The following is a 67,268-nucleotide window of genomic DNA, read 5'->3' as shown; positions in this document are numbered from 1 at the left end:
ATAGAGTCCTTCTTACCCTTCTCATTTTCAACCCCTTCTCAATGGATCTCTCTCCTATATATATATATATATATATATATATATATATATATATATATATATATATATATATATATATATATATATATATATATATATATATATATATATAGAGAGAGAGAGAGAGAGAGAAAGAGATCTTCAATGAGAAGGAGGTTGAAAATGAGAAGGATAAGAAACATTTTACACCCTTGATTTTCAATAAGATAAAAATATCTAAGGTCATAATTGAGCCAAAAACAATTAATTGTAAAAATCACCATGTTAAACAGAAAAGTAACTATAACATAAGTTTGAAGAATATTCTTAATTTATAACATAATAAATCCTTTTTTGTATATATAATAACTAAATAAAAATCTTTCTTATCATTCTTATTTTAAAATCAATATATATATATATATATATATATATATATATATATATATATATATATATATATATATATATATATATATATATATATATATATATATATATATATATATATATATATATATATAACATGGCATAGTAAGTATTTATCATGGTTGGGAAGAGTGGTTGGCAAATGCCAACCATACCAACAGCAGACAGCAGTTCAACCATAATACATACATATAGTATTTTTTTTTCGTAGAATTAACAAATACATTTCACACAAATATTGGTTTTATCTTTAACTGTCCGTTTGGTAGGTAATAATAAACGGTGGTAATGAATGTCTCATTGTGAGATCGTTTCATACAAGAATTTGTAAATAATAATAATAATTATAAAATTCATCGTCTATAATTTTGTTATCACAAATTTTAGTGTGATATGATCTCACTGTGAGACGTTCTTCATATATAAGTTAAATAGCTCAACTAATACAAAGTAGATAAGCAGGAAGAGTTGTTTCATAAAGCACCAACTTGCAAATCATAATTTTGTAGTACACTTTTGTAGCTTCCTAAATTTGCTTTATTATTGTTTAATTGTACTACCCAAAATCACTAAACATCTCAATTATCACACTAATATTAATTTCACATTACATTAATCCCCCCACTTTACAAAGATTGCAGTACCATTCCAAATAATCTCTCCTCTCTCATACTTTGTCCTATCTTTGTATTTGTAGTACAAAATCCAAAACTCATGTGAACTTATAAAAGTCTTTAACACAAATTAAATCATTCCAATCTCTCTCTAACTCTCCACCAATGGCTTCCAAAAACCTCATCTTTCTCTCCCTACTTCTTACCTTCCTTTTTATAATCCTCTGTGTCTCAGCACACGGTGGACATGAAGATCCTGATGCATCAACACCATCTGATCAAGATCAAGATCATGATCATCCTAAACTAAGATCAAAACCATTGATTTTAGTGAAAGTATGGTGTTTGATCATCATATTCTTGGGGACTTTTATAGGGGGTATTTCCCCATGTATTTTTACATGGAACGATGCGTTTTTGGTGCTAGGAACACAGTTTGCTGGTGGGGTATTTTTGGGTACTGCAATGATGCATTTTCTGAGTGATGCAAATGAAAAATTTGGAGAATTGAGTAGTAAAGAATACCCTTTTGCTTTTATGCTTGCTTGTTTTGGGTATTTGCTTACTATGTTTGCTGATTGTGTTATTATGTATGTCTTTACAAAGACTGAATCTCATGCTTCCCTTTCTAATAATGGACTTGAAGGTTTGTCTATTTACTTTTCTCTATTTTGTTAAATATTTTATTTGATTATTTTAATAATTCCATCTCAACTCATAATTATACCATAATGTTATTTTTTAATTATTTTATCGACTAAAGTAAAATTTATAGTCGGAATATTATGTTTAGTATATTAGTTTTAACGTACGGCCGATTAAAATATAAAAGTAATTTTTTATCAATGATTTTTATATTGATTGATTTGGTATATGTTGGGATTAAGGTTGTAATATAATGATATTAAATAACGAATTAGTATTGTTGGAATTATTATGATTGCTAAAATTGTAAATAAAAATTTCAGTCTACAACTATTCCATTGGTTATAATTTAATTGTTAAATAATACTCCCTCCGAACCAATTTAGTTGTTCCATTTTCTTATTTGGCAAATTCTTGTCCCATTTCTATTTTTGTCAATTTTTTTATCTAAATATCCTTAGTTCACACAAGTAATTACGAATATACCCCCAATATACCTTACTTACCCAATTACTCTTCACTATTTACCTTCACTACTTACCCTTTACTACTTACCCTTTTTAATGAACCCCACACCATCCTTAATAATCATGCCCAAACAATTGAAGCATTTAAATTGATTCGAATGAAGTATAACATTCTATCTAATATATTTCGCTCATAAAAACTATGATAGAGCCGTTAATAACATAACATTGGTATGTCAATAACATGACATCATATAGTTTAATGCAAAAGTTTAAGCTTTTTGTTATTTTTTTTTTTTGATTTTAAAAGTTCAAGCTTTAATCTAAAAGTGATTTATTGTTTACTGAATGCAGAGGGTGTTCCTGGTCAGAAAACCAACAATCACCACTCAAATTCAGCCATTCATTCTCTGGTAATTAATTAGATGAACTCTAAATTTTTTTTTGTTTGTAAATTTAATAGAAATTTCTTTCTCATTTAAGTTTGAATACAGTTGACTAAAGTTGACCAAATCATATTTGACATCTTTGGTAAAGTTTGACTTATAATAATTAAAAAACACTTCTCAAAACGAATAGTTAGGTGAACTTAAGTCGGATAATTTTCAATTCCTTTATTTTTGGATTGGTTATTTCCAATTTAATCCGATTTGCAATTTACTCTAACGGATCAAGGGTTAATTTTTTTTATTTCAAGGTTATATATATATATATATATATTGTTTTTCATAGTAAAATGAACCAGTATATTGCTTTTAAAGTTTCAGCCAAAATATATTGATTCAAAATATAAAAACTGATTAGTTTCCGCTCAAAAGGGATGGCAAACTAATAAGATGTGCTTTATACTTAGGTTAAACAATTCATCTAATATATATTATAAGAATATGAATTTTTTGTTTAAAGTCTCTCGCCTCGACAAAATTAGAAAAAGGACGTAAGAGTTGAGTCTGATTATATTGGATTTGGCCAAATTTTCAAGTTGCGACCTAGGATTGATTTTCAGTTTAATTTCGAATTTGATCAAATATTAACAGGTTTGGTTAAAGCTTTAATCTTTTGCTCTAACAAGTAACATTATAAGAGCAGATTTAAAATAAAATCAAATAATGTCAATATATTAATTGGTATGTTTTTAAAAAATGTTGATAATAAGGTTTGAACTTGGGAAAATATATGTTGTCACATGCAAACCAATATTTTAACAAACTTAATCAGTAAACTTATTAGCATATTAAGACATATAACTTTTTAAATACTGTCAGTTGATGTTATTGAACAAGGCTACATCCCCTGAGTAGATGTGTTCAAAATAGATCCGATGATTTGAAATTTACCCGACCTTATAATCGAATCTGATTTAACCGACTTCAAAAATGATTTACAATTATGTAGAAAATAATATAGACTCAAAACCCAATTTCATATTGACTCGAAACACCTAACCGAAATCAATCCGATGACTCAAATGAACAGGTCTACGCCTGAGTAACAATATCTTTGATGCTGAACAGGCTAATGATACAACACACCACTTTGCCAATGCAAGTCTAGCAACAGCAAGTTCATTAGGTGACACAATCCTTCTAATAACAGCCTTATGCTTCCACTCAGTCTTTGAAGGCATAGCAATTGGAGTATCTGAAACCAAAGCAGATGCTTGGAAAGCCCTTTGGACTATCTCACTACACAAAATCTTTGCAGCCATAGCCATGGCAATCGCCCTCCTTCGAATGATCCCCGACAGGCCAATCCTTTCTTGTGCATCGTACGCATTTGCTTTCGCCATCTCCAGCCCTATCGGAGTTGCGATTGGGATCATTATTGATCAGACGGCTCAGGGGAAAGTGGCAGATTGGATCTTCGCTATATCGATGGGGATTGCGTGTGGGGTGTTCGTGTATGTTTCGATCAACCATTTGTTAGCGAAAGGGTACTCTCCTACGGCTAAAGTTGGGGTTAATACGCCTTTCTATAGGTTTTTGGCTGTGCTTTTGGGAGTTGGGGTAATTGCAGTGGTGATGATTTGGGACACTTGATACGGATACTTAATTAAGAATGAAAATTTTGTTGTTTTAAGAACATATGTAGTTATTTTTTTAGTGTGTAAACATGTAATATGAAAGTTACAATTGCATATATTAGAGATTATAACTATTATTTTCCGTCTTGAGTTAAAATCGAGTTTTGAGTTCATAAAGATTGTTATATTAATAAATATTCAAAATTAAACGTAGAATACAAACTTTATGATTCAAATCTTCATTTTAAAGACGGACAAATGGATGATTAATTCTACGATGAGTCTGTTTGATAAATAGTTGTTAGGTGAAATTGGTGGCTAGTTTAATCAACTGTATGTATGGAGTAATAAGATAGCCATTCAAAATATTTGTTTAGACAGTTGTTATGAAGATATTTAGTAAAAATTATTCAATGAATGTTGTCTTTGTTAAAAAGTAGGCCAAAGCCAATGATAAAAGATATATGAGTAGCTTTTCAACTTTAGGTTAATCACTAGCTTTTCAATATAAAAGTCATTTACAAAAGATAAAAATAACCGTGAATAATACAATCTTTTATTAATTTTCTTATAATAATACCAATTTTAGATTAACCATAAATAATACCAACTTAGGGGGTTTTCCCTAGAATAATACCAACTTTAGTTTATTAACTAAGTTACAATTTTATTTATTTTTTTTTGTCATATAACTTTCTATAGTTTGATTTTTAACATAATACGGATATACTAGGAAAACACTCCAAAGTTGGTATTATATAATTTAATCAAAAATTCGTATTATTGTAGGGAAATAAGCAAAAAGATTTTATTATTCATAGTAATTTTTCCTTTACAAACACTTTCATTTAAATTATTTTAACCAATCAAAAATCTAAAAGTAAACCAATTGGCAAACACCCTTGAAGCATCATAGATTCATAGTGATTATAATAAAGTACTCAGTTTGTCCTAAAAAGTTAGTTTTATTTTCCCTTTTACTTTATCCTATTGAATTTGTCTATACATATTCTAAAAAGTTCTTACGTAAGAAACATTAATGTTGCAAATTTTATGGAATAGAGAAAATACATTTTAACTACTTTTATTCATTTTTCTTGATATTCATAGTATTTGATATTCTTTGGGATAGAAGAGAGCATTAGAAAATGAGTACCTTATCAATGGATAATTTCCTTCAAGTATTATTATACAACCTAACACTAAATTGTAGTTCTACAAAATAGGTCTACCATTTTGTTCTCTTGCTATAACAATCAAACAAATCACATCAGAAGTAGGATAAAGTAGTAGCTTGCGAGTTACGAATTGATGCATTACAAGTATGGTGACAACATTACACATTCATTAAGCTAACATACTAACGCCAATTGATGGGTATATTAAGAAAAGCTATAAAATGGTATTAATTTTGCACCAACGCCAATTGATGGGTATATTAAGAAAAGCTATAAAATGGTATTCTTTCCGTTCTCTAATGAAGGTCCCATAAAGAATAGAATCTTTTAAATAATAGAAATATTATTTTAATAAATAATAAATTTAATGAAGGAAAAATAAGAACCATAAACATTAAAAAAAATATTAAAAAGAAGTTAGTAGAAAAAATATAGAGACCACAACTAATAAAAAATTATTTTTATAAAGTTATGGAAAACATGTGAGGACCATAAGAAATATAAAAATATTAAAATAAAATTAGTGAAAGATATGTGAAAATCATAGACATTAAAATATTAAAATGTAGATGAATAATATTATTTTTTGTCTAAAATTTGTAATATAAATAAGTTTGTGAGAACAATAATTAAAACATTCCAAAATGACAAATAAGAACTTTTTAAGGAAGGAAATGACTAATTTATAGCAATTGATGAGACGTAACGAGTAACATTCTAATTTTAAACTATTTGTTGTCAGTTTTACCAATTTGGTATCCTTTCAAATCTAACTTCCTAATCATTCTTTACAACAATAATTTACATTTTATAACTCACTTAAGCAACAACGCAATTAGTGCTATAATATTCAAATTAAATAACTTTTTTTTGGGTTTTTCCTGAACAATCGAGGCACGGGCACTCAATTCACGCGCACATACGTTCAAGTGATTCTCGAGTCTAGCCTAAGTGACATTAAGAGATCAGATATACGCAATCTTACCCTAATAATAACCTAAAATTGAGCACCCAACGTTCAGTTGCAATTAAGGGACTTATTCTTATACTCTGATCAATTTCAACACTCTAACTGCAGGGAATGAGTTGATAAATCTTCGGGTCAACCTGGGACTTTCCGTGCTAAATCAAGGTTATATCCCAGAAAATCGAATCAATTTGCCCGTTTGTGGAGTTAGTCACAGCTCAGAACAAAGTATGAATCGAAAGGGGACTATCGTCAGTCCTTTTTGTTACCGGTTTGGCAATATGTTTGTTTATGTGCACACATATTTCAAAACAATAAATCGGAAAAATAATCACATTCTTATGCATTTCAAATTCGATACAGTTAGATCACTTAGATGGTATACCGAAAGAATAACAATTATATCATTCAGTGGTGATCTTCTTTAAAGGGTATTTGAACAGGAATACATTCAGCCTAAAGGAAAGTTTCGCAGCTGAGGTCGTTCAAATACAAATACGAAGTGGAGGAATAGGATTAAAACAACCATAAACGGTCAGCAGCTGTTAGAATCTAAATAAAAGATGTCTTCTTTCTTCAAGACAACTCCAAAAATCGAAGCTGAAAACTTACAGTCTAAACTCGATAAGAAAATTTTCAATAGGCCTCGTTTTAACTAACCTTGAGGGTGAAGAAGACTCGGTGGTTTAGCCCACCTTACAAGGTGTGTAAAAAACATAGCTAGTATACAACTGAGTCTGGTAATGATGCATCTCAAGTGTTAAGGAGCAAAACCGGGAGAGTTAAAATCCCCTAGAAGAAACTTGTCGAAACAGAGAGCTACGACCACTGGACCTGCCAAATCTCCAGCAGCACAGCCTGAAAAAATCAATAATTCAAAATAAATTTCAAACAAGCATTTTTGTATAAACTCAAAACTAAAGGTGTTCATTCGGGTCATCGGGTTGATTTCGAGTCACATGTTCCGAGGCGGTTCAAAATCGGGTCTTTTGTTCATATTGATTTTTACATAATTTTAAATTCATTTTGATGTCGGGTCAAGTCGGGTTCAATTACAAGATTGGATGAATATCGGATCTGTTTTGAACATCTTTGCTCAAAACCTTATATACAGACTTATTTTCACTTGATAAAGGTGGTTCTAAACATGTGTTCGACTTGACATACCCCTAAATTTAGGGGCCTCCAAAATTAGTTAACATTAGTTTTCATTGTTTTTGCTTTAGTTTAATTATTACCCTTTTCGGCCAAAGAGTATTGAAAATATAAATTGGACCTTGAAATTCTTAGTGTACTTTTGCTCCGCCCCTGCACTCCTTGTTTCCATATTTCACAAGAACAAACATTTACATTCAACACTTTCCCTCACTTCCCTCCTTAACCCAAAATGGAATAGATTTGATGACAAAAATACTTACACGTAAGTGTGGTTCTAGAAAAGGGGAAGGAGCATTTGCATCATTTGAATTGTTACTCCCTCATACAATGATGTCTAGAAAAATTGCAAGTTTTCTTGAAATGGACTAGTATACAATGTTTATGGCAAAATTCATAACCCCGACATAAGGGTTTGATGGAAACATTTTCCTAGATAATAGTTTTTCATGAAAACATTTTTCAAAATAGTTGTCGATTGTTTGTTTTGAAGGGAAAGTTTTAAACCACATGAAGGAAAATGTGATGTTATGGATGGGAGAGTAGAGGAAAAGTGGTTCCTTAAAAAATATGGATGAAAATGTCTACATAGGGATTGGACAACTCTTTTCCACCTAAGTTTTCTTTTATGAATCCTTTATCCAACCAATTATAAAATCAAAAAATTGAGAAGATTGATTTTCTTGAATAACATTTATCCCAAACCAAACACCCCATCAGGGGTGGTACCGGCTACCGCCGTAGAGAGGGAAGGCGAGAACATTGTGCCTAGGACTATTAAAGATATGGACAAATAAAGTATAATCTTAGTTAGCAATGATCTCTCACATTGACTAATTTTGGTTTATGATCAATCCTTAGTTATATTATTCAGAAAAAAGGAGTATTAAAGATAAGACTAATAAAACATAACATTGTTGGCGATGATCTCTCACGTTTATGTATTTTAGTTCATGTAGTTGACCTAATATTATTGGGATTAATGTTTTGGCATCGTCATTGATTAAAATGATCTATTTCATGGAAGTGTAAGACTTAGAGCACATTTTTAATAGCATATAACAATTGCAGTAAAAAATGGAACACGCAAAAAAGAGGGGTAATTGACTTAAAAAAAAAAAGGTGCAAATAAAAGAAAAGAAATGAGTAAAAACCCTTACCCATCCATTGACCAATTGAAGGATGTACCAAGGTGGCACCAAGCCCTGCCCCAATGGCTGCAAAGACAAGTGATGCAGTGCACTTGATTGACGCGGTATATATTTTCTTACAAAGAAGCTTGAACTCCTCTGTTGTATTCACTTCTTCTATATCTTCTTTAGAGTTCAACAGATGGAGGAGGGTTTTATATGTATCGATTCCAACTTGAACAACCCAAGATGCCGTCACTCCTAGACAGTGAGCTGCTCCAATGGATAAGAAATCCAACCCAAGCAAGAGAAAAAGAAGAGGTGAATTTAGAAACCCAATCGATTAAGCACAATTCGCCCAAAAAACATAACATCGCAAAATAAGGTTTTGATGATATTTTGAGCAGAAATTTCACCTCTGAATGTTGTTTTTGTAACAGCAGTGAAGTAGACGGTAAATGGCAAACCTCGCTCTGCCTTACGTCTTGCAGATTTAGGAGCATCTACAGATAGATGACAACAAGTTTTCTTATTTTCGGGGATTAGCGAATAGCAAAGATTAAACAGAAAAATGCTATTCGTGATTTGGTTTACCATTATTTAGTCAAGTATATAGCATACCTTTGAGAAGCTTCCATGCCATTCGCTGGGAGCAATAAGAGACAGCTAGACTTTCCAACATTCTTCTAGTAGTAATGACAGTACACTGTAAAATAGTAAAAAAAAAAACTCAGTGCTAATGGAACTAACAAAAGAAAATATCGAACCACCAACAGTTTCAAAAAAGAAAAAAGAAAATCCAGCTTTTCAAGTATATATGCATACACGAACACCAAAAAAAAAACCAACTGGTTGGAAGGATGAAGAAGCGTGTACACACGCACAAACACACACAAATGCAGAGAGACACTTGGGAGTCAAATTGTAACCGCACAACAGCACAAGGAAAAGGATTAAAAAGACTCATTTCATATCTTTGCATAAATAGACTATTTGTGAGCGTGATTTTGTTATGCACGGAAAATTACACAAGGGGCACAAAAAAAAACTTTTGAAAAAGAACTCACAAAAACATAGTATATTTTCTGTAATTTGCTTAGTAGTTTCTTATATGAGTTGTTAGTTTGTTATTTCTGGCAAAGGAAGGCTTCCTCTTATTCTTGTACATATAGGTGCAAAAAGCTAATTGAAGAATAATGGCAATTACAAATGGCCCGTTTGTTAATGGTACTAAATGGTGGTAATGGGAATGATTTATAACGTAAAATTTTACCAAAAGTTCCATGTCATTCCCATGGTGATGAATCTTTGATTACAAAAAAGTTTTTTGTTTACGAATTTCAATTACCACCTACTATCACCTCTCCCAAAGGTAATACATTGGAATGTAATTTATGAAGAAAATGAGATGATTGTAGTTGGACAAGCATGACCATCAAAGTAGAAAGAGATTTTTCAACCAAAATCACACTAGTTTTCATTCCCATTACCACCGTTTAATACCACCTACCAACGGGCTGTAAGGGTAAATAGCGTATACTACATACCTCACGCATAATTTGCTTTAAGGAGTTGTAGAAGGGAGCAACCAAATCTACTGGTTTTCCTTCAGGTTTATCAGCCAGGAAGTCTTCATCATCTTCCTCTGATAGCTGGCGAGGCTCCAAAAGCGGTAAATAATTTATCAAAAAAGATCTCAAGGTTGTGAGTGCAAACGACCTAATGTGAAAGGCCGAGAAAAGTGGTTTTAGCTCAACATCATATACTTTCTCAGTGTGAATAAGGGACTCAGACTCAAAATGATGTTTATGAATTTCATGATCCTTGGAAATATGATCCTCACTCCATGTCGTAATAGCATCGCAGTAAGCAATTCTATCATTACTGCAAAAATCATCACCATATATATATAAGTATTCATTAGGCAAACATAGAGCTTATAAGTGGTACATCTAATCACAGTCCTTCAACTTCAAAAAAATACAGCTAAACATAGAGCATAATTCCCGCACTCAGCATTCATCTTAAACTTAGAAGGATTTACTTGGACCAGCAAGAATCAAAACCATTCTAACATGAAATATAATAAATAAAACAAGAGCATAAATAATAAACAAACTCATAACTTGTGAGAAAGCTCACAAGGATGTGCCATTCACCACTATGGAACACACTACTTTGAAAAGAACGGAAACTATCAGGACTATCGCTTAATAGTCCCTAATATTTCCTAAAAAGAAGCATTAAAATCACTAAGCCGTTTCAATTTGTTCTTTTTATACATTTTTCCTTTTGTATCTAAAAATTGCCACAATTTTTTCCTTCGACATCTATTTTATGCAAACTATTCAGCTACAAAAAAGAATCATGTAGATGCAAACATGAGGTATTAACTAGGCAACAAGCAGTGGCCTATTGAGCTATCCACCAGAAAATAGAGCCTTTCTTACATGCTATGCTAAACGACACAGGCACACAATCACAAGTGAATCCAAAAAGCAGCTTGAAGCTCACAGCCCAATCATGTGGGTGATGGGTTGATGGCCATAGTACAACGTAGTAACAGCTTCTCCAGTACTCTTAATACAATTACAAGTAATTGTCCATGAACTCAACCTCACCAAACACGAAAAATTTTGCGCTTTTTTAACTCATAAGAGCTTAACAGAGTGACATAACCCACCAACTCAAACGCAATCGAAACTAACACATTAAATAATTTAGAGGGCTTAAACTTGGTTATGAATATACTCTTTTAATAGTTCTAGAGTTCTAGTGTGATAATATCAATCATACCAATCAAAAAGGTCTCGACTTTTTTAGCTCATATAAGAAAAAACGAGCGATATAACCTTCTACAACTCCATAAACATAGAAATAAATTAACCAATAAAGTTCTCCAAGACCGAAGAGCTACAATTTCCTTATACAAGAAACAACATCAATCAATGGAAGTATAAAATCTACAATAAGCTTCCAATAAGCATCAAAATGGGCTAAACACACATCTATGCATGTGTGTTGAGTGATCCTAGCATAGCCTAGACAGACTCGAGCCTAGATTGCCATAAGCATGGCACTAACAAAAAAACACCTCTAATCACTACAACCAACAAAAAATATACTTCTCAAATTGAATACATAACACTAAAGCATGAATTAAAAGATGAAAAAAGCATAACAAAGGATATTAAACTACAATCAACAAAACCCCATATGATCAAAAGTATTAATTTATATGTTAAGCAACAAAAACCATGAAAAGGATAAAGAAATCACCTTCCAAGGAAAGCCCTATACCCAAAAGGGTAAGCAGCAAGAACAGAAGCCGCAACCCCAGAAACAGCAGCACTGGCTGAGAAAGAATGGAAAGAATGCAAAGTTTTTGTTGAAGAAAAGTTGGGATTTTTCCTCAACAGATCCAATAATACAGCAATTCCTGACATTATTTATTTGATCCAAAAAAAACCCAATAAACAAACCCAATTCAATCAAGTTTCTTTACTTCTATATCTTGAGTTTTCTTGATAAATCCCACAAAAAATTACAATAAAACACAAAAATTTGGGCTTTCTAAAAGAAAATTTCCTGGTTTTGAGAAAAGATTATTAAGATTGAAGAAGATAAAAGGGGAATGAGACAGTGTCAAAGAATAGTGAGAGTCATGGATTTTGATTCAAGTTTTAGCTTAATAAATTTTGTGAGCTTAAGGGTTTGAGAAAAGATTAGTTGGAGTAGCTTGGATTTATTTAAGCTCTAATCTTAAATCATTGAATAATCTATCAATTTAAAACAGCTTTTAAAAGGTTTTTGTCGATTGCTTTTCCGACTTTATCTTTACCTTAATGTGATTGTGAACCATAAAAAGTGAATAATGACATTTTTTATTTAATAATTTTAATCCCGAAATATTGAGGTCGGCTATATAAAGCATTATATCATATTATCAATTGCAATAGTTGTCCAATTGATTTTTCATTTTCATTTCTTTTCGATTTCAAACATCTCAATTTGTTAGTCTAGATCATTCATATTAAAATTCTCCATCTTTTTATCATTTTTTTCTGCAACTTCTCGTTATTAAACTTAAAAGGAAAAAGAAAGAAATTTTAATTACAATATTGGAAATGTCCGAATAAACTAACATATTTTCTATATGCTGTGAATAATCCTTATTATTAATTATTTCTAAATAATTCAACATTTTGTATATTTTTTGTTGATAGTGCCCCTTGCTATATTTTAACAGGCTATCATAAGTACTTACTAGTCGTTAAATCTATTTTTTCTTCCTTTTTATGCTTTTTGTTAGCCTGCCCCTACTTCTCTTTTGGTGGTAGCTAGTTACCTATGGTAGCCTAATAATATGTGGCAAGGAGTACAATCAGGGAAAAAAATACAAATGTTAAATCATTTGAAATTAATTAATAATAGAAATTATTCATAACAGATAAAAAATAGATAAGATTATTGAAGAACATTTCCCCACAATATTTATATAAGCATTAGAAGAAAAATCTACTTTATTATTTAGACGATTAGCTTCTTCGTTTCTCATGTCACGTCTTTCTTGTTATGCTTGGAAGAACATAATCGTACATTTTCATACCTTCATCAAATTCAAGGATATCAAAGAAGATATTCTCATACTCGTAGGCTTGCATTATGATAGGTTTTTCATCATTCATCTTCAACTTCATCCACTTACTCACAATGTATTTCTTCTTTTTTCGCATCACTTGCTTCATATTTTCTTCTCAACTCTCAATTAATTCCCAAATTTCATGGCTCAATTTTGAAGTTACAATCAAATCAAATATGTTATTTGTCATGTGATTCAAAAGACGTTTTCAAACAAGATGATTATCCTTTCAAATTTTCTACTTCACTTCAAGTTGCTCAAAGAAGATAAATGTTGTATATTATTCTCTATATATATATGTGTGTTTAGGATGATATTTGAATACACATGTAATAAAGTCAAAATCCCTAGTTTTATTTTTGAAAGGGACTCTCTCTCTCTGAAGCTTCTCCTTTCCCTTTTCTCTTCTTCTTTTTCCTCTGCCATTTTTCCTTTGCTCTCACTTCTGCATCGGTTCTTTGAGATCTTCTCTTTGCATGTTTTCATGGTATCAGAGCCATCTTCCTCACAAGATCCATAACTGATTTTTTTTTTCTCTCACGCATCATCATGGAATCACGAGTTATAACTGATTTTGTTCCAGATTATAATCACGAGTTATTTCTTGGTCATGGCGATAATACTAATCATTCCCTTTCAACCAAACCTTTGAATGGTTTAAACTTCGAACAATGGGAACGCTCTGTCCAGATCTCCTTAGTAGCAAAGAACAAAATGGGTTTTGTTGATGGTTCTTGCAGAAAACCGACAGATCCTACAATGGCAAAGCAATGGGAAAGATGCGATAAAATGGTAATTTCTTGGCTTCTGCATTCTTGTGAAGAAAACATTAGTTCAAGTGTTCTCTATTGCAATTCTGCTTCTGATATATGGAACGAATTAAAGAATCGCTTCTCTCAATCCAATGGACCTAAAATTTTACAAATTGAAAAAGAATTAAGTTCCTTTGAACAAGGAAATTTGTCCATTGCTGAATATTTTACCAAATTGAAGAGTCTATGGGATGCATATGATAGTCTTGTGAAAATCCCTAAATGTTCTTGTGGTCTTTGTTCTTGTGACGTTAATGGTTCAATTGTTGAGTTGATTAAAAATCAAAGACTTTACAAGTTCTTAATGGGTTTGAATGGAGCATATAAAAACGTCAGAGGCAATATTCTAATGATCAAACCTTTACCAGATGTGAACACTGCTTACAGCATATTGATTCAAGATGAAACCCAGAGAGAGTTTTCTGATACTTTGTCTTCTGGAAATGAAAATTCCGCATTTGCTGTAAATAGATATCAGTTCAACTCCAATGGCAACAGGAATTCTTTTAATTCTTTGAATAATCATCCAAATAAAGGGAGATCTGGGTCTGTTCCATATCACTTTTCATCCACTTACAATTCTGCATCTCAAAAGATACACCGCAGCTCTTATTTTTGTGACCATTGTAAAATGCAAGGCCATAGTGTTGATAGATGTTTCAAACTTCACCCTGAACTCAGAAACAAGCCAAGAAGAGTTGCTGCGCTCTCTGAAAGCCAACTTCCATCCCCAGCTCTTGATAACAATTCCTCTACCAAGCCAGAAAATTCTATATCTCCAGAAGTATATCAACAATTTGTTAACATGCTGGCTCAACAATTTGCTCCAAATAATGCACCTCCTACTTCTTCTCCATCTAAAGCCACCCTTCTCGCAGGTAACCAATTTTGTTTTTTATCATCTGGTAAGAATACTTCTTGGATTCTTGATAGTGGTGCTACTGACCACATCTCTTCTTCCTTGGATGTCTTTCTTCAATATAAACCTCTTCCAAAGCCATACTTCATCACCCAACCAAATGGTCAACAAGCCAAAGTTATGCACATAGGATCTGTCCAAATATCAGATGACCTAATTCTTGATAATGTGCTTCATGTTCCTGTTTTTCAGTTTAATCTCATTTCAATCTATAAATTGATCACTCAGCTTCATAAATTCGTTTTATTCACACCCACAAATTGCTTACTCATTCCCTTTACCTCTATTTCTCAGGACCATTTGATGAAGCATGCTCAGGTCCTTGGTAATATTCACACCAGTCTGTACCATGTTCACACTTCTACTTCCATTCCTTCATCTTCTGCTTTATCAAAAGAATGCTTGAGATCTACAAGTTTGCTTTCAAGAAACAATCTTCAACAATTATGGCATTGTAGACTAGGACATTTTCCTTTTATGCAAATGAAACATCTTAAACTTTCATCTTGTAACTCTTTTCATGTAGTTGATTGCATTTGTCATATATGTCCTCAAGCTAGACAACACTATAATTCTTTTCCTCTTAGCAATAACAGAGCACATAAACTTTTTGAGTTACTCCATGTAGATTTATGGGGACCATATGCTACTCCCACATACAATGGGCACAAATATTTTCTCACCATTGTTGATGATTTTTCAAGAGCTACTTGGACTTATCTTTTGAGCACTAAATCTAATGCTTTTCCTGCTTTAGTTAACCTCATAAAATTACTCCAGAACCAATTCCACACCTCCATTAAAATTATTAGATCTGACAATGGCATGGAGTTCTGTGATGAAAATGCCATCAAATTTTACAATGACATGGGCATTCTTCATCAAACCAGTCTTGTTGCAACTCCCCAACAAAATGGGAGAGTTGAACGCAAACACAGACATTTATTGGAAATAGCAAGGTCTCTGTTTTTCCAATCCAAAATTCCCCTCAAATACTGGGGTGAATGCCTTTTACATGCCACCTTTCTCATTAACAGACTTCCCTTATCAGTCTTACAATATAAAACACCCTATGAATTACTCCACAACAAATTACCTAATTATGATGCTTTGAAGTGTTTTGGAAGTCTATGTTTTGTAGCCACCAGCAAAAGAAACAGAGATAAGTTTGCCTCTAGATCACATCCATCCATCTTTTTGGGTTTTTCTCCAACACAGAAAGGATACAAAATTCTTGATCTTCACACTAACAAGATCCACATTTCAAGAAACGTTCACTTTCATGAGCATGTTTTCCCTTTTCATCATATTTCTTCTTCAACTTCCCCATCTGTTCTTCCTTCTTCCATCTCTGATTTCCATACTTTCTTTTCTTACCCAACTTCTTCCATCCCAAACTCTTCCATAACCACTGCCTCTAACACTCAATCTCAGAATACTCCTCAAGACCAAGATTTGCTCTCTAATACTTCTAATCCTTCTCCCTTATCTTCCCCTAATATCAGAAGATCCACAAGACAAACTAAACTTCCTACACATCTTCAGGATTATGTTTTAAACACCACTTCTGATTTTTCTCTATCTCAACAATCCCATTCCTGCAATCTTATCACTTTTTCTTCCTTACCTCCTTCTCAACAACAAATTCTTGCTCTACATGCTGCCTATCCTGAACCACAAACATATCATGAAGCTATTCTTGACCCTGGCTGGAAAGAGGCCATGAACAAAGAACTTTTAGCCCTGCAGCAAAATAACACATGGGACTTCACTGATCTTCCACCAGGTAAAAAGGCTATTGGTTCAAAATGGGTTTTCAAAACAAAATTCAATAAAGATGGCTCTTTGGAACGCCTTAAAGCTAGACTTGTCATTCAAGGTAATCACCAAAAATATGGGATAGATTACTTAGAAACTTTTAGTCCTGTAGTCAAAATGACTACTATAAGAACTGTAATGGCCTTGGCAGCAGCCAAAACATGGCCTATTTACCAACTTGATGTTAACAATGCCTTTTTACATGGCAATTTAACTGAAGATGTTTACATGAAAGTTCCTTTGGGTATACCAAATCCCAACAATAAAGTTTGCAAACTCAACAAATCTCTCTATGGTTTAAAACAAGCTTCTAGACAATGGTTTCAAAAGCTTGCTAGTTTTTTGCATTCCATGAATTATCAGCAATCAAAACATGATCCATCCTTATTTTTAAAGAAGTATGATTCTGATATATCTATTCTTGCTATATATGTTGATGATATTTTGCTTACTGGTTCCAATTTCAATGAGATACATAGCATTAAAAAGCATCTTGATAATGAATTCACCATTAAGGATCTTGGTTTGCTTCATTTTTTCCTTGGCATGGAGGTTTCTTATATAAATGCAGGGATTGTTCTCACTCAACATAAGTTCACCAAGGATTTATTGCAAATTCAACATTTCCCTAAGAAAGAAGTTCACACTCCTTTGCCTCTACAATGCAAGCTAAGTACTGATGATCCTAATGCTTTTTCTGATCCCACTTTATACAGAACTTTAGTAGGAAAGTTGAATTTCTTATCTCATACCAGACCTGATTTAGCATTTGCTACTCAAGTTCTCAGTCAATTTATGCAAAACCCAAAACAATCTCACTTTGATGCTCTCATTCATGTTCTTCAGTATATTGATACTACTGCAGGTCAAGGAATTCTTTTAAAAGGTGAAGCTAATCTCACTCTTCAAGCCTTCTCAGACTCAGATTGGGCTTCTTGCCCTTTCTCCCGCAGATCCATTACTGGTTATCTTATATTGTTGGGCAATTCTCCAATTAGCTGGAAAAGCAAGAAGCAATCAACCATTTCAAAATCCTCTTCTGAAGCTGAATACAGAGCAATGCAGCAAGCCACTTCAGAGGTCACTTGGTTGGTCAACTTGCTTGAAGAACTCAATGTCTCATCCTTAAAACCAGTCACACTTCACTGTGACAATCAATCAGCTATACAAATAGCCAAAAATCCTGTCTACCATGAAAGAACAAAGCACATTGAGATCGATTGCCATTTTACACGAGAAAAGTTAATGGAAGGGCTCATTCAATTGACTTACTTACCTACCCAAAATCAACTGGCTGATGTGTTCACTAAGATCCTGCCTCCAACACACTTCAAGTCTCTACTATTCAAGCTGGGCATGCTTCAACCTCCAGCTTGAGGGGGGGTGTTGTATATTATTCTCTATATATATATATGTGTTTAGGATGATATTTGAATACACATGTAATAAAGTCAAAATCCCTAGTTTTATTTTTGAAAGGGACTCTCTCTCTCTGAAGCTTCTCCTTTCCCTTTTCTCTTCTTCTTTTTCCTCTGCCATTTTTCCTTTGCTCTCACTTCTGCATCGGTTCTTTGAGATCTTCTCTTTGCATGTTTTCAATAAACAATTTTTATGACTATCCTTTCTTTCGTAGTTAGAATCTTCAAAATGTTGAGTTTGAAAAGGTTGAGCAATGTTTTGGACAAAGTTATTATAGCCATAACAAACATACTATCTCTTTCTTATATTGTTGGACGATTGGGTGAGAGGTTAATGACAAAGTTATATCGGTAAAAAATCAGGTTGGTTGACAAATGACTATTTGTTTTTTCGCTGATTTGTTTAACTAGTTTAAAGTGTTGATTACTTTTGTTGGCTTATAAGCTAGTTGGATAAACAAATAATCAGATTCTGACTATTAAATGTTTATTAGAGAAAATATAGATTAACAAAACAAAAGCCATTGAAAAAAAAGCTAACAACGCTAACTTTTTATTTTAGCTTAAAAGTCTCTTTTCCTAAAAAAAACTAATTACTTAACTTTTTTTTTTCTTTTTAACCAACTAACAAATTTTAAAAATCAAAATCAAAATCAAAATCAAAATCAAAATCAAAAATCAAACCAAAAACAATTACATAACAATCCAAATATCACTTTGAATTTGTTGTACATGATGCTCTTCAAATTTTCAAGGTGTATAAAGGATGGAGTATGCTTTTGGATGGTTCCAATTTCCAATCTACTAGTATAGCATGTTTAAATCATTGCCGCCCACATCCGTATTCCCCAAGTCCCGAACAAGTTCTCTCCCCTTTCCTATAATCAAATTAAATTACTTCCATTAATCAAAATTAACCCCCATTGCAACAAACCCAAATCAATGTATTGATCATAGAAACCAACACCCAAATATTGTTCAAGAGAAAAGGGAAGAACCCATCAAAATTAGGGTTTCACTTTTGCACTCAAATTCAGAAAATGCAAAGCGGGGATCTCAACAAAGTGTGGGAAATCAAAGTTCTAAAAAGAAAAGCTAAACAAGATCAAGCAAAACAAATTCTTGAACGCATTGCTAAACAAGTTCAACCCATTATGCGCAAACATGATTGGCGTGTTAAAGTTCTGTCTGAAATGTAGTATGTTTCCCGCCACTTTTCTTAAGTTTTCTTCTATTATTCAATTTTTATTGTTTGGTAAAAATATCAATTTTACGGAAAATTAAGTATTGGGTTGAAGAAAGTTTTGTCTTTTTTTGTTGATTCATCTGCTACAGGCTTAATGAGAATGTTTGTTCATTTTTTGTTCTTCTTAGTGTAGTTTGAAAGTTTGGTTTTTTAACATTTTCCTTATTGGTTGATTATTGAAACATTAATCATTTTTTGTTCTTTTTAGTGTAGTTACAAAATTGGGATTGTTTTGATTGTTCTCCTTTCTACATTTTTGAACTTTTTAGTTTGTTAATGCACTATTAGAAATGTGGTTGTGTAAAGTGAGGGCAAGGAAGACCAAAGATGACATGGAGGGCAAAGTTGGAAGACATATGCATTATTTAGATTTAGAGTTTGAGATGTTAGAAAATCAAATGAATGGAGAAGAAGAATTCATGTGGATGATCACTGGACTTGTCTATTGGTTCATGTGGCCGATTCTAATCTTTGTGGATTAAAGGTTTGACAATTAGTGCTGATTTATTTGTTGATTGATGAAATGGGAATGATTTTGGGTTGCTGTTAAGCTCATATCTTCATATTTCGTAGGTTTTTATTCAGCCATTGAGTCATAATAGGAAATGTCCCACTAATTTGTAGGAAAGAATAGATGCAAGGAAGCTGAAATTTTTCTAGAAGCATTGAGCTCCTTTCGTTATTTTGATTTCTTTGTGATCCATTAAATCACAGTGAGTTCACCAAAGGCTTATATAATGAATTGCAGTTGTTGGAAATAGTTTTGTGAGATACTCTTAAGTGATGTGTCTTCTCGATTTTATTCTATAATTCGAAGTTTTAGTTCAGACTAGGGTTTGTTGGGTGAGTCTAAGGGTCTTAGGAATTGGATGTTTTCACTGAATTCATAGTGTAAAAATGTGGCGACGGTCGCGATCACGATAACGAAACGATAATGCGGTAACAGAAGTGATATGATTATCATAATGCCTAAATATAAGTCGAAACCATAAGATATCCCTTGATACTGCCTTAACATGGTTTTACACCTTTACAACGTGGGGAATATCGGTTCATTTATTTTGAAAAGCTGTACAACGCGGTTGATGCGATGCGATGTGGCCTTATTTTTACACCATGACTGAAATAAATTGGATAAATGAAAAATCAGATAATAAATAGGAGAAAAAGAGAGTGGAGAAAGGAGAAAAATACCTTGCCCTTGAAAACACAAGGTGTTTTTCAAATCGTTCAAATATATTATTAAAATATTGAAAACACTAAAACTCTTGGGCATTGTTGACAACCTTCTTCGTAGCTCATATACATTGCTTAGTTTTCTGTGAGACTGGATTCATATTTGTTGTGAGTTTTAATGGTGTGATTTTGCATGAACAGTTTCTAACTTCTTTGAATTGTATCATATGAACTTAATGGAAATACACTTATTGGCATGCAGTCCCAAGAGAAAGGAACTTCTTGGATTGAACGTTGGACGTGGGATAGAGGTGAAATTGAGGCTTCGGAGGCCTAGTAATGAATTGGAGTTCTACTCATATCATGAAGTTTTAGACACAATGCTTCATGAGCTTTGCCATAATGCGCATGGTCCTCATAATGCCAGTTTCTATCAGCTATGGGATCAACTAAGAAAGGTCAGCGACAATTCAACAGTTTAGTGATTAGTTCTAGACTTTCAGTCGCGTGATGGTCTGTACAGAAACCATTATCGAGCTTTTAAAATGATAATGCCTGATATTAAATGAAACCTTCATTAAAAATCTAGGTCCTTTGAGCATCAAAATCCCTTTAGTAAAGGGATTTTTGATCCTCTTAGGGTGGAAAAAATATCACTTTTTATGAGCAATGATAAAACACTATTTAGGATTGGTTCTATAGGGGATACTTTTTAATACTTTAGTTATATATGAGGGTCGTTTGGGAATTTTCATATAGGGGTTTAGTTTTGAATTTGAAACATATAATTGGACAATTTTCCGAAACCGGATCATCTTGGATTTTCTCACTTACTACTTTTAGTCTCTTAACGTGTGCCATGTTATGTATGGAATTGAGCTGTTTTTTTTATATATGTGGTCATGTAGTTACCGGTTGCTGCCTCATACTTTATTTCTTCTATAAAATGCAGGAATGTGAGGAATTGATGTCCAAGGGAATAACTGGCACAGGGGAGGGTTTTGATCTTTCTGGGAAACGTTTGGGTGGTTCCACTCGCCAGCCACCTCTTTTTTCCCTCCGCAAAACTGCCCTTACTGCTGCAGAAAACAGGAAGAAGCTTAACTCTCTTCTACCATCTGGACCTTTACGGCTTGGTGGTGATAAAAACATAATGTCAGCATTAAGTCCTGTCCAAGCTGCTGCCATGGCTGCTGAAAGGAGATTACAAGATGAAATATGGTGTGCATCTGCTTCTGGTGGCCTAAATCCCGAAGAAGAGGGAGATTGTGATCTCTTAGAAACAGTGGTACGCTCTGATAAGAATGTTGCTAGCTCTAGTTCAAATGCTTCTAGCGGTAACGACGGAGATGCAAAATCCCGGAAAAGGTCTCAGAGGGGCGATACTATCAATGTCATTGATTTAAGCCACAATGTAGATACTACTTCACTTGACGTTCGTGGTGCAAAATCTAGTAAAAGATCCGATGGCTCCTCGAGAACCAGTCCCTCTGCTTTATCCATCACGGGGGCCTCAACAAGTAATCATGCTACAGAAAGCACCTATGTTGAGTCTGTCATGTGGACTTGTGAAGCATGCACTCTTTTGAATCCTGTAAGTAATTAGTGACTTTTTGCTCTTAAGTCTAAAAAATACATGCTTGTGAAACCTTACTTTTATTTAGTCCACTCAAACCACTAAACTTACTTTTCCATTATCGTTTTTGGTTAATTTCTTAATGTTTTAATGCGTATCAATGGATAAACAACACTTGAAAAAATGGAATTTAATGACAGTATTTATCAACTCTGGGAATGAGCCATGTGGGTGCTACTTGTGTTCGAGTCGAAAAAGGTATATTTACCTGACTATTAAGGAAACTAGCCAGGGGATAAATGCCCTAAATACCTGAATGAATTTGGAACTGCAGACATCTCTCCCCCAGAAGCTAACTTATTCAATCATCTTGACTCGTTAAAAAATGTTAATTGTGCAAATTTGCAGGCACTGGCTCTTGTATGTGAGGCTTGTGAAACCCTGAAGCCCAAAGATATATCTGTGAAGTATAAATTCTGGTCTTGTACATTCTGCACCTTGGAGAATAGTGTTAATCTCGAAAGATGTTCAGCTTGTGATGAATGGAGATATTCACGTGGTCCTCCATTGTCAACTTTGCCTCCCAATCTCGGTACATGAAAGGTACGTTTTGATTTAAGTAATTTGGAATGTCATTCTTCAGTGGCGGATCTTATCATCATTTTGACTTAGGTCTGGTACAGTTAATTTTTGTTCATTGTATGGCGTAACGTACATGTATGATTGGAAAAATAACAAAAAGATTCAATGTAGAATATCATTTCTAGTGCTACAAGACATGATAGACTACAACATTTTATTATCTCAACTCCATTAAGTGGTTCCATTACCTCAATGGCATAACGTGGTGTCCATGTAGGCTTTCACTTGGGCGGGGTTTAGAGGTCTTGGATGTAAGCAACTTTATACCCATAAAAACATTGAGGCTTGTGATTGACCCCTAATAGCAAACATAATGTGCAGTTGTGCATATTCACCCGAATAAGAAGTTTACATGATTTAATGAATCATTCTACTCTCTCCGATTCCCTTTAAATGTCTCATTTCTTTATTTGGTAAATTCACCTTATTTGTCCCATTTTTATTTAAAGTTTTTTTTTTATTTTTTTTACCAATTTGTCCTTATGAGTTCTATTTTATTACAAAAAAAATCTATTAACTTTACAATTGTTGTGGCCCCTTCCCTTATAAGTTCTATGTTATTACAAAAAATACCCCTATTAACTTTACAATTAACACTTCAACTACCATTGGGTATCTAGTATCTACAATTGTTGTGATCCCCTCCCTTTCTTAATATACGTGCCCAACTCAAATGGACATTTAAAGGGAATAGAAGGGAGTATTATACTATAATAACCCGAAAAATAATTTTTTTGACATACTTTTGCTGTATTTGTGACTAGCAATGTGATGCAAATTTACTTTCTTTACCTTTCGCTGTAAGAACCCCCCTGTGCTCTTCATAGAGTTATATTTGTTCTCTGCATGAATTCAACATATTTTTAGATTGTTGATACTTGAAATTGAATGTCTGAATGCTATTTAGTTTTACTTACATTTTTTTTAATACAGTTTTCTGGATGGATATATGCATTCGAATCACTGATCATTCAGTTCTGGTTTCTGAGAAAGAATCGTTTTGCCATATTCTTTCTGATTTAGGAGAGACTGTATGTAAAGATTGAAGAAGAACGAGGATGATGTCAGTTGAGGAATTTTCAGGTGGAGAACGGTAGAGTGGTACTGATCAGAAACAGAATATCATAAGTCGCAAAGCCTCTAAGGGGTGAGCACTTAAACTATAAGCAACCTTTTGTCACTTTGTCGATCTTCTCTCTACCTATGGCGTATGGCAAGTTTTGTTGTCTTCGATTCAAAGTTACTCCTCACCATCTCGGGGTGTGTTTATGAGTTGGATATTCTATTGCTCGTATCAAGGGCCAAATTCAGCTAATTTATGAAGAGTAACTCATTTATTTTGTTTCTTTCATCTGAAATATGGTTCATACCAGAAAATTTGCTGAAAATATATGTAAATGGTTAACATTTTTAATACTGTATAGTTTATCCAATTTGCCCGTCTAGTACTTGCTCCAATTAAAACAATACTCAATTTTTCGGCCTCCTATTTTGAAATAATTTGAACAAATTCATTGTATTTGCAAATGAAAAAGATTTGCCCAGCAAAAGGATGGAAATTCCGGAAGCACTAGCACTTTTTACAGAATATATGCTTGCAAAACTCTTCCATTTTGATACAAAAAACAACTTGAACAAAACTAGCTCAAAATATGCAACTTATTAACGCAAAAAGTCAAGCCTTCGAGACAAGCATTTGGATCGGCATCTGCAGCCATTGACATCTGAGGATTCTTACTGGTCCTAGTTGGAGGCGAGGTCAGTCTGGTACATAAAGAAAACAGAGTAAATCGTAATCAGTAAGATAAACACATTCGAATCACTAATCATCTTGAATCGGGTTTTAGCCAAATTATGGGCTGAGCATGACAAAACATGCAAAACATTATGAAGTGAAATTGTGAAGAATGAGGGTAGTTCTTACCCTTAATCTTCAGAGCTTAACTTCTACATCGACACCCGCAGGGAGATCAAGCTGCATTAATGAGTCGATTGTCTGGGCCGTCGGGTACAATATGTCAATCAGGCGTTGATGAGTTCGGATCTCAAAATGAAACCTGGCATCCTTGTGCACATGAGGTGACTTGAGTACACAGTATATCCTCTTCTTTGTCGGCAATGGCACTGGTCCCATGGTTTTCGCATTTGTCGTCCTTGCAGCGTCCATGATCTGTTTGCAGGAGTCCTCTATCAAGGGAACCCAGTAGGACCTCAACTTGATTCGTATCTTCTGCTTTGGAGCTATCTGAAGCGCAAATAGAGCTTATCATAAGATAAAGTGCAGTAACCTTACAAGCAGAAAACATACTGTGCAACAGATAACCTTATCAAGGGAGATAGATACCCTCATGTCGATTTGAATAGGGTTAAATTCTTTTACTATAGATATGGCCCCGGAGAGCTACTTTTGCAAAACTAGATCAGAATTTTACAAACTTGATATGGGTATAAACTTTTGAGTACAAGGAAATGCTTTATCCACCACTTACTATTGATAGCTTCTTCTCTGTTCAATGATGATATATTGAATAACATCAAAAGTATTCTTGACATGAGATGCTAACAATGGAACATGACTAATGTTGCTTAAAACAAATCAATATGTATTTCATGATATTATTCTTCATTGCCCAACAACAAATTGCAAGAGGGTTCAACAGGTAAAGACACATTAAAGGCGTCTAGCTCAGTGGAAGGTCGTAGGTTCGACCCCTAACTGACGCGCAAGTTTATCCATGTGGAAGACCATTGAAATTGATATATTGATTTATGTAGCCAGCCCAAATCTTTTGCTTTTAAGGCGCTAACACTGTTGTTGTGTCTAAAAGATATGAACAATACTTTTACGTCCAGAATGCTTAGAAACACAACAGTCTCAAGTTTGTACCCTCATGGCCCGTTAGATGTTGGTTATTAACGGTAATGAACTTTTACATAATTTTGTCAAGAATTTATCCATGGAAATTCTTGTCATATCCAAATACCATTTTTTCGTCATATGTGATAGAGCAGTCAAAATTGATGAAGCAAAACTCATGTTTACGAAGGCATCGACTCAGAAACCTTGGTCTTTTCTTGCAAATACATTAATACAAAACTTATAATACCCACTAAATAGACCATCAAGGTACTTGCAGAACATGAAGTATGATCAAATCTAGCATAGAAAAGGAATTTGAGTAAAAAGGACAACATGATTTATGACTTTTGGTGGTTCAATCCATCTAACATAGATTAGATACTTTTGGTGGTTCAGTCCATCTTCTTTTCTTTGTACTAAACTTACCATTCAGCCAGCATTCTCTAAAGCCAATCAACTCTAAAGAATCAAGAATACAAATCAATGGAAGAAAGCTCAATACCTGGTCGGCATCAGCAGCAATGCTGAGTGTGGAAGTCTCAGAACCATCCTACATAACACCACAGACCAACCATCAAAAAAGAAGCAACTACATTCACAACCTATGAAACTAAGGTATAACACTAATTCTTAAATGAAACAATCTCACGGTGAGACCAACTCTATTTGGCTAACTCATGTATATTAGACAAATAAACTAATTATATGGGCTTGTCTCATGGTGAAGGCATAAACATCTTAGAATACCATCTATGTTAATCTTTGAAATGAAGGTTTAGATAACACCAATCACATTTTACAAGCACATTGGTACTCATATTCCCGTTCTGATAATTTCCTACTCAAACCATAGTGTAAAAACAAGGTCCCATCACCGTATCGCAACCATATCAATATGTAAAGGTATTTGATTTTTCCGCGACCGAATCATAGGCCGTATTGACCATGAAACTATCCGATTGGTCGCCATATCCTTAAACAATTCACAAAATAAATATTTTACTCTTTATCCATCATTTATCCCATACTAGCACAAATCATAAAACCACTTTCAACCCATCAAGAATTCAAGAATAATCACTCAAAACAAGCTCACAAATAATTATTGAATAAAAAGGGATCCAAGCTGCACATGTAAACCAAAAACACCAAGTTCGTAACTTTTCACAAAACAAAAACCAAATATTCAGCAACCCATTTCACCAAAAAGAGCAAAGAACAAAATCAAGAATTGCCCATCAAAATTTAGCTTGAATATCTCAATTACAAGTATACAATCAAGAAATGAACAAAACCCAAAAACAGAAATGCAAATTTTTCACAGAATAAATAAAAAGCCCAATAATTAAAGCAGAAAATGACCTGAAATGATTCAGGAACAGTCTCCAAAGCTTGAGGAGCAGCAAAAGTTGTGAAATTCGAAGAGTTTGCCAAGGTTTGGGAGACAGTTAGGGTTCTTCTGAAATTCAAAAGAGAGGTAGTGGAGAAATCATGTTTGGTAGAGGTAGAAGATGTATTGCGAAGAGTGAGAGGAGATAATGTAGCAGAAATTGAAGAAGTAGCCATTGTTTTTTATACAAATGCACCACAGTCCATACTCCACGGAGTTTGATTTGCAGGGTTATATTATCCAAATGCAACCTTTTCTTTTTTTAGGAGTAATATATTTTTCTGTTTTACAAGAATGAGGAGTAAAGTGAACGACTATAGAAGGATGTTTGCTGGATTATGCTAAGAGAATGGGTTACAAAAGTTTGATGTCCAATTATGAATCACTAATTGTTATATGGAGCGGTTTTACTACGAAAGCTTCAGACTAAATAGCTTAACTTACACAAATTAAAAAGAAATTCAAATAAAAACTCATTGTTTTGAGATAGTTTCATTGCGATAGAATCTCTTGTAAGAGTAGTTAGGTACAAAATTCATTATAAATGAGACAACCCATCAAACTCAATGTATAAAACTGAAAGGGCTAAACATGGGTTGGGGTCTATTGGGGCTTAGATCCAGACTTTAAATATACGGATTTTTTAAGGATTAGTGACCCATAGGCTAGAATAACACAAAACGCTTACTCCCTATGTTCTAGTATTAAGTTGAAAATTTGAACAAAATAAGCAAAATAGCATAAAAAAAATTCTCAAAATAGGTATGGGGGAAACTTAATTTCCAAAATAAGAACGTAAATCTCCAAACTTAGGTAAGGAAGATGTTCGCTGTTAGTAACAACAAATAAAGAACAAAGTCAATAAAAGTCAAAGACTTTGTTCACTGTTAGTAACAGCGAACAAAGATTCTGGTCAATAAAAGTCAAAATCTTTGTTCGATGTTACTAACAACGAACAAAGACTTTGACTTTTATTGACCATATCTTTGTTCGCTGTTACTAACAGCGAACAGATGCGTGTCTAAATTTAGCAGAATCTTTCTTCTTCCTCATTTCCCCCAATTTCAAACCCTAAGCCTAAAACCTTCGAACTCTCCTTCCTCATTCCTCCATTAAAAAAGCTTCAAGTCTTCAATTCATCTCTCACTCTTCCAATTCAACAATACTAATAGCGAACAGAATCAAACCACAGCTTTGAAAAGCCACGTGCTTATTTGGGAAATAAGTTTCCCCATACCTATTTTGAGAATTTTAAATGCAATTTCGCTTATTTAGTTCAAATTTTCTATATATAAAATAAACTTGGTAAAAATAGTTATTTAAAACATGTATCTATTATTTATATGAAATTGCAAATGAAATATTTCTAAGTTTTAAGAGACATAGATTATTACAATCGAGTTCAATGGACCTATATAAAGATTACATATAATTATACTTTGTTGGATTGTTCTAACTAGAGGTGTATAATGGGGCGGGTTGACCCAACAGGTTAAGGGTCCACTCACATTTTAACAGGCCATAGCGGGTCAAGTCAATAACGGGTCGAGATATTAACAGGCCATGGTGTAAAGGGTCGGGCCGGGTCGGATAATTATAAGAACTGGTTGCGAAAAAAATTTAACCACTTTTTTTATATATTTTTCCATGATATTATTATATACATAGGTAAGTCGACTCAAGGGGCCATAAAGCAGAATAAAAAACTATTATATGAACTTTTTAAAAAATACGTCAAAGTGGGTTGGGTTTAAACGAGCTTTGACCCACCCTGCCCCGTTTAAAGTTTGACATGACCCACTCCGACCCGACCCATTTAAATTTTGACTTTTTCCACCCTGACCCGTTGAACACCTCTAGTTTTAACTTTTAATTGGTTGAAATTGCAATCAAGGTAACTCGGTAACTATTATTTAAAGCAAAAAGAGAGTAATCACAAATTCACAATTTTCACACTTTTCCTTTTGTGATCATAAATGCAATTCCGTATCCCCATTCAAAAATTAGAAAAAAAAATAAATAAAAAAAGTACTATGTTTTGATATGTCCAATTGAAGAAGGCCCATTAATTTTGAACCAAAGCCCACTACCAAAAACAAAAATTTGAAACAAATAAGCAAAAAATTATAAAAAATTCAAATTATAGTAAAGATTTAAAACTATTTATCTAGATAAGAAGTTTTTTCCTAGACCTGATTTGAAATGTTCGCACTAAATAACAGTGAACAAAGGCAGAGGGTTTCACAAAAACCAAAGAGTATGTTCGCTGTTACTAACTGCGAACAAAAAAAGCTATTGTTTTTAGAACACATCTATTCGCTATTAGTAACAGCGAACAAAGATTGAAGGTCAAAAATAGTGCAAGTCTTTGTTCGCTGTTAGTAACAGCTAACAGACTCTGACTTTTTTTGACCTCTAGCCTTTGTTCGCTGTTAGTAATAGCGAACAGCTTCAAACCACAGCTTTGGGAAAAAATTGCTTATCTTGAAAAATAGTTTCAAAACTTTACCATTATTCGAATTTTTTATAATTTTTTTGCTTATTTGTGTCAAATTTTCAAAAAAGCATACCCAACAGCATGTCCAACAATGGTTGCTATGAAAATGCCAGCATTGTAAGACATGACAGCCAGAATAGCCATAGAAGCTATCCCAGCTCGAACAGCCCGCATTCCGGCTGTGAACAAACATCCCGCTACTCGATTCGAGCTTGATTTAACGAGGTTGACATGAGCGAGGCACTCCGCCAAAATCGCAAGGAAGAAAACTAACAACACAGCCACCACATACACAGCGGTGCTTGAACCTGGCCAACCTTGGAGCAACATTTGGTGTGCTTTGCCCCAGTAGGATGCTGTGTGGAACGGCATCGTATGGACCCTATTAGCCGGTGATTGTGATGGTGATATTTTTCTGATGAAGAATAAAGAAATCAAGAAGCAAAGTACAAAACTTATATTGAAAGACAGAATAAAAAATGTAACAGACATGAGTAGCTTTTTTGAGAGGGAAGAACAATATCCTAATTCCTATGCTTGGCAGTTGGCACAAAGATGCAGAAAATGAGGTGCCAAATTAATCAAGAAATTAGACTAATGTCAGGAAATAGAAAATGTGGTCTCTCTAGACTGCAAGCAACCTATCTCAATTGTACTCAAATAGTTGGTCTATAATTCTATATCCTAATACTCCATTCACATTGTGATTATTAATATTAATACTCCACAATTTACCAAATATACATCAGATTATGACAATTAAAAAGGTCTTCCTGCTTCTTCCATCATCTTCTTTAGTCTCGTAAGCTTTTCTATCTGCTTCAAAACCTGTAATATATTACATCAACAATCAACATAGATTAGGGTAACATGTTACTTCTCCATCCATTTGAATTTGCTAAAAGCGAAGTGAGAACTTTTTGGGTGAATGTAGAAAAATCAAAACAAGCCCTCGTTCTTTTGATTTATCTCGAGAAATCTCGAAAAGCAACCACACCCAAAAGGCCAAACATTGAGGGAGCAAAAGCAGAATGAGCATAGCAACGGGGTTCTCTGTTCATGGTGAGTCCGAGAACTAAGACAAACATCGCAGGACCATATATTTATTTCCTTTTTTATGCAATTTTCTAACCAGTGTAACATAATTCTCTATTTAATTCGCTTCTTGAATTCGCGATTCACTCAAATTTGCCCAATAATAGCCCAAAACCGACCAAAATTCGCTTTTTTCGATTCGCGATTCACGAGGAGATTAGCGAATCATGTAACATTGTTTCTTTTAGTATATGTAAGGTGTTCTAGGATGCAAAACCCAATAGAGAGGGCTAATATTTCGAATAAAAGCGAAAAATAAACTGCTAAAATGATTAACAAGAAAATATAGTGTGGAAAAAGGGGCAAGGACGAGAGAAATTTTGTACCTCAAGGGCCATGTCTTGAGGAGTCACTTGTTCAAACTCATCATAGGCAAGCTTGGTAGCCACCGCTGAAACGCGTAAACATGAAAATAAGTACGAGTACATTGGAATATACAACATATTGTGCAATACAAGAATTGAGCATACTCTGAAGTGAGATAGTTGCATCAGCTGTTGCATATCCTTCTCTGTTTTCCTCGTACAGCACAACTAACTTGTCCAATTCCTAACAGAAATGTAAAATCATAAGTCTATTTGTTTTAACATAATCTGATGTATAACTGAAGGCCAAAACAACAGGTGCTTATAAGAATTAAATGATCGAATCAGACCTCAGAGGAGGAATCTGGAGTAAAATCTTGATCGTCTTGTATGAAATCTTTAGCTATCATGTCTAAAGGAACATCTATCCATACTGAAATTCCGTGTCGTAGCAGTGCTCTACAATTATTCAGAAGAAACGTGCACAAGATGCAATGTATATTTAATGATAGAAAACGACAGAAAAAAGCAATATATATTTTTGGGTGTAAAATTGACCGCATTCCTCTAGTCCTCTCTTTGAAGGGGGAACGGGTATGAAGTGTCTGTCATCAACCCTCACCCAGACCCTGTTTACAGATGGGATATTGGGTTGATGATGATGATGATGATAGAAAATGACAGAAAAAAGCTTAACAAAGGCAACTGCAACACAGCCTTACAAATTAGTTCTACTCTGAACTGCACCATTTCCAGCATTTACTACCAGTCGGCCCAATGATGATAATTGCTTCAACACTTCAGTCTGAGAAATACTTGTTAAAAACTTGAAACACAAGATTTTTACTGAATAAGGTTGAAAACGAGATGGAAAGCTACCTCCGATTCATGAAAACCATCTTCATCCCTGTCTTTAAAAGATCTACCAGAAGAATCCTCACCAGCAGCCTCTTCAACCAAACTATCACTGAAATATACCACAAAAGTGAATACTTGTAATTTCTCTTAGCAAATCACATACATTAACAAGTGAAGAAATTGAACCTATCAAAGTAGTAATATCGTAACACATCTGCTATAAGCTTGCCTACACTTGTTTTCATCGAACTGTTCATACCTGAGGATTTTACAGCATAAGACATGAAGATTGCATATCAGAATTCTGGGTGAGTATACGGCATCCAAGTGCATCAATTCAGGTGCAAAAGAAGATTACCTATGAGAAATATTGACGTTCCTTTCAGGTTTGCAGATATATCTGTTGCCTTCTTCTAAATTAAAACTGAAAAAAGTTAACAAGAAGCACCAGAAATCACAAGCTAAATTATCCAACGAGAAGTTCAGTTCAATCATCCCAAATCCTAATCGCAGATGATCAAAAGACACATAGGGAGGAAATTGATAGGCTTTGCACATAATCAATTGGAATTTTTTTTCACCCCAATAGAAGAATCTACATCAAGAATATTTTCATGCAACCACAAAGGTCAAGTGGAAGATTGTAGTTAGCCAACTGTCTCTCCTCCAACCTGTACATAACTCTGCTAACAATCTGCCACCATTAAGAATGCACAAAGTGTTTACAAATCTTGCTAATGGAGGAATGGTAGGTTAACGACTAAGGCTTCGTTCTTTACAGCTTATTTCCAATTGAGTTTAGTTGAGATAAACTATATTAGTTCACTTGAACTCTATTGAGTTCAGTTTAGTTCTACTCTAATGCGCATTACATTTGATCTCATACATATACTATCCATTGAACTCTTCATTCAATTAACTTGAGTTTAATTCAGTTAGTTAAGTCTAATTCCATTGAATTTAATTCAATTCAATTAAACTCAAGAGTAGTGATAAGTGTAGTATTTTATACTTATTGCTTCTCCTATGGGGTTTATCGAGCATTGTTTAGCATTTTGAGGTTGAAAGTGATCGAGATTCGCTAGATTGAGTGCATATGCCGTTGTACGCTTATTCATGCCTTAATGATTGATTTTCGAGTTGAATCAAGCAAGCTTCTAGCCATTCCGGTCCTCAACCATGTCCACCGAGCTTCATTAATGCATCATCACATGACATCTTATTGTAACTCATGGAGACATTCCATGAAGATGAGAAAAGTTCGAGAGTCGTTTGACGAGATTTCAAGCCTTTGTAGAGCTACTGAGCTTAAGTTCCGCTGAGATTCCCATAGCCACGGGCGAGATTAATCAAAGAAAAGCCATTTGATGTCACTATACATGATCTCGGGCGAGATTATACTGAGTTCGGTCGAAGTCATAAAGCACAAAAGTCATTGGACTGTTCTGGAACTGCCTTCGGGCAAAATTGCACTAACTTCGACCCAAGCTAGCTGAGTTCGGCCGACATTATCCCTAGCTTCGGCCGAGATTGGCTGCAAAGCCACTTCCTCGCTTCTGTTTCGCTCAACATTGAGGCTATGATATAAATACTTCTTCTTCCTGATTTTTGAGGGGGAGATAGATTAGAAACCCTTAGTAACTTTATGCTCTTGTTGATCACCAATAATCCTTTCCTTAATCTCCCTTTAATCTTTACTTAGTAGTCAATCTTATTGTTAATTTCAATTTTTCCCTTTGTTAAACCCTAGAATTTTCAATAAGTTTTCCTCCATTGCTTTCTTATTGTCATTGATTTCACCATTATCAATTGAACTCCATTGTTTAAGGTATTATTACTTTCTAATCTGTGATGAGATGGGTCAACGGGTCCAAGGGCATTATCGACATTTCACTATTAATAAGTCTTTGTGTTTTGTTAGTTAGAATAGTTGTTATTTTTGTAGTTGTTTGTTGGGCTTAGGCTATATATAGAGCCAGCCTTGTAATGTTTAGATGGCTATTGAATATTGAATAATAAGGAATAATCCTTTTGGGGTTATGGGGCAGACTCGAATTGTCCATTAGTGTGTGTTTACTATCCAGTCTTGGTTCGGGTCTAGGCCGTTATGTTACAAATGGTATACAGCGGTACGATAACGTTGACCGGAGACTTGACGGAGACGATGTAAAATGGGAGTCAGACTATTTGAAGTTGCTGAAGTAGAAAAACAAGTGATTATAGCATTGCACAAACAAATAAGGGAAGACATTGAAGAGTATAGGATTAGGAAAGAAAATGTCAAAGTAAATATTTCAAGAATGCAAAGAACAGGTTCCCTGTTTCATAGAAAATGTCATTGATGAAGATTTAGGGTTTAAAAGAGAGATTAAGGATCAAAGTGTGCAAATAAAGTGGAAAAAATTAGGATTTCAACAGGAAGAAACAAGAGAAAATCAAAAAAGAAAGAAAAACAAAAGGAAGTGGGGAACAAAGAAAATAAAGAAGGGGAAGCTGGAAAAGAGAAATAAAAAAAAATGGGAGGCAAAATGAAGGTATTAAAAAAAAGAGAATGGTAGAAAAAAACAGAGAAATAATAAGGGAAAAGAGAAAAAGAGTACAAGACAAAAACGGTTCAAGGTGACGTGTTGCTAAACGGTTTCAACAACTTCATAGTCATAGTTACATGGAACGTGGAACGTAGCCACGTTCTGCGATCCTGAAACGTTTGTCCTTGATCACCACGAAACGCGACCAAAATCGCTCAAGGTGATGTCTCGGTGTAGAAGACCTGTTTTGAAAGGTATTTTGGCCTTCATTTACTAATTAAAGAAAAAAAGGGAGGAAAACGAGATGAAACCTGGAAAATTAAATAATTTACACTTAAAAAAATTTCTTAAAGTAAAAAAATCATTTTTATTTAAACTTTTTCCAAATATATATTCTCTGCTTAATGTATCTCGTACCCAATAGTTCTCGAGTCAATATAGTTCGCGTACTTGCGTTCCTTGTTCCCAATCCCGTTCTATGTTCCAAATAGGACGCTCCTGCTAACAATGGTCTTAAGTCTTGACTATACCTAAACTTTTAGCCCTATCATCAAACCATCAACAAGTTTGTCTTATTCTCTCTATTGTTAACTCTAGTTGGCCTTTTAGGCAACTAGATATCAATGATACGTTTTTGCAAGTTAACCTCATTGATGATGTTTGTATGGTACAACCCCTGGCTTCATTGATCCTCAATGTCCTCACCATGTATGACGTCTACAAAAAGCTCTTTATGGTCTTAAACAAGCCGCACGCGCTTGGCACAATAAGCTTCAAGACTTCCTTATTTCTGTTGGCTTCAAAGACTAGGTGATCTCTTTTACCACAACGATAAACTGTTTTTTTTTTTTTACTTGTTTATGTTGATGATATCATAAACACTTGTTCATCTACATCTCGTGCTTGTTCATTTATCTCACAGTTGTCTACTAGGTTTGCTCTCAAGGATCTGGGTGATCTCAACTATATTCTTGGTGTTGAGGTAGTTTGCTACAAAAATATTCCTCGATCAACGCAAATACATATGATCTCATTGCCAAATCTACTATGGTTGATGCATCGCTCGTTAGCTCTTCCATGGACTTCAATATTAACTTAACTCTTGAAATGGGAACTCCTATGAATTATCCCACTGAATATTAGGCAATAGTTGGAAGCCTTCAACACCTGTCTTTCACTCGTCTTGACATTGGGTTTTTTGTCAACAAATTATCTCAATTCAAACCCACTAATATTTACTGTCAAGCTCTAAAAAGGCTCTTATGCTATCTCAAAGGCACTATAGATCTCGGTCTTCAAATTCACAACGCCTCCCCCTTTCATTTCCATGCCTTTTACTTGGTGATACCTATTTTCAACTAGTACATATATTTTATATATTGGCAAAAAACCTATTTCAAGGCAATCTCACAAACAATCAACGGTCGCTCACTCTTCACCGAAGTTGAATACAGCTTCGTTGCCCAAACAACTGTTGAACTAGATTGGCTAATGCACCTCCTTACTGAAACCACAACTAGTCCTACTATTTATTGCAACAATGTAGGCACCAATCCATCAACCTAAGTGTTAATCCAATATTCCAATCCAGCATGAAACATATGGGTGTTAATTATCACTTCATTCGCCAAAGAGTACAACGTAGTAAAACTCCGCGTTACTATTGTTCATCAGAATAATCAACTTGCAAATATACTCACCAAACCATTACCTCGCCCACGCATGACAATGCTATTGACCAAGATTGGATTTTCCTATCGGTCATCCAACTTGAAGGGGCATGTTAAGGAATCAATCACACGTGATCCTCCTTGATTTGCATATCAATCACTAACCGCTACTTGCCTCCTTTAGAATATCATTATCCTATATTGTGTTTCTTCTTGTTTCCATATTCTCTCATAATATATTCCTTGTAATCCAACCTTGTAATTATAACCTTCAATAATATTACATTCATTACTCTTATCGAAAATTGAAATTCTTGATTAATGGAGGAACAATATCACCATATTTTCTCAATAACATACCAAAGTGGATGATTGACTATTTGACTCATTAGTTGAGTACCAGGTTCCCCAATAGATTGACTTACCCAAAGCTTCTCCCAATTCAACCTAGTCACCATGAGTAGGACTTTGGCCATAGCATAATCGACTCCTTCCTCCGACGCCTCCCGTTCATTTACATACATATTTCTTCATAATGATAAATCCAGAGACCACAGTAGTTGATGATAATGCATGATGTTACTCTTCATTTTCCTTTTTTTTAATGATTTTGAACAACTAAGACACACATAATCTATTAGGTTATAAGGAGAGAAAAGTCACCTTTACTGCAAGGGATGCGTCAGCATCATTAACAGGTTCAATAGCCCAATTTGCTGTCAAATAATTTAAAATAGCATGTTAATAGCTGAGATATGTCTGGAAACTATAACTCCATTAATATCTTTAACAGATGCTTATAACACAATTTTACTCAAAGATCCTCTAAAATTACTATACTTTACCCACAATTAGTTAGGAAAATCTGATTACTTCTTACTTCAAATGTGATCATCAAGTATTATTTCAAAATTCTTACTTCTCATAAAATAATATTAAAAAGAAGCTTGCACAAGTGATCAAAAGAAATAGAAAAAGTAGGTAAGAGATTGTAGTAACTTACCAGCAGAAGTAGCTTCGTCGGCATGTGAATGCGTTATAGTGAGCCGTTTCCACCATTTTCGTAAACTTTTTGGACTTTTTGGATTTGAGAAAGAAAAAAATATTGAAGTGGGAATCTGGGAATCGGAAGATAAGGGAATTAGGGTTTGAATGCATTACTTCTGCATATAGTTCTACACTGTTGGGTGAATGCTTATCTCCATTAGAGTTCTATGCCCTTAAACAATTCACACAATAAATATTTTACTCTTTATCCATCATTTATCCCATACTAGCACAAATCATAAAACCACTTTCAACCCATCAAGAATTCAAGAATAAATCACTCAAAACCAAAATGAGCAAAGAACAAAATCAAGAATTACCCATCAAAATTTAGCTTGAATATCTCAATTACAAGTATACAATCAAGAAATGAACACAACCCAAAAAACAAAAATGCAAGTTTTTCACAGAATAAATAAAAAGCCCAATAATTAAAGCAGAAAATGACCTGAAATGATTCAGGAACAGTCTCCAAAGCTTGAGGAGCAGCAAAAGTTGTGAAATTCGAAGAGTTTGCCAAGGTTTGGGAGACAGTTAGGGTTCTTCTGAAATTCAAAAGAGAGGGAGTGGAGAAATCATGTTTGGTAGAGGTAGAAGATGTACTGCGAAGAGTGAGAGGAGATAATGTAGCAGAAATTGAAGAAGTAGCCATTGTTTTTGGTACAAATGCACCACAGCCCACAGGGTTTTATTATCCAAATGCTACCTTTTCTTTTTTTAGGAGTAATTTATTTTTACGTGGTAACCTTGAGGTATTAGGTTTTCAACGTGGTAATCAAAGCTTGTTAAAAATTCACGTGGTAACTCTGAGGTTTACCAAATTCTTTTTCCGTGACCTTTTTACCCAGAATAAGTTTGAAAATGTTAATTGCAAAGCTTAAACCTTGTTGTACGCCTATTTATTCGTTTCACCATATCAAATTACATTAGTTTCATAGATTTCTCCCAAATCATAAATTCTAACTCTATCATCTTTTCTCCAAATTATATTTTTTCCCCTAATTCAAACATTTTTTGTCTAAAAAGGTTACTGAGAAAGAATTTGATATACCTCAGGGTTACCGCGTGGATTTCTAAAAAGTTTTTTAGTTACCACGTGAAAAATTCAATACCTTTGGGTTATCACTTGGTACTTCCCTTTAAACTTTAAACTTTTAACTAAATAAATATTAATTACGGAGTATTACTTAATATAAGAGTTTTAATTTTGAAAGTTATTTAAATTTATTTTTTTAATTGTTTTTCTACTCAACCCATGAAAGATTATGAAAAGTTGGCCAAAAATGACACTACAAAAAAACATTAGTACACGGACTAAATCCTCGAAAATAGTCAGAAAATTAGAATTACAAGTTATCCGATTGTTTTCCTATTAAAATTTAGTCTGAAATTTTCAACATATTTCAATAGGAAAACAATTGGAGTTATGACTATTTTCCTACCATTACAGTCTAATTTCAGCAGGAAAACAGTTAGAATTTCGACTGACAATTAGACCAACATATGCTAATCGGAATTCCAACAAAATTTGTTTTGCGACTACAGTTTGATTTATCTGATTTGGAAACTTCTATATCTCCTGGCAAATGGAAACTTCCAAAGCTAATGAAGCAGATAGCAGTTACCTCGATTTGCAGCTTGATTAATCTGATTTGGAAGGCTTAGTGTTAACTTTTGGACAATTGAACAAAAGACATGAGAACTTAAGTATGGTATTAAAACTCATATTAATGGAAAATTTTCTTTCTTCCAAAAAAAAAAAACTAATAACTAATTATGATCTGATCTGGTAACCACAAAAAAAAATAAGTTGAAGAGAACAGACCCTAAATACCAGAAAATAGTCACAAAATTAGAAGCACAATTTATTCGACTGTTTTCCTACTATAATTTAGTTGGAAATTTGCAACGAATTTCTGTTAAAATAATCTAGAAAAATCTAGAATTTTAATTAAACATAAAAATATCGAAACTAAAGAATTAAAAAATAAAAATATCTAAAATAATGTAATAGAAGATCCTAGAAAAAGTAATTAAAAAATAAATATCTAAGATATTTTAGTAAACTTATAACCAAACTTATCACTATAAATATCCATTGATGTAATCAATTTTTGGCAATGAATAAGAATAGTCATTTTACATATTTACTCATCATCCTCTCCAAATAAATCAAGGGAATTACTAAATATCGTCACCATTTTCGTTTTATCGTCACCCCTACTTTAATGAAATAACGAAAATGACCCTGAACTTAAAATATGTCTAAATCACTTCAATCTCATTCAATAACACCTTTATCACTCTAAAAGCCTTAAATCAAAACGTCAAATTTGTCGAGGTAAAGCGTAAAATGCCCGAACACTTTTATCGCCACCCGATATATATATTGAATTTTCATTATCGCTCATGCATTATATACGAACGCAAACACAGTAACATCTCTCTAAAAACGCTCTATGAGTTTAAACAAGCTAAAAGTTGGAATCGATTTACAATGGCTAGCCAAAACAACTATGAATCCGATTCGGTGCGTAGTTTAACCGATTCGAATCTTTTTTTTTAAATAAGAGCCAGTCGCACAAAACGTGCGACTGACCCATGGTTGGGTCGCACAAAACGTGCAACTGGGCCATGGACGGGTCGCACAAAACGTGCGACTCAACCATGGTCCAGTTGCACATTTTGTGCGACCCGACCATGGGTCAGTCGCATGTTTTGTGCGACTCCCCTTTTTTTTAATTTTTTTCTTTTCTCTCTTATTTATTTAAATTAATTTATATTTTATTTATATTTGTATATTTTGTAGTATATTATTTTATTTGATAATTTATATTATTCTTAATTATACAATTTAAATTAATTTTAATTTCTTATTTAAATTATTGTAGTAATTTACTTAATTTATAATTTATGTTTTAGTAATTCATTGTAATTATTTTATATTTTTGTATTATTTAAATTATTTTATTTTATTTACCTAATTGTTTAACTGAATATTTAATTTATAATTTAAATACTAATTATTATTGATTGTAAATCTATGTTGCATTTGCAGGACTATGAAAATTTAGGGGACAACGTAGATTACTCTGGTAGATTTGTTACGGATAGTGAATTTGATTCTGTAGATGAATTACATGCTTGGGCCGATGAGATTGCATTAAGAATTGGGTTTCAATTTACATGTGCTTCATATAAACAAAAAGAAGGACTAACTAGAGTTAGTTTGTATTTAAGATGTCACTGCTACGGTAATATTAGGGGTGATATGCATAATTTAGATACTGCTACCTGACCTGGTTCTAAAAGTATAACATGTCGGTGTAAATTTATGTTTTTATGTACTAGTTGTAAACCAGGGGAAAAACCTTGGACGGTGCGAGTGTGTCCTGGTGAAAAAGGAACACATAACCACCCGTTTTTAGTGTATAGAGATGGTCAAGTAAGGGCAAATAGGTTGAGTGTAGATATTCGGCTGCACATACGAGACCTTAGTGCAACCGGCATGCAACCTGCCTATATCATGACTTCAATTAGACAAAATTTTCTTGGTTGTTTTGCTAGTATGAATCAGATATATAATGTTAGACAATCCATAAGAGAAGAGATGGAGGGTAGGACTCCGCTCCAACACTGTCTTTATATGGCCACAGAGCATAACTACGTCGTTTGGACAGACTTGGACAGTGAAGGGCAACTAAGTAGATTGTTTATTGTAAATCCCACATCCATGCAGATGATACGTATGTGGCCCTACGTTGTGTTGATTGATACGACGTACAAAACAAACAAACAAAAGTGGCCGCTATGTGAAATAATCGGAATGATGCCAACCAATCACAACTTCTTGGTTCCGTTTTGTTTGATGCGAGATGAAGCTGTTCTATCATATTCGCAGGTGTTGGGGAGATTAAGAGATATTTTAGGCAGTGCTCAGACCCCAAATGTAATTGTAACAGATAGAGACGAGGGTTTATCTGCAGCTATATGTGATGTCTTCCCAAGTAAAAAGGTTATATTGATTAGTTTTTGTCTTTCTATTTGTTAAATATATGTCACTTATATTCAATCTTTTGTTTATTGTAGAAGTGCAATATTTATTATGTATATGGCATATTGCCAATGACATAGAGAACATGGTGGACAAATTGTGTGGCGGGAAAAGAAATCAACAGGGGCAGATATTTAGGCAAACTAGATGGAACCCCTTGGTTCACAGTTCTACCGCCGCCGAATTCCAAAACAGATGGGAATCGATTGTGGCTACGTGGTCGACTAGGAATAAAAGGGTCGTTCGATATTTGTCTGGAACATGGATTCCACACAAAGAGAAATTTGTGCGTGCGTGGATGAATGACTGTTTACACATGGGTAACCAGACTACCAGCAGAGTTGAAAGCCAACACTCGTCTTTTAAGTAATATCTTGGTACCGATAATAGCTCATTTGATACGTTGTTTAAAAGGGCTCACGCACAAATAACGAACCAGCAATCGCAAATTCGACAAGCGCTACAGGTATCCATGACTTCCATTGCAAGGCATTTGCGAAATAATTTCATGAGGCCATTATATTGTCATATATCTATTTTTACATTGGAACAATTGTTGCTTGAGCACAACCGTATGTTAGAGTTGGGTGATTATATTTTTGACAGATGCGGTTGTGTACTTCAAAGCACCCATGGATTGCCCTGTGCTTGTTACTTTTATTTGTCGATCATGTCAAAAGGTGCGTTTTATTTGGAAGACATACATTCGTTTTGGAAAACATTAATGTACATAGAGGCAGAAGCTGACGCCAACGAAGGAGTACAGCACGCAAACACCGATGATAAAGAGTACTTTCAATCGTTGGTTGATGAAGTTTTGAAAGCTGATCCCGCAGTTGTACGACGTATGTCCCAGGTACTTGAAGACGAATTACATCCTGATGGTACCGATATACTTGAGCCACACGCACGTCAACCAAGAAAGGGAAGACCAACAACGAGCAAAACCCTCAGGAGAAATAAAAGCGCCTTTGAATACAACAGATCATCCTCTAGGGGTCGTGGGTCTAGATCTTCATCTTGCGAGAGATCTAGTGGTAGATGTGGTGGACGAGAAACGCAATCCTCAGTTGGAATTAACTTTAGTTTCAACTTATCCGGTACATGATTTTCCTTTCCGTTATTCACATTAGTTTATTAATTCTGAATAAAAAGTACTTACCGTATTTTTAATAATTGCAGATGGTGTAGCGGGTCGTGATTTTTCACTCTTTTCATGGCCCAATCACATCCCACATATTCTTCCTCCTTACTTGTTTGAATGGATTGATGTTATAGGTGATGGTAACTGTGGATTTAGAGCTATTGCCATCACAGAGTTGGGAGGGGAGGAGGCATGGCCTCTTCTACGACGTGCAATGTGTATGGAAATGCAAACGAAAAGATATCAATACCTACGTGTGTATCTATTAGCCGAGGCGCTAGACAATGCTGTATTCAAAATCGGTTATCATAGCAAGGGACCAACACCGTCTTTTCACTGGCTGGAGGCACCGACGGGATTGTACTTTGCAGCAACGTTTCTTAACTTTGCCATTGCATATTATGGTTCTGCTGACGGTAATCCACACTACAACTGTTTGATTCTTCCGTTGAGGAGAATGGCGGGTGTGCATGGTGTACATATAATCATACATATTTGTTGGGTGAATAGAAATCATTATGTTCAACTATTAATGAACGATGATTCATCTCCTCTTCCCCCAATCCAGCGATCATGGAGAGAAGCAGCCGACGGCTCGAGTAGACATTTAGAATCACATTTTCGAACTTGAATTTCTCTCTGGAATAGACTATACGGTATACAACAACCACAAGGTAAAAAAAACAGCTAAAGACGCAATCAATTTAGATAGTCCATAGTCCAATACTATATAGATAAATGTATGATTTGTATTTATTTGTAAGTAAATGTGTTACTGGAAATATGTCTATAAAAAAATGTATGTATGGAAAAAATAGTTTACAATTACAGAATCCAATGTCTACGAGGGGCCGAGCCCTCTAAAAAGCCTGCCATTCGGCATATAAATCTCGAACCTTTTCCACAACAAAATCAGCAGTCTGGCGTTCCCGATGGGTCATGTGGACGATGGGTGGCATCCTTAGCAGGGGCGCGATGCGGCTCGGAAATTCATTTGCAAACTGCACACATAAAATAACAGTCTTAACAACACAACAGACACCATTTAGCAAACAGATAAAAGGAAACACGTAAATAATAAAACTAACGAATTCAACTCTGCTATCAGCTGCATCGTAACCAGCACTAGGTCCTTCGCCGGGGAGGAGATACGGGTGGGAGCACACTTTAAACCAGTCCACGTACTCACGGACGGCCTCCGATGGAACAGATGCCCGAGAAAGTACCTGGTCACCAATGCGGGCACAATAGGGAAACCTACTCCACGCCTCCATATAGATAGACGTAGAAGCAAAGGTGACGGAATGGGTGCCTTGTGCCGGACGCAGAGCTTGAGTAGGCCTCAAAGGAGGCGGAGGAATACGCTGTACAAAATCCAACTGTCTGACCGTCCTCTCGGGCAAATACACCTCCACGATATCAAAGCAGGTGATGCCCCCGATGTACGTGGTCCGTGGGTGCTCATATAGTAACGCCCTAGCAGAAGTAGTGTATGGAGTCCATTCCACCTGCTTACAAGCAACATTAGCATAAACAATACACTCTTAAATTAAAATAAAATGCATGACAAAGTGTAATTATAAATACAATACCTGTGTCTCTGTCATGGAGTCCAGAATACTCCTACACTGTCTCAGCCTGCTCAGGTCACGAACTGGCTTCGGCGTAGACCACATCCTCGCCCAAGTCGTGTTAGGCACATCAGCTCGACGTGGATGGGGGCAAAACACCGGGAAGTACTCATATATCCATGTCTGGAGCAATGTCAGGCAACTGGCAATGGTCTTGCAACCAGCCCTAGACGCCATACTCAATTGGCGATACAAATACGCCAGCGTCACTGCACCCCAAACGACCTCATCCTGATCGGCGGCGTACGTTCAGAGCCCTCATAAATGACCCTAACTATGTGCCCCCCATAGCTGGGTATCAGTCGTGCGTCAGTGGGGCCGCCCGGCTGGGGCGATGTAATCATCCAGTCCTTTTCGCCAGACTGTGGGCGCCTGCTCCCACGTGGACGTGCATTGTCCCCGTGGCTGTCTTCTGCCAGATCAGAAGCGCCAGCAGAACTAGGGGCTGCATGTGTAAATTTACCGGCATGCCTGCGGACGAGAGTCCAATCGACGGGCTCACCAACACAGCCTAGGTCCTCAGTATCATCATCACTGGAACCCCCCAAACTACTCTGTAGGCTAGTCTGGTCATCAAAGCGAGTATGCACTTGGTGCAGCGTACTCGAACGTTGGGCCTCACTGGGTCTGGCCACTTGTTCCTGCCTAGCCCGGCTAGCGGAACCTGTAACACTCCTCTCATGAGGGTCCCCCCTGAGTAAGGTAGGCCTAGAACTACTTCCCCTCATTAAGTTTCTAAAAAAACCTTTTCCTCTTCTTTGGTTACTAGCCATTTACTACAATTTACAAAATTTAATTAACAATTAATAATAAATTAAAATAATCAAGTATTACTTTAAGTTAACTACATGAATAAAAAATAAAAATTAATTAACATATTAAAAATAATAATTACTAAATTAACGATTTTAATTTAATTAACAATTAATAATAAAATAAAATAATCAAGTATTACTAAATTATTAATTTATTATTATTATTATCAAATATTAATTATTATTAATAAAAATAATATTAAATTAATTATTATTAACAAACATAATTTAATAACATAAATATTAATTATTGCTAAAATAGACGAGAATTAAAAACAAAAAAAAAAGGAAGCCAGTCGCACAAAACGTGCGACTGTACCATGGAGGAGTCGCACGTTTTGTGCGACTGTACCATGGATCAGTCGCACAAAACGCGCGACTACTTCATGGTACAATCGCACGTTTTGTGCGACTGTCTTCCTATTTTTTTTTTTTCAAATAAATTCAATTACAAATTACAAATTACCTCAAATTATTCTTTGCATTTTGAATTAGCTCCACAAATTTCAAGTTTTAATTTTGAGTTTTTAGAGTGATAAGATTGATAATGAGTGTGATCGGAGGGTTTTATAGAAATTTTAAGCCCAGGGGCATTTTCGTAAATTCATTGGCGATAAAATGAAAAGGGTGGCGAAGTTTAAGGATCGTGATAAATGAATTCACTATTTTTCATCTAAATTTTCCTACATTTGGTATCAGAGCTAATTAAAACCAAAACCTCTAAACAATCTAAACACATTAACCAATATACTTCACAACAAAATAAACCTCTAACCACAAAAAAAAAAAAAAGACCTCAACCATTAATTACATCCAAGTTAATTGGGTTCCCATAGTACAAGAAGGTTAAGAGCAATCACCCAAAGACGACACTAAAGAGTCATCTTGGGATGAAACAAAAATAAAACAATATAAACAAAATAGGATAAGGGATAACTATGCCTTATCTCTATTATATCGTGAAGTCAACTAGGCAATACTTACAACGATCATGCCCGCAAAAACAGCTACGGAGGCTTGGAGAATCCTAGAGACAAAATACAGAAGCTCCGAAGAGACAATTCTTTTTAAACTCTAATCACTATGGAGAGAATTGGATAATTTACTAATGGCAGAAAATGAAATAATACATTCATTTTTTGACCGAGTCACTAATATAGTCTATCAAATAAGATCAAAGGGTGGTAAAATAGAAGATGAAAATGTGAATCGAAAAAAATATTAAGGAGTCTCTCACAAAAATATAACATTATTGTCACGACAATAGAATAGGTTAACAAGAAAAATTTATCTCAAGCTAAATTAAAATTTTCTAATGGTGAAAATAAAAATAGTCATTGTAAAAATTATGAAAAAGGACAAACATCAACTAATCATAGCAAGGGGGAGAGGATATTTTAAAAATGAAGGGAGTCGAGTAAATAATCAAACTGACCTTTATTGTAAATTATGTAAGAAAACTAACCACAATACTAATGATTGTTGGTATAAATGTAAGAGGTGTAAAAAGCACACTCACCTCGAAAAAGATTGTTGGTATCGACAAAAAGAAAAAGCAAACTATTCCGAAAACAATAATTCCGGAGAACAAATATTTTATACTGAATTAAATGCACAAGAAAAAAGTGACATATGGTATATTTAGTGGTTGTTCAAATCACATGACATTATTTTGTCACTCTTGACGAAAATGTTAAAACACACATCACACTTGGCGACGGTAAAAAAGAAGTTGTCGCCGGAAAAGGGACAATCGCCATTAAAATAAAAGATGGCTCCTCAAAATTAATTCATGAAGTTTTCTATGTTCCTGGACTTGCTCAACATTTATTAAGTGTAGCCCAATTAATTAAAAAAGGATATATGGTTAAATTTGAGAATAATAAATGTCAAATTTATGATAAAAATGAGGGTCAGATAATAACAACTGTCGAAATGGCTTCCAACAAAATATTCCCATTAAAAATGCAATTTGAAGAAAAATTGGCTTTAAGCTTAATAAATGATGAATCCATCTAATGGCATTTGAGATTCGGACATCTAAATTTTAACAATCTAAAACTATTAAAACAAAAAGAAATGGTAATTAGACTACCATAAATAAAAAATGAAAGAAAAATTTGCAAGGCATGATGTATGGCAAGATGCACAGATTGCCATTTCCTACCGCATCTTGGAGGGCCAAGGCTCCTCTAGAGCTTGTTCATGCAGATATTTGAGGTTCTACCAAAAATCCGTCTCTTGGTGGAAAAAGATATTTTCTTTTGTTTGTAGATGACTACTCCCGCATAATGTGAGTATATTTCCTGGAGAAAAAAAAATTAGAAGCTTTTTCCCACTTCATGCAATTCAAAGTCATCACAGAAAATCTAAATGGGCATTCTTTAAGATTCTTAGAACAGATCGTGGCGGAGAATTTACAAGCAACGAATTCAACAGCTTCTGTAACAAGCATGGAATTAAAAGAGAACTTACAGAAAGATGTACACCTCAACAAAATGGTGTCGCAGAAATGAAAAACCGCACTATAGCAGAGATGGCCGGCAGCATGATGCAGGGTAAACATGTACCCAAAAGATACTAGGCCGAAACTGTTCACACGGCAGTATATATCCTCAATAGATCTCCCACAAAAGCAGTTAAGGATTTAACACCATATGAAGCTTGGCACAAGAGAAAGCCAAGAGTAGAGAACCTCAAGGTGTTCCGGAATCAGGAAAAGCTCGATGAGAAGGGAGAAAAATGCATATTCATTGGATACAGTCACGAAACAAAAGGATATCGGCTCTACAAGTGTAACACCCCTGCGGGAGGAAATTCGGGTGTTATAACAAGCCTGAATCTAAAGAATTAATCATCTCTAGAGACGTAATTTTTAACGAAGCAGCCGAATGGACGTGGAAAATAAAAGAAATTGATGCTCGCGAAGGAGATACTCTCCCAAGAGATCCAAGTGAAGAAGACGGAGCAGACCAACCAACAAACCCATCATTTTCGAGTCCAAGCACACCTGGAAGTACAAGATCATCTCCAAGCTTAAGAAACCAAACATCACGTTCAACTCTTCAACATCAAGAAGCCCGAAGATCAATACGAGATCGGTAACCGCCATCATGGCTACAAGATTACTATTGTGACCAAGCAATGATGGCTCTCTTCTCTAGTGAGCCACAAACATTTCAAGAAGCAGCACAAGAAGAAATATGGATTGAGGCTATGAACGAAGAAATCAAAATGATCGAGAAGAATCACACATGGGAACTTGTAGACAAACCACAAGACAAGGAAGTCAACGCACTCTAATGGGTCTACAAGATGAAACATAACAATGATGGCTCCATCAACAAGTACAAAGCAAGGCTCGAAGCAAAGGCATATGCGCAACAACTAGTAATTGACTTCAACGAAACATATGCTCCAGTTGTCCGCATGGAGACAATCAGAACAGTCCTGGCATTAGCAACACAACATCAGCTACCAGTCTTTCAGCTCGATGTCAAACCAGCATTTCTAAATGGAGAACTCGAAGAAAAAGTGTACATCGAGCAACCGCAGGGATACATCATCAAAGGCCAAGAAGACGAAGTATACCGCCTTTGAAAAGCTCTGTACGGACTCAAACAAGCACCCCGAACGTGAAACAGCAACATCGATGATTATCTTCTCTAGCATGGTTTCATCAAGAGTCCAAGTGAACCTTCATACATCAAGACACAAGGTAAAAACTTTCTCATTTTATGCCTGTACGTGGATGATCTAATCTATATAGGGACACATCCAACAATGATCGAAGAATTTAAAAAGGCTATGATGAAGGAGTACGAGATGACAGACCTTGGTACAATGAAATACTTCCTTGGCATACAAATCAAACAAAGCCCAGGAAGAATATTTCTATCACAAAAGAAATATGCAGAAGACCTTCTCAAGAAATTCAACATGGGTGAATGTAAACCGCTGGCTACACCAATGGCAATTAGTGAGAAGTTATCAAAGTACGATGGCAAACCAAAAGTCGACGGAGCAATGCATCGAAGCTTGGTCGGCTCATTTATTTATCTCATAGCATCGTATCCAGGTTCATGAGTGAACCGAGCAAGGATCATCTAACAGCAGCAAAGAGGATTCTCAGATACATTAAGGGAACGAAAAGCTATGGGATCGTGTACGAAACTGAGAAAGATTTCAAGCTCACAGGATACACCGATAGCGACTGGGCTGGAAGCGTGCGAATGATAGAAAAAGTATAAGCGGGTACGTATTTCAGCTTGGGAACAAGGTGGTCTCATGGTCATAAAAAAAAACAAGCCACAGTAGCTTTATCATCAGCAGAAGCAGAGTACATTGCAGCAACAAGTGCAACATGTGAAGTAGTCTGGCTCAGAAGGATATTAATTAATCGATCTACAACATAAGTAAGAGACACCAACTACAATGTTCTGCGGCAACATGTCAAAAATAGCAATGACGAAGAATCTAGTGTTTCATAGCAGATCAAAACACATCGAGATACGACATCACTAAATTCGTAAGTTAGTAGACAAGAAAGAGATCGAGCTACAATTCTGCAAGACGGGGGAGCAGCTCACAGACATTTTCAAAAAAACCCTTATAAACTGATAGATTTATCGAGTTCTGAAGACAACTCAGAGTTTAAAATTTTTCAGATTAGGGGAGTGTTAAATTAATCTAGAAAAATCTAGAATTTTAATTAAACCTAAAAATATCTAAACTAAAGAATTAAAAAATAAAAATATCTAAAATAATTTAATAAAAGATCCTAAAAAAATAATTAAAAAATAAAAATATTTAAGATATTTTAATAAACCTATAACCAAACTCATCTAAACTATATTTATTGGGTTGTTATTTAATAACAACCAAACGGCCCTCGAGACTTTAGTCTCTAACTAAACAAAAGAATCAGCTAGCTGTTCAATTATGTGATTCTTGCTTGTGTTTGGTTTGAATCTTTCCTGCCAAATTGTTTTGATGGAATGTGCATTTTGAAAATAGCTTAGAATTTTTAAAGGTAGCAAATTTGATTTAATTTTGTGTTTTTTTAAAAATAAAAGTGCATTGTTATGTGTTTATGTTATTTTTAAAAATGAAAAAACAAAGAAATCCCATAATAGGTGTTATTAATTTGATCTATTTTCTCTCTATATTTTTTTTGAAGATCGTTGAATTTATATAATATATATATTATTAATTTATAGTATATTTCTTGATTATTTATATCTAGATTTCATTTTCTTGAGTAAAAAATGTTTTAATATAGTTATAATAGAATTGACATTCATTTATTAGTGGTAAATATTCTAAATATTCTAAATATATTCACACTGGCCCTTAAATAGAGGAGACTAGGGGCGTTTAAATTGAATTTCAGATCGATTCAAATATTTAGTTTTTCGGATAGTAAAAATCATAATCTAGTACCGGTTCGAATAAACGGGAAATCCGATTTACCTTAGATCATATATTGGATATCAAATTTCGATTTATCAAAATTCTTTTTTTTTTTTTTTTATCTTTTATAGTTTGAAAAAATAATTTTGGCAATACGATTTGATGTTCAAGAGGCTAAATTAATTAAAAATCGCAATTTAACGCAATTTAATTGTAGTTGAGAATTGAAAAAATAAATGAAATAAATATTCAAATTGAAAAATAAATAAATAAATGCAACAAGTTTATGGCAATGTTTTGACTTTGAGATGTACTCAAATGTAGATAATGCTTATCCAAGATTTTGTATGAAAAATTCAAGTTCATAATCACACCTTCCAACAGTAATATATTACTTGATAAACTTAGTTTCAAATAATATGTTAATCTAAAATACAATATCTGCTATAACTTCACAACGTACATACTCGAGAATTTGATTGATTTTATAAGAAATCTGGGTAACATTTAGGGGTTCATACTGCTGAAAGATCTCCCAAAATTCTGCATCTTTGGAAATGGAAGCTAATGTAGACGGTGATGCAGGGCATATTATGTGTTTTATATCATTCAACACCCGCAACTCTGGACATTCATCTATTTCCAACTCTTGGAGATAATCACAAACAATTAGCCCCTCATATATGCAGTGCAACTTTGGTAGGCAATCTAAATATAATTCTTCTAATCTAGGAAGAGAAAGAACGAGATTGGGTAGAGTACCGTTGTTTGATTCAAATATACGCTCCAATAAATCACAATTTCCCACCTCTAAGATTCGCAAGTTGGGGAGGTTCCAATGCTTGTTGAATGGAAACACCACCTTTAGTTTTGGACATTTGATTATCTCTAGAACTACAAGTTGGAAAAAGGAGCAGCTACCGAATTCTACTATCCTTGTCAAATCAGACAACTCAGTGAGTTTTAATATTTCAAGGACATCTAGTTGTTGCGTCCCGGTAAATATATATTCCAACCCTATACATTGTGTTATGTCAATACTCTCTAATTTTAAAGCCCCAACCAAGGAGGGGAAAATATCTGTCAATGCTCTTTTTCCCTTTATATTAACTTTCTTAATAATAAGCACCTCAATTGAAGTAGGAAGTAGACTTGTCTCCTCTCCAAATTCTACACCTGTGATATACAATATCCTCTCACTTTCTAGATATTCCATTGATAATATCCCCTCACTTTGTAGATATTCTTCGAATGAAAGCCACGATATTCCATTGAATGGACTTTCGTTGAGATCAAAATGATCATGTGATGTAAGCCAGAACCTGTAGCAACTTAATTGATGTGAACGTTGTATAAGCCTATTAAAACCAGTCATATCATTATTTATAATCCAAGGGCAGTATGCTACCTTTTCTAACTTCTCTAATCCTTCCATTCCTCTCACACCTTCTTCAAGCTTGGAGTAGTAATCCAAGTCCAACACTCTTAGATTTGTAAGCTTTTCCAGTGATGGCAAATAAGTTAGCTCCTTACAACCATCAAGTAAGAGTGCCCTTAAATTTTCCAACTTTGAAACACCTTCTGGCACCCTTTTAATTCGACTATAGGACAAATCAAGAATTTTAAGGGCCCTCATATGATCAAAGAAAGGTTCTGGGATCTTCGTTATAGAAAGGTGACTAAGCTTGAGCACTGTGAGTATAGGAGTCCGAGGTGCCATACCATATGGAATCACTGTGATGTCATAATTGGCGCTCAGTGAGACTTTCACTAGATCTCGACTCCATAATCCTTCTTCTAGTACTTCCCGCAATTGTTTTCCTGATTTTACTAGAAAACGTGGACCACAATTTGTGATCGAAATAGCCATGTCTCTCACCACATCATGCATCTTCACACATTCATTTGTAAAAGATTCCAATAAGCATGCGTTTTTTAGTTTTTCTAAGAGGTCATAGCCTTTGTACATTTTCTCTAACCTGCTCCCTTTATCATCCAACATTCCTTCCATAATCCAATATTCTATTAAAGATTTATTATATATAGGTGAATCTTCTGGATATAGCACACAACTTAAGAAACACTGTTTTAGAAGCTCATTATTGAGGCGATCATAGCTGAATTTTAGTTTCTGAAGCACCTTTTCGTCCATGTCTTCATGCCCCCTACTTGGATTTTTCAACTCAGCTAAAGCATTTTTCCACACTAGCACGTCAAAAACGCCTATCATACTACGAGCTATGACAATGGTTGCAAGCGGCAAACACGCACACTCCTTAGCCACTAATTTTGCTATTTCCTGGCCCTCAAAACAAAGATCATCATAAGTCTCGAGTTTGTTCTTAAACAAATCCCATGCCTCATGCTCTGAAAGAACTTGAACTCGAATGACATAATTCTTACACCCCATCATACGGCACACATCTTCTTTTCTAGTGCTAAGGATGATGTTAATCTTACATCCTTTCTCTTTATTGGGAATGCCAATAGAACTCAATTGAAACTTTTCCCACACATCATCAAGAAAAAGCACCACATTCTTCTTCATCATGACAAAAGAATGATGTAATTCAGAAGCTCTCTTATCAGTATCTGCCTCACTAGAAAGCTTTACATCAATGGCTTTTGCCACTTTTTCTTGCAACATGTACAAATTACAATCACTTGAAACTGTTACCCAAATAACACGCCAATCACCCAATAGATGATTGTATATGTTTTTCATGAGCGTGGTCTTCCCTATACCTCCCATACCAAGAACCCCAATTGAATATGCTAAAGGATGATCATCAAGCCATTCTAGAATCATTCGAACATTTTTCTGGAAAAGCTCACCATAAAATGGTTCGAGATTAAATGCCACTTCCTTTGCCTTAGGATCATCGAGTACCAAACCATTTAGAAAGTGACTCACCTCAAAAAGATCATCAACTTCTTTTGTCATTACGTTTATGCGATCATTGAGTTGCATATTGGTGACAAACCCTCTTGATTTCTGGCATTCGTCGACAATACTTTCAAACTTGGATCTTTTGAGTTTGTAAGTATCCAACCAATCAACAACTTCTAGTCTTTTTCTTTTCCCAACTTGTAATTCAGCTTGATTACATTCTGCACAAATATCATCTTTTCGTGCAGTTAGTCTCTTCATCTTCTCTTTCAGGATCTTTAACTTTTGTACCACAATGGAGTCGTTCAAAGAACCCAACGTTTTCGAGAGTAGCCCCTGATTCATATGATATTAGTAAGTGTCCAGCCAAAGCATGTTACAATAATTATTAGAAAAGCTAAGGTAAACAATAGCAATACACTTTGTTCGTCCCACCAATTTTGCCCCAATGGCAATTAAGAAAAATTGAGTAAAGTACTATTTCATGGGAAAGTAGAGACATATGCAAATGTCATCGAAAATCTTTTGTTAAATATATGAATGAATGTTAAAAATAGTTATGTTGGATCTTCGCTAAAATAAAAATAAGGATAATTTGATGAGACAATATAAAAATAAGAAAGTACACAAAATTGTAGAACAGGGGAAGTATGAAACATATTCAATACTTCTCTTTATTCACTATGTGTCCATTTACTTTTAGCACTTTATTTAATGTATTTTTTTATTTTTAAATTTTTCTAATTGTATATAATTAAAAATTATAAATACTTGAGAATAACATTTATATTGAAATGAATAAAATAAGATCTCACTTGAGTATGTTTTAATTTATAAATTAAAAATATAATATATATTAAAAGTGACATTCAATAGGAGAGAATAATAATTTGATTCTTTATTCACATTTTGTATTTCAGACAAGGAAAAATAATGCGTGGCACATTTTTTACAAAAGTAGTTGTCAGAATAAAAATTATTATTTTTAATATTTTTAAATACTTAAATTTTTTATTTATTAAGTTTATAATTATTCGATTTAATTTATTAATCAAATTTTAATAGTAACATAAAAAAGTGAATTGAATATTAGTCGTGAGAAAATTACCTAAGTAGAAATGACAATAATTAAATACCAAAACAAAAATCAGTCCATTGCAAAATATCGAATGATGCAAAAAACATATAAAAAATTGCTTCTAAAAACTCAACCTATTAGCCATATGCAGCAGGCCAACATTTCATTTATTCATGAGAGATTCAACGTTTTGTTCATTTTTGTAAAAAAAGAGCTTCTTGATTGACTACCTAGAGCAATTGTTTACTCTATTTCATTTAATTAAATGTCACATGTGATGTTACAATTTTGTGATGTAATTTTAATAAAAAATATTTCATGGATATATCTTTAATGATTTTTTGCATTTTAATTTTCTTGAACCAAAACTTAAAAATAAAGTTAAAAATTGAATGTTTTTTTTTTTATCTTTATAAACTAAATAACTTGAATATTTTTATAAAGCTAATCAACAAGAAGTTCTTAGTAAATATTACATAATATCAAACATTTTTTTGTAAGTCTATTTATGTTATTTTCATATATATAATAACATCAAAAGGAGAAGGTCTTAGTAAATAAAGGTTATTTGTGATGTTAAAAAATCAACCTTATGTGGTAGGATTTAATATGGTGAGAATTCTGTTGTTTTAATTTATCTTTTTTTTATTTAATTTATTATATTAATTTTGTTTTTCTTGTGGTGATTTACAAATCACAGTGATTGATTAGGAATTTTTGATTATAAAAGTAAATATCAAATGGATGATTAAAATCCAACTAAACGTTGAAAAGAAAGACTATTTAAACAAAAAAAAAAACACATAGAAATGCCTTTTAAATTAAATTCATAAGATTTAAGTTCAACACTACTATTTATATTTAAGTTTTTTTTTGTTTTATGGAAAAATCTATTATACTATCTTAAATAGGAGTCTATCCCATTCCAACCCATATAAATATCTTAAATCAAATAGCAGATCTACTTGTGATTCACTTTTGGTTTTCAAAACTGGCTTTAGATCTTATCATGCCAAGAGAAGGCACATAGCATATTCACCTTTTTTTTTTTATTATTTTTATTTTTATTTTTATTTTTTTAATAAACATGGCATATTTAGCTAAGTTTTTAATTCTTGAAGAATTAAGATCATTTTAGATTATGCGAATCGGACCGACATCATTCAAGCATCAATATTAATCGCTCCACATTAATTATAAAACCAGCAACAGCCAACATATACACAGTCTATTAGTAACAAAAAAATAAAAAACAATGAAAAAAGAATTAATATTACAAAAAGTACATATTAAAGTTCTTATAAGATTTGAAACGCGGTCAAAATAGATCCGACCAATCGACCTTGTAATCGAACTCGATTTAAATAGACTTTCAAATGAATTTAAAATTAGGTAAACATCAATATGAACACAAGACCCGATCTTAAATCGACCCAAAACTTGTGACCTAAAATTAATCCGATGACCTAAATAAATACCTCTATAAATCCCACCTTGATAAATTTAACTCATATACATCATATATCTATGAAACTCATGTTTGAATTTCTCCTTTAAGCATAAAATATACCAAACTTAATCAATAAAATAGAAGAATGAATGTTATGAGAGCAACAGAACATAAATAACATACCTCAGCCATTAAAAAATTGCAGTGTGAGACCACTGAAGTATAAATAAAGAAAAAAGAAGACAATTAGAAATAATACCAAAAGACAACTCAATATAGAGAAGGAAAGAGAAGGAAGTATATGAAAAAGAGAACTCAATATTGCAGTGTTTTTATAGAGAAGGTAAGAGAAGGAAGATTAATTAGGAATGAAAAATAACTTTTTTTTTATTTGAAAATAGATCCTACCAAAAAATATTTTTCTTTTGTTATTATTCTATTTGAAATTATTCTACTTATTTTATTTCTTTCATATTTGAAATAAACCGTATAATGTCATCCAAATAATAAAATTGTAAAATAGTTAATTACTTTTTTGTCCTTTTAATTTAACATCATTAAGAAAGTGAGATATTATTAAGCAAAAAATGAATATTTGAAAAATAAATAAATATAGAGATTAAATTATATCAATAAAAATTAGATAAATTAAAATACATGAATAATATTAAAATGAAGTGGTGAGTGTATTTCTAAAAATAAAAATAATATACAAAATAAAAAAATAACTTTAAATAAAATATAACTAAATAACGTATAAGGGAGCACTTATGGTCATCGGTCAAAAAGTTTAATCGATGATGATATTATTTCCCAATATTTTCTGTGATCTTTCCATAAAAAATCCTTGAAGAAGTCAATTACATTTTCATCAAAGAGAATAAAACATAATTTTAAAGAGAACCACATTAAATCTTGTCTTATGTATTTATTTATTATTTTCATTTATCATTAACTTGCATTAGTTGTTTTCTAAACTTAGAGGCAACATAAACATCCAACTTAAACTTTATATTGTGATCCTTGAGTGATCTGAGGCAAACGTTTCTTCTTTTAAAGACTATTTTTATTTTTTTTATTTGAAACAATAGTTCCTACCAAAAAATTTTTTTATTTGAATGTAGACTAGTAAATATTTTAAATGTCTTCAATACAATAAAACGGTAAAATAGTTAGGCATTTTTAAGAAAAGGTGAAAATTTAGTAAAAATTAAGTAAAGAAAAATTACATTGTATAAATAAATTTTAAAAAGAATTAAAATATATAAATGTGATTAAAAAAATAGTATGTTATTTCCAAAAAAATAATATATCCTTTTAACAAAATATAAAATGAGAAAATCAACACAAAATAAAAATACGTTAAAATTATAGCAAATGAGGGAGTCGTTATATGGTCATCGGTGAAACTTCTTTCGTCTTTCCATGCAAGTTGATTTTTGAGTGCTAAACTTATTTGACGTTTGATGGTGAAGTCATTGTCGTCATCAACTTTTAAATACAAAAATTATAAAAAGTTAATATTGTGAGAGTATGCGATTAGACGATTTAAATAAGATCTCACTTGACTATATTTTTTCTTACATATTGGTCGCAATATATAAAATAAGATTGAACAATAAATAGTGTCAATAATAAAAATGTAGCGAGTATTTCAGAACAGAGAAAGTACGTGTATATATATATATATATATATATATATATATATATATATATATATATATATATATATATATATATATATATATATATATATATATATATATATATATATATATATATATATGATCAAATAAGAAAGATTTTAAAATGAGAAGGATGAGAAGAATTTTTGTTTGATTTTGTTTTGTTACTATATATACAAAAAAGGATACTATATTATAAATTAAGAACATTTTAAAAAATTATTTTATAGTTACTTTTCTATGTAACATAGTTACTTTTACAATTAGGTGTTTTTGGCTCAATCATGATTCATGACCATATATTTTTTTATTTTAGTGAAATTAAAGGTGTAGGATCCTTCTTACCCTTCTCATTTTCAACCCATTTTCATTGGATCCCTCCTATATATATATATATATATATATATATATATATATATATATATATATATATATATATATATATATATATATATATATATATATAATTGCACGCTTTTTTAGACTATTTTAGGCCGTCTATAGAAAACTTACCTGTAACTTTGATTTAAACATTACTCAAAATCAGCGGAATGATATTTAAATATAAACTAATTAAAATAAATAAACATGTCAAACCAACTTATAATGGAATTATTATGTTGATTCATTCACTGTTTTCTCCGTCTATTATACTTGCAAATAATAGTTACATTTTCTTATGTAAATATCTCTATCACTTAAATATTTTTAAAACAAAAATAATAAGAGAAAACACCACAACATGACTTTCAAGTTAGAATACTTAAAAGACTTTTCAAAGTTGACTAACTTTATTCACTTGCTAAAAAGTCTTTATCCACATAGTTCCCACTTAAATAGTATGTAACTTTTTATTTCAAAAATAGAATTAAGTAATTTATTAGAATATAAAGAAATATAAATATCATTGCACATAATTTTAGATTGGACTAAGACTATAAAACAATTTACCCATAAATTTGTTTAAATATTAGTAATATGTTAGGGTTTGCAACACATTGCCTAAATTTCCTACACAAAAACTTAGACGAGATCATCCCAAGTTTAGATGAAGTGTAGGCCGGGCCATTTCACGTGCGTGTAACAATATTTTAATTTTTGGACATTTATCAATTTTGACTTGAAAGGTATTAATAATGAAAATTGATACCTTTAAAGTCAAAATTGATAAAATTGATATCTTTCAGGTTAAAATTAATATCTTTTAAGATCAAAAATGATAAATGTCCAGAATATGAAAAAAATAATGTCCAGATTGTTACATGCGCGAATTGAACCAGCCCAAATTGACGGTCTCATTTAGAGGCCGTCTCGTCCAAGACCAACTGAATTTCCTAACCATCCATATTTAGAAAATATAAGATTACGAATAAAAAGGCCGTAATTATATAGCCCAATCTAATAGTTAATCTTAGTCCAATAAAATATACTTATGCGTAATGTTTTAGGATTTGGAAAACAGATGACAGATCCAAAAGGAATTGGGTATGCTAAAAGAGTTCAAAAAGTCAAAAATTTGGCAATTATTATTGTTTAAATCAGTTAATTGTCAATTAATGCCCGATTGCCATAAAGAAATATGATAAATATATAAAGCCAAGAATTATCAAATACTCCTTGTTTGAATGAGAAATAAATTTGGGCTATTTTTTTTAAAAAAATGTAATTAAATTATTAAATAATAAAAAGTACCAACATTATTTTATGTGTGATGCTTTCCTAAATATATTTAGTGATTGCCTGAAAGGTCACATCACATGCATAAATCTTTGACACTAAAGTTAAATATATTAATTTATGTACTCAAATACAATATTTAATAATTTATTATTGTTTTCGTGATTTCTCTTTTTTTTTTTTTTGTATCTAATTGGGTTAAAATTTACTCATGGGCATGGCTGAAAAGTATGCAAAAGTGAGTATCGTCGAACTGCTCATATGCTCACTCGAAATTGGCGTCATTAGAGTAGAACATGTATTTTCCAGCAGGTCTTAGTAATCAACTTGAAGACCCCACACTATATTATATTTCCACTTATTCTGTTATTCATTTTAAGTGTCTTATTTTCTTATTGGATTAAGTCACCTTAAACATCTCATTTTTAATTTCTCTTTCGTTCTTTTATATTTGTCCACTCTATATTTTATACATATTTTTAGCTAATTTTAAGTCTTAATATCTCTGATTACACATCATGAAAAATTATAAAAATTATATATTAAAAAACTTTACATCAAGAAAAATTTAATAACATTTCACAAGAATATCTTTTTTTCAATATATAATTTAAAATTCTAATTTAATTGCTCCCTCTTAAAGTTGGTGATGAAGCCCAAAGTTGGTGGAACACCTTAAATCTTATCTTGTTTATTTAATTATTATTTTCATTTATCAATAACTTACATTAGTTGTTTCCTAAACTTCGACGCAACATAAACATCCAACTTAAACTTTATATTGTAATCCTTGAGCGAGCTAGGCAAATGTTTCTCCTTTTAAAGACTATTTTTACTTTTTTTATTTGAAACAATACTTCCTACCAAAAATTTTTTTATTTGAATGTAGACTAGTAAAGATTTTAAATGTCTTCAATACAATAAAACGGTAAAATAGTTAGGCATTTCTAAGAAAAGGTGAATATTTAGTAAAAATTAAATAAAGAAAAATTACATTGTATAAATAAGTTTTAAAAAGAATTAAAATATATAATGTGATTAAAAAAATAGTATGTTATTTCCAAAAAAATAATATATCCTTTTAAGAAAATATAAAACGAGAAAATCAACAAAAAATAAAAATACGTTAAAATTATAGCAAATGAGGGAGTCGTTATATGGTCATCGGTAGAAAAAGTTGTATTCATAATGATTTAATGAATCATGATGTACCGAAACTTCTTTGTCTTTCCATGCAAGTTGATTTTTGAGTGCTAAACTTATTTGACGTTTGATGGTGAAGTCATTGTCGTCATCAACTTTTAAATATAAAAATTATAAAAAGTTAATATTGTGAGAGTATGCGATTAAACGATTTAAATAAGATTTTACTTGACTATATTTTTTTCTTATATATTGGTCGCAATATATAAAATAAGATTGAACAATAAATAGTGTCAATAATAAAAATGTAGCGAGTATTTCAGAATAGAAGAAGTACGTATATATATAGGATCAAATAAGAAAGATTTTAAAATGAGAAGGAGGAGAAGAATTTTTGTTTGATTTTGTTTTGTTACTATATATAAAAAAAGATACTATATTATAAATTAACAACATTTACAAAAATTATTTTATAGTTACTTTTCTATGTAATATAGTTAATTTTACAATTAGGTGTTTTTGGCTCAATCATGACCATATATTTTTTTTATTTTAGTAAAATTAAGGGTGTAGAGTCCTTCTTACCCTTCTCATTTTCAACCCATTTTCATTGGATCCCTCCTATATATATATATATATATATATATATATATATATATATATATATATATATATATATATATATATATATATATATATATATATATATATATATATATATATATATATATACATATACATATTATTGCACGCTTTTTTAGACTATTTTAGGCCGTCTATAGAAAACTTACTTGTAACTTTGATTTAAACATTACTCAAAATCAGCGGAATGATATTTGAATATAAACTAATTAAATTAAATAAACATGTCAAACCAACTTGTAATGGAATTATTAAGTTGCTTCATTAACTGTTTTCTCCGTCTATTATAGTTGCAAATAATAGTTACATTTTCTTATGTAAATATCTCTATCACTTAAATATTTAAAAACAAAAATAATAGGAGATAACACCACAACATGACTTACAAGTTAGAATACTTAAAAGACTTATCAAAGTTGACTAACTTTATTCAGTTGCTAAAAAGTCTTCATCCACATAGTTCCCACTTAAATAGTATGTAACTTTTTATTTCAAAAATAGAATTAAGTATTATTAGAATATAAAGAAATATAAATATCATTGCACATAATTTTAGAGTGGACTAAGACTATAAAACAATTTACCCATAAATTTGATTTAAACATTAGTAATATGTTAGGGTTTGCAACACATTACATAAATTTCCTACCCAAAACTTAGACGAGATCATAGCAAGTTAAGATGAAGTGTGGGCCGGGCCTTTTTACGTGCGTGTAACAATATTTTAATTTTTTTGGCATTTATCAATTTTGACCTGAAAGGTATTAATATTGAAAATTGATATCTTAAAGGTCAAAATTGATACCTTTTAAGATCAAAATTGAAAAATGCCCAGAATATAAAAAAAAAATATCTAGATTGTCACATACGTGAATTGAACCAACCCAAATTAACCGTCTCATTATGAGGCCGTCTCGTCCAATACCAACTGAATTTCCTAACCATCCATATTTAGAAAATATAAGGTTATGAATAAAAAGGCCGTAATTATATAGCCCAATCTAATAGTTAATCTTAGTCCAATACAATATACGTATGCGTAATCTTTTAGGATTTGGAAAACAAAAGAGTTCAAAAAGTCAAAAATTTGGCAATTAATATTGTTTAATCATTTAATTTGTCAATTAATGCCCGATTGCAATAAAGAAATATGATAAATATATAAAGCTAAGAATTATCAATACTCCTTTTTTGAATGAGAAATTTAAATTTGGGCTATTATTTAAAAAAGTTGTAATTAAATTATTAAATAATAAAAAGTACTAGAATTATTTTATGTGTAATGTTTTTTCTAAGTTTATTTAGTAATTGCCTGAAATGTCACATGCAAAATTCCTTCATATTAAAACAAAATATATTAATTTATGTAGTTAAACATAGTTTTTAAGAATTAAGGCTTTGGTAGTATTGTTTTTGTGATTTCTCAAACATGCATTTTTTTTATCATTTACTCATTGGCATGGTTGAAAAGTATGCAAAAGTGAGTTTCATCGCAACTGCTCATATGCTCACTGGAAATTAGCGTGTTGACTTCGTTTCCTGCTATTCATCTTAGTAGTCAACTTGAAGACCCCACTCTAAATTATATTCCCTCCATGTTAAACTCTTATTTTCATGTTGGATCAAGTCACTTTAAATATCTCATTTTTATTTTTGATATATTATTTTTATCAACTTTACTCTTACTGAACTTAATATTTTCACACTTTTACAATTATTAATCCCACTTTACCCCTATCAAAATTTAAAAACACTACATTTTTTCTTTCATATGTGGTCCTGTTTCACTACTTATAAAAATGGTAAAAAGTCAAATAAGACATATTAGGTGAATAAGAGGGAGTATTATCTTCTTTTCATAAAGTTGTTTTCACAAAAAATCATTCACAAAAATTTAAAAATATAATTTTTTAGATGGCGGATATATTAATTTATTGAATAACAAATTTGGTGGAAGAAAAATAAATATCATAAATATTTAAAATATATAAAAATAATTAGTGAGATAAAAATATAAAGACCAAAATATGTAATGACCATAAGTATATACTATCAAAATATTAAATAAAAATAAATAAAATAATTTTGTCTAGAGACTATCACATAAATAGAAATATTGTCTATGAAAACAACAAGTTGAATGACTAAAATGGCATATGCGAACAATATTAAATAACAGAGGGAGTATACGTACTCTAACATACTTCTTCCGTTTCATTATACTTACTATATTTGATTTTTTACGCAATTTAATGTGTTATTTTGTTCATTTAACTATGGTACGTTTAACTTTACTTTTTCATTTTATATCTTGATTATATTTTAACTTACATATTAGTTGCAATATAAACTTGAACAATAAATAGTACCAAAATTGAAATGTAGGAGTAGAGGTGTTCATTCGGTTGATCGGGTCGGTTTCGGACGGGTGTTATTCGGTTCGGTTGCATTTCGGATCGGTTATTTTTAGGCTGTGTGTTACAACGGGTTACACTCGGGTCGAGTCGGTTAGTCACGGTTCGGTTAGAGATCGGTTATTCAAGCTATCGGGTTAGCATCAGTTCGGTTTCGGTTGAAGTTTGTGTCGAGTGTCAATCGGTCTCGGGTTGTCATCGATTACTAATTGGTTCGGTTTTTTCGGGTACAGATCGGATTCGAGCTTTATTTTTCGAGTAGTTATCGGTTACGGATAACTATTGATCGGGTCAATATCGAAATAAGTTAATAGTCAGGTTTTTAATTGATGTATGCTCATTTACTTACAAAAAATAATTACCGATTGTTTTATCAGATATAGCAGATAGGGGTGTCAAACAGGTCGGGTTAGGTCATTTTCAGGTTCGGATCATATATAATGGTCAATAAACCCTTAATATGAACCTGACTCATTTAATTAATGGGTCAAAAATTGAAACACCGACCTGATCTGTAGCATATCGGATCAACCTGCTAATGGCCCTTTTAACCTACTTTTTTTTTAGGTCATTAAATTCATATATTTCAGGTCATTTGACCCATTTAACCTTAATTAAAGGCTTCCTCCAAAAATAAACGTATGCCACTTAATGCAGCGAGCACACGGTATTCTTTAGTAAAAGGCGAAAGAATAGTTCGCTTTGTGCTCACGGCGTGGCTGCGTAAGTTGGTATGAGATCTGTGGAAGTGATTTAAAGAATTTTTCTTTTATTAGTATCTTTCATAGCCGATGTGGGACAACTTCCTTTGTTATTAAAAGTCATCTTCAGCTGACGAATCCCTTAGCCGATGTGGGACAACTTCCTTTTTTATTGAAAATCATCTTCAGCTGACAAATCCCTCAATACATGGTAATTGGTATTATCTTAGTTTTACGAAGTATTTGGCAAATGTTGATCCGTCTTAAATTTAATAAATGGGTTAAACAGGTTTTTTTCGGGTTTAAATATTCAACCTGAACCTAACCCATTTAATAAACAGATCTGGTTGGATTGACCCATTTAATTAATTGGTTCAAAAATCTAAACCCAAACTCGCTAATTTCGAGTCGGTTTCAGATCAGGTTAGCAGGTCGGGTCAGCTTTTGCCAGCCCTAATAGGCAGATCAATTTATTTCAATTAGTTATATATATATATATATATATATATATATATATATATATATATATATATATATATATATATATATATATATATATATATATATATATATATATTCTGTATGCAATCTCTTTTGTATAGAACTTGTGTTCTTCCTTTTTCCATATTATTAGGAAACTGAAATTGGACTTAATTTGCTAAAACTAGGTGAAAATTTGATTCGGATTTATAACAGTTCGATTTACAATCAGTTCGGGTTAAAAACAGTTCGATTAATAATCGATCGGGTTTGTATCAGTTCGGGTTAAAAACAGTTCGATCTTAATCGGTTTTAGTCAGGTTAAATTCGGTTACGTGCATAATTCGGGTCGGATTTGACTCGGGTCGATCACTGTTCTGTTCGGGTAACATTGGTTAAGGTTTATATGTCGGTTATAAAATTCGGTTGCAGTTCGAGTTCGATTTTGCCCTTTTCGGTTATCAAACGGTTTGAGTGAAGTATCGGTTCGGTAAACCTAAAAAACTTACATTTTTTCGGGTCGGATTTTCGGATCGGGTTTGTTTTGAACAGCTCTATGTAGGAGGTATTTATGAAGTAACTTTAACTTTACTTTTTCATTTCATATCTTGGGCTTCTCATATTCATTTGCAAGAGCTTTCTCTGCCTATATTTTTCAGCAAACCAAAACAGCTACATGATGTTTGAATATGGTACGTTTTTTTTTAATCTTATTAATTAATGCTTTCTCTGGCTATATTCATTTGTATCAAAAAATCCTTATTAGTTGAATATGTTTTTAGAAAAAAAAAAAAAAAAAACAGGTTTTTGAACAAGATTCAAACCCTATAAGTGAGTAGAGACGGGTACGAGTCGCATCTGGGTTTTTGATTATGCTACTAAAATACACTGCTTTCATTTGCAAGGGTATCATGTTTACTATGTGTTTCCTGATGTAAATACTTCAGCTGTGCTATTTTTGTCCCTCATTGTGCTCGGAATTTCACTTGCCTTCAACTTCGTTAGTTTATTGGGGACGATGTGGAGTATGAGGGAATCTATAAACGATACAATCAATTTCATGATCAAATTACCTAATTGGTTAAACTACTATAACAACTTGAAGAACGACACAAACACCCTCCATATGAAAACAACAAGATTAACCCGAAAAGCCCATGACATCAGATCAGAGGCATCTGCTGCAGAGCATCAGACCCTTCGCCAAGTGAAGGCAGAAGTACGAAATTGGTTGGAAAACGTGCAGACTGTGGATAACCAAGTTAAGGATATTCTGGAGCAGGCAGGAAGAGATATGAACATTTTCGTAGATTTCTTTTATCGCGCTTGGTTAGGGATCGTTCATGTCGACAAGAAACTTCAGCAAGTAGAACAACTCTTGGATACTGGAACGTCTTTACAGACTGCTCCCTTGATATCTAATGTAAGACTGGAGCTTCCTTATCTGACTTCCAACCTAATAGGTAGCGAAGCATTCGGTAATATCAAGAAAGTGTTGGAGTTTATAAAATCAGATCGGATATCATGTATTGGTGTTCATGGAGCACAAGGTACCGGCAAAACAGAAATCGTTAAGCATATCTACAACCGAATATTAGTAAACACGAATGTTTATTATGTACAAATTAGGGAGAATATCACGAACCATGAGTTGTCGAGCATGATTGCTCTAACACTTGGGTTAGAATTAGCTGAAGAGGATGAAGGTAGGCGGCCTGATTTTTTATACAGAGCTTTGAGAAGTAAAGGGAAATTTGTTCTTATACTAGATGGTTTAATAAGAGATTTCAGATTAATTGAAGTAGGTATCCCTGTGCATTCAAATGGGGGAAAATTGATTTTCACTACACGTTCACCAAATGTTTTGCGAAGAATGCAGTCACAAGAAACAATCGAGCTGCAGCCGTTGTCAGAAGATGAAGCACATGAGCTGTTTCGAAAAGAGGTGCAGGTGAGTGAATATGACTCGGAAGAAATGGAAGGCGTAGCACATCGTATCTTACAACAATGTGGGAATGTACCTGGCGTAATTATTCGTATAGCAGATATGTTGAGAAGGGAACATGATATACATGTATGGTGGAACACTTTGAATGAACTGCAACAACACTTGTAGTTGCTTAAGCCTAAATACTCTATTTTTAGAAACTTATTCCATCCAAAACTCTGTGTAATCAGATGGTTTCTAAATTTAGAAATGATAGAAGGTAGTATGAAGCTGCTACAGAATAAAGCAGACTAATCGACTAGCAAATGAATACTTGCAGCTGTAGTGTGTCTGTTTCAGTGTGTTTTCTTTGTTGATGTTGAGCAGACTAGTAAACAATATTTTTACGTAGGGTTGAAAACATAATACTATGAGCTAAAAAAATCTATACTGAGCCGATTCGACTACTATTCTTATGTTTTGTGTGTGGCACAATTTAACATGAAGTTTTTGGATAACATGGCTCTGATCATGGCCTAAATAATCCCAAAACCAAATCTCACCTTATAAGTCCCCTTAATTTTATATCTCGTCGTCATTTTTGTCTTTGAGAACCATAAAATGATGAGATACTCTTGTGCGAGACCTCTCGGTGAGACGACATCAAAACAAAAAGTTCATCTGATATTAATAGGTGTTATTGGGCTATTAAACCTATGTATAAAGCACGTCTTACGGAAATACCGTCTCATATAAGAATTTGAGTGGAATAATAGTGTGTCATAATGTATAATTTCCACCATCTAAATATTATTAGTAGGGTTGATAAGGTTGTGACTTGTGAGTAGCCCTATGTGCGTGACAGGCCATATACAGACTTGCTTGAACGGGCCGGGCCCATTAAGCACGACCTGATAAATGAAAATTACTTTGCTCTTGGTATGATCTTATAAATTTGTAATGCAACTTTTTCCTAATATATGAAATTTCAAATTGGGTT

At 33.1% G+C, this 67,268-nt stretch overlaps 8 protein-coding genes and 1 non-coding gene across 12 annotated transcripts in view; 3 read left to right on the top strand and 6 right to left on the bottom strand.

Moving 5' to 3' along the window:
• Positions 1-1,027: 1,027 nt before the first annotated feature.
• LOC130807979 (zinc transporter 2-like) lies at positions 1,028-4,576 on the top strand. The gene is made up of 3 exons (XM_057673405.1): positions 1,028-1,707; positions 2,528-2,586; positions 3,688-4,576. The coding sequence occupies exons 1-3, from the start codon at positions 1,227-1,229 to the stop codon at positions 4,210-4,212; spliced, it is 1,065 nt and encodes a 354-aa protein (XP_057529388.1). The 5' UTR covers positions 1,028-1,226; the 3' UTR covers positions 4,213-4,576.
• A 2,082-nt stretch (positions 4,577-6,658) lies between these two features.
• On the bottom strand, positions 6,659-12,407 carry LOC130807983 (uncharacterized). Its single transcript, XM_057673410.1, has 6 exons — positions 11,906-12,407; positions 10,174-10,510; positions 9,248-9,332; positions 9,043-9,129; positions 8,657-8,899; positions 6,659-7,199 (listed from the first exon to the last, which is right to left on the bottom strand). Exons 1-6 carry the CDS (start codon positions 12,070-12,072, stop codon positions 7,102-7,104), a joined length of 1,017 nt encoding a protein of 338 aa, XP_057529393.1. The 5' UTR covers positions 12,073-12,407; the 3' UTR covers positions 6,659-7,101.
• Positions 12,408-19,015: 6,608 nt separating this feature from the next.
• LOC130807973 (uncharacterized) lies at positions 19,016-24,291 on the top strand. Of its 3 annotated transcripts, none has more exons than XM_057673397.1 (5): positions 19,016-19,430; positions 20,920-21,115; positions 21,610-22,251; positions 22,642-22,836; positions 23,809-24,291. In XM_057673397.1, the coding sequence occupies exons 1-4, from the start codon at positions 19,276-19,278 to the stop codon at positions 22,831-22,833; spliced, it is 1,185 nt and encodes a 394-aa protein (XP_057529380.1). In that variant the 5' UTR covers positions 19,016-19,275; the 3' UTR covers positions 22,834-22,836; positions 23,809-24,291. The 3 variants fall into 3 exon arrangements, with proteins under 3 accessions (XP_057529380.1, XP_057529379.1, XP_057529378.1); XM_057673396.1 differs by having other exon boundaries at positions 19,019-19,433; positions 23,899-24,291; XM_057673395.1 differs by having other exon boundaries at positions 19,020-19,433.
• Positions 24,292-24,434: 143 nt separating this feature from the next.
• LOC130807999 (30S ribosomal protein S10 alpha, chloroplastic-like) lies at positions 24,435-27,473 on the bottom strand. Its single transcript, XM_057673432.1, has 4 exons — positions 27,098-27,473; positions 26,238-26,285; positions 24,800-25,120; positions 24,435-24,639 (listed from the first exon to the last, which is right to left on the bottom strand). The coding sequence occupies exons 1-3, from the start codon at positions 27,299-27,301 to the stop codon at positions 24,809-24,811; spliced, it is 564 nt and encodes a 187-aa protein (XP_057529415.1). The 5' UTR covers positions 27,302-27,473; the 3' UTR covers positions 24,435-24,639; positions 24,800-24,808.
• Positions 27,474-28,268: 795 nt separating this feature from the next.
• LOC130807652 (copper transporter 1-like) lies at positions 28,269-29,994 on the bottom strand. The gene is made up of 2 exons (XM_057672946.1): positions 29,696-29,994; positions 28,269-28,362 (listed from the first exon to the last, which is right to left on the bottom strand). Exons 1-2 carry the CDS (start codon positions 29,992-29,994, stop codon positions 28,269-28,271), a joined length of 393 nt encoding a protein of 130 aa, XP_057528929.1.
• A 62-nt stretch (positions 29,995-30,056) lies between these two features.
• Positions 30,057-37,856, bottom strand: LOC130807984 (probable inactive shikimate kinase like 1, chloroplastic). Its single transcript, XM_057673411.1, has 11 exons — positions 37,574-37,856; positions 37,082-37,196; positions 36,742-36,794; positions 32,239-32,293; positions 32,067-32,139; positions 31,902-31,989; positions 31,745-31,827; positions 31,373-31,481; positions 31,188-31,266; positions 31,044-31,108; positions 30,057-30,450 (listed from the first exon to the last, which is right to left on the bottom strand). The coding sequence occupies exons 1-11, from the start codon at positions 37,775-37,777 to the stop codon at positions 30,382-30,384; spliced, it is 993 nt and encodes a 330-aa protein (XP_057529394.1). The 5' UTR covers positions 37,778-37,856; the 3' UTR covers positions 30,057-30,381.
• Positions 37,857-50,451: 12,595 nt separating this feature from the next.
• Positions 50,452-55,940, bottom strand: LOC130807947 (probable disease resistance protein At1g61300). The gene is made up of 2 exons (XM_057673357.1): positions 55,783-55,940; positions 50,452-53,407 (listed from the first exon to the last, which is right to left on the bottom strand). Exons 1-2 carry the CDS (start codon positions 55,789-55,791, stop codon positions 50,609-50,611), a joined length of 2,808 nt encoding a protein of 935 aa, XP_057529340.1. The 5' UTR covers positions 55,792-55,940; the 3' UTR covers positions 50,452-50,608.
• Positions 55,941-63,765: 7,825 nt separating this feature from the next.
• Positions 63,766-63,881, bottom strand: LOC130809527 (U5 spliceosomal RNA). Its single transcript, XR_009040831.1, has one exon. It is a non-coding gene; the product is annotated as a U5 spliceosomal RNA (small nuclear RNA).
• A 1,065-nt stretch (positions 63,882-64,946) lies between these two features.
• LOC130807974 (probable disease resistance protein At1g15890) overlaps positions 64,947-67,268 on the top strand; it is a 2,404-nt gene continuing 82 nt past the window's right edge. The window contains exons 1-2 of one of the 2 annotated variants that reach the window (XM_057673398.1): positions 64,947-65,033; positions 65,289-67,268. The exon at positions 65,289-67,268 is cut by the window's right edge and continues 81 nt beyond it. In XM_057673398.1, coding sequence (XP_057529381.1) covers positions 65,018-65,033; positions 65,289-66,457 — 1,185 coding nt within the window. In that variant the 5' untranslated portion in view covers positions 64,947-65,017 and the 3' untranslated portion in view covers positions 66,458-67,268. The remainder of the gene's footprint in view (positions 65,034-65,288) is intronic. The other variant, XM_057673399.1, reaches the window with a different exon arrangement.

This window comes from Amaranthus tricolor, chromosome 3 (assembly GCF_026212465.1).
Source record: "Amaranthus tricolor cultivar Red isolate AtriRed21 chromosome 3, ASM2621246v1, whole genome shotgun sequence".
Lineage (NCBI taxonomy): Eukaryota > Viridiplantae > Streptophyta > Magnoliopsida > Caryophyllales > Amaranthaceae > Amaranthus > Amaranthus tricolor.
This window is presented reverse-complemented; position numbering and strand designations above follow the sequence as displayed.

Bases quoted from the DNA above. Each gene is read 5' to 3' on its own strand.
- LOC130807984 (XM_057673411.1), bottom strand. From the start codon at position 37,777: ATGGCTACTTCTTCAATTTCTGCTACATTATCTCCTCTCACTCTTCGC. The intron at 32,140-32,238 runs GTAATCTTCTTT...TAAAATCCTCAG, and splicing joins AACGTCAATATTTCTCATAG to GTATGAACAGTTCGATGAAA. The intron at 30,451-31,043 runs GTACAAAATTTC...AATATATTACAG, and splicing joins CTCAAGACATGGCCCTTGAG to GTTTTGAAGCAGATAGAAAA.
- LOC130807999 (XM_057673432.1), bottom strand. From the start codon at position 27,301: ATGGCTACTTCTTCAATTTCTGCTACATTATCTCCTCTCACTCTTCGC. The intron at 26,286-27,097 runs GTCATTTTCTGC...GGTGTTATGTAG, and splicing joins CTGTTCCTGAATCATTTCAG to GATGGTTCTGAGACTTCCAC. The intron at 25,121-26,237 runs GTATTGAGCTTT...TTTGCGCTTCAG, and splicing joins TTGCTGCTGATGCCGACCAG to ATAGCTCCAAAGCAGAAGAT.
- LOC130807973 (XM_057673396.1), top strand. From the start codon at position 19,276: ATGCAAAGCGGGGATCTCAACAAAGTGTGGGAAATCAAAGTTCTAAAA. The intron at 19,434-20,919 runs GTATGTTTCCCG...ATTGGCATGCAG, and splicing joins AAAGTTCTGTCTGAAATGTA to TCCCAAGAGAAAGGAACTTC. The intron at 21,116-21,609 runs GTCAGCGACAAT...TATAAAATGCAG, and splicing joins TATGGGATCAACTAAGAAAG to GAATGTGAGGAATTGATGTC.
- LOC130807983 (XM_057673410.1), bottom strand. From the start codon at position 12,072: ATGTCAGGAATTGCTGTATTATTGGATCTGTTGAGGAAAAATCCCAAC. The intron at 9,130-9,247 runs GTATGCTATATA...ATCTATCTGTAG, and splicing joins GGCATGGAAGCTTCTCAAAG to ATGCTCCTAAATCTGCAAGA. The intron at 7,200-8,656 runs GTAAGGGTTTTT...TGATTTTTTCAG, and splicing joins TTCAATTGGTCAATGGATGG to GCTGTGCTGCTGGAGATTTG.
- LOC130807652 (XM_057672946.1), bottom strand. From the start codon at position 29,994: ATGCCGTTCCACACAGCATCCTACTGGGGCAAAGCACACCAAATGTTG. The intron at 28,363-29,695 runs GTATGCTTTTTT...TTCTCAAAATAG, and splicing joins ATTGTTGGACATGCTGTTGG to GTATGGGGAAACTTATTTCC.
- LOC130807979 (XM_057673405.1), top strand. From the start codon at position 1,227: ATGGCTTCCAAAAACCTCATCTTTCTCTCCCTACTTCTTACCTTCCTT. The intron at 1,708-2,527 runs GTTTGTCTATTT...TACTGAATGCAG, and splicing joins TTCTAATAATGGACTTGAAG to AGGGTGTTCCTGGTCAGAAA. The intron at 2,587-3,687 runs GTAATTAATTAG...GATGCTGAACAG, and splicing joins ATTCAGCCATTCATTCTCTG to GCTAATGATACAACACACCA.